Source organism: Lygodium microphyllum, chromosome 21 (genome assembly GCF_053477565.2).
Source record: "Lygodium microphyllum isolate KBCC chromosome 21, Lygodium_microphyllum_v1.1.10, whole genome shotgun sequence".
NCBI lineage: Eukaryota > Viridiplantae > Streptophyta > Polypodiopsida > Schizaeales > Lygodiaceae > Lygodium > Lygodium microphyllum.
The window spans coordinates 108335562-108407650 of record NC_141155.1 but is presented as its reverse complement, the minus strand read 5'-3'; the positions used below and the strand labels follow the sequence as shown (position 1 = coordinate 108407650).

General features: G+C 41.1%; 1 protein-coding gene across 5 annotated transcripts; it reads left to right on the top strand.

Moving 5' to 3' along the window:
* The first annotated feature begins 14515 nt into the window (after positions 1-14515).
* On the top strand, positions 14516-61728 carry LOC148018403 (glucosamine inositolphosphorylceramide transferase 1-like). Of its 5 annotated transcripts, none has more exons than XM_087661191.1 (7): positions 14516-14644; positions 14723-14907; positions 15055-15091; positions 15183-15605; positions 15727-15849; positions 16306-16473; positions 59412-61728. In XM_087661191.1, the coding sequence occupies exons 4-7, from the start codon at positions 15252-15254 to the stop codon at positions 61089-61091; spliced, it is 2325 nt and encodes a 774-aa protein (XP_087517317.1). In that variant the 5' UTR covers positions 14516-14644; positions 14723-14907; positions 15055-15091; positions 15183-15251; the 3' UTR covers positions 61092-61728. The 5 variants fall into 5 exon arrangements, with proteins under 5 accessions (XP_087517317.1, XP_087517315.1, XP_087517316.1 ...); XM_087661189.1 differs by having other exon boundaries at positions 15036-15091; XM_087661190.1 differs by lacking the exon at positions 15055-15091 and having other exon boundaries at positions 15247-15605.
* The last annotated feature ends 10361 nt before the right edge of the window (positions 61729-72089 follow it).

The following is a 72089-nucleotide window of genomic DNA, read 5'->3' as shown; positions in this document are numbered from 1 at the left end:
TATAATCTTTGAGATTAAGAAGAGAATACTACTTTGATTGTTTAGAAGGGGAGGTTTCCTCTAAACATACAAGAAGCTCTATTTATTCATCCACAACAAAGCAAAGGATTGCACTCGATTGCACCATGTCTACATCAAGGGCACTTTATTTGTTTTGTTACAAAATGTAAAGCTACAAACCTGGATTTATAAGTCTTACTTAAGAGTATGGCTAAGAATCAACTTGTACAATGAATAAATCATACACAAGTTTTCATAAGCATTTGTATGTTAGTATATGGAGCAATGTGTGTTTTTCTATGTGCTCACATGCTTGTGGGTAGGAGGCTCCATGTGATGTTCGTGTGCTTTAGATAACTAACAAGTTTAATAAACATGGTATTTACATGGATGAGCTATTACCTATCCAAGTTATCTAGCAAAGTAATTTTACTAAAGTGTTTTGACACACATAACCTCTTTTGCCACCATTGTTGAAAATAAGAGAGGAAGAGAGTGAGGTCGTGGTTGCTTGCCCAATCCTTAAATGAGTGGAAAAGAGAGAGAAATTAAAATTTATATTAACTTCACCACACCTCACAAAAAAGAGAAGGACAGGTGACAACTCCAAATGCAACTAAAGTACAACCCAATAAAATCATACTTGGAGTCTAGAAAGCTAAGAAAGGGCAACGAATGAGAATGTTTCCAAATAATGTGCTCAATCTTGACTTCAACAATGTTATTAGTATTACAACATAATCAACACCCCTCTAATAGAAATTTTAGTTTGCAAACCCCAAATAACATAATGTACATCTCATTCACACTCACTTTTGTATCTACCATCCAAATGCATGCTCATATGTATTCTTTAATTTAAAATTTTGACTCTTAAATTATATAAAAGGTGCATGTGTAATTTGCATGTTGCCACATTTATCAATATCTTTCTAAACGAATCTCCATCCCAATATCCAGATCATAAATAATATGTAAGAATGGGTTTTAGTGTTGTTCCAAAACATGCTCACCACCTATCAATCAAATATGAAGCTAGTGCTAACTTTTATTTTCTTGAACTCATTTGTTATCACATGTATAAGTCCTAACCACTAATGAAAATGAAAGAAAATCCTAAGCTTCAAACAGAAAAAATCTAATCAATTTGCTTCAACATACATGAGAGATAACTTTATCAAAAACTATTTATTTCCTAAATTCAAGTGATCTACACAACTTGTCAATCCTTCAAATAGAAAGAGTAATATGACCTATCAAGCTTTATGCTTTTTTAAATTGTTCTTACATCTTATGTTCAAAAAGTTCATTTTGGTATGTTCTTTTGTGTGTATGAGTTATACAGCCAACCAAATTTCTTGAATATTAAAGCCAAATCAAAGTGTTATGTACATTGGTAACTAATGTACAAAGAAAATGACTTGGTTAATGAGTTTGGAATGAGTCATCTAAATGAACTTTGAGAATGAAACCTTTGACAACTAGCAAGAATAGTCATTCTATCTTTGTCCTACATTCTGGGGAAGAGAACACAAGATTACCAAGACTACATACTAGAGTTGTACCCAAAGCCCTTTAAAAAATAAACAAGAAGACAAAGAGTTAAAGACATGTTGCACATGAAAAGGGAAAACACTACAATATAGAGTCTGTGGCTCATGTTTAGGTTGCAAATGTATAAACGGTTAATCATTCTAGGAAGCAAGCTCTACATGGATCCTCCAAGTGCTTGCACAAGGAAAATGTCATACTATCCATTGAGTCAATTTGCTCCAAATATTATGACTTTACAATGGTAGGGTGGTTTTTCTTCTTCATGGGAAGGGTCCAATCAATTATAAATTATTTTGTGGTTCCATAATACTTACCAAGCTTACTATTCTTTGTTTTATTTTGAGTTTATCAGTATAGGGGTTTTATCAAGTTCTTTTGGGTTCTTAGTAGAGAGATTAGGTGTTGTTTTGTTTGGTAAGTCGGGTATATTGCTTACCATACTTCATGGACCTTCTTCTCCAATGAAATGCTTCGTGAAAGTGCCCAATTTGTATCATCTTCCCAAACTTGAATGTAATTTCTTTGAGTTAGAAGTTACAAGCATCACCTCTGCATTGGGTAATGTGATCTATGTTTCTCCTCTCCCATTTAACCCTAGATGAGAGGAAAACTCCATTATACTTTAGAATTGTTTTGTGGAGCCTCTAAAGGCCTTAGAACAAACATTATAGTAAAAGAGTTTGAGATTGTATGTGAAGTTAAGTTTTCTTTATTTTCGGATGCATGCTCTTACTATCAGGGTCACTTCTAGAATTTTCAACTTGCATGTCTTACAAAGAGTTGTCATTAGCATTATTAGCTTCCCAAGGCCCTACTCACTCATTTGCCCCTACAATTCAATTAGTCTTTTTTCCTACTCATTCATTTTCCCCTACATTTCAATTAGTCTTTTTTGTTGCATGATCAAGTCTCAAGGTACATGCAACAATTGATTGCTTCATTTGGCAAATAGGTCTTATCTTGGGGTATGGAGGCATAGTTAGTTTTCTATAAAGATGCACATAGTTTGTCTCATGAATACGAGATTCAACATGCATGTGCCTTTAGAGCTAAATTACAATATTTGCAATCTTTTCTAGAGCATATCATTACCTTGCAATAGGTTATAGACACATTTGATGAATTGACCACTTAATTCAGAATGGCTAAAATGTAGATTCCAAGCTCTTCAAGATGAACAATATGCAAAATATAAATGGTTGGCTCGCTTGGATGCTTTACATGATCATAATTGACGATCTCTCTCTCTCTCTCTCTCTCTCTCTCTCTCTCTCTCTCTCTCTCTCTCTCTCTCTCTCTCTCTCTCTCTCCCCCCCTACAAATCCCTAATGGAATGCAAGACACAAATCTCCTACCCCCCCCCCTCTCTCTCTCTCTCTCTCTCTCTCTCTCTCTCTCTCTCTCTCTCTCTCTCTCTCTCTCTCTCTCTCTCTCTCTCTCTCTCTCTCTCTCTCTCTCTCTCTCTCTCTCTCTCTCTCTCTCTCCCCCACCCCCAACCCTATAAATCCCCAATGCAAGCACACAAATAGAGTGTTTATTTATCTCACATGAAACAAATCTAAGGTGTCTTATGCAAGAGAGAGAAGATTCCAAATATTCACAAGTAGGTTGCCATGCATGGCTAGAGAAGCCTCTTGACATATATGGTCAACATGTGACAATGTGCAAGCATGACAATGGACCGTGCTAATCTACGAGATGGACTACTAATCAACACTAAGATAAGTTGGTATGGGGCCAAATGTGCAATGATAAGACATTTGGACTATGATGCCATGCTAATGAGGAAAAATCTTGAGCATAGTGGGGGCATACAAGCTCTATGGCAACAACAAAAAGCCTTGAAATCACCAACTTGTAACACTATCTATATTGAACCTCTTTTCGTGGTGAAACAATGGAGTTTGCACATGCATGGCTACCCTTAAATATCCCACATGTTTGCACATACATATAGAAACCTATGATCAACTTATTTAAATTTTGGCTCTTGAGATTGTTTGGGGTTACAAATCATTATGTGTGGAGCATACCATTTCTTGCTTTTGAAAGTTGCATGAGAAGCATAGCACAACTACTTTGCTTTGCTCGTTGAAATCCAAAGTGAGCAAGTCATAGCCTCACAAGCTTTACAAAGCCCACAAACTATGTGATGCATGGTAGGCCATGTCAACTGGTATAGATGTAAGCACCTACAAGTTATGAACGACACCTAGATTGTCTTTCACTCTTGTGAACAACTATACTTAGAATGACAACCATCACACAATATTTTCATACATGTGAATCATGGCTGCATTTTCTAGAGCCTCTAAGATGGATTCAAGATGTGCTGAATGTGTTTGAGGTGCAAATTTTCCCCACCCCGAGCAAACTTATCCTGTTTAACATCAACTAGACCTCTCTCTCTATGCACTTTTCTCTACCTCCACTTTTATGCACCTATGTAGGCTCCCTCTTTACCATGTGCTTGGAGTTATAGAGCAATAGTTCTAGGCTAAGTGATGAATTTTAGATTTGCTTATCTCTTGTCCAGGGTTTCTCCCCCTAGAAGCAAGTATCAATCAAGGTTGACTCTACAATTTGAAAAAAATATAAATAAGTTTCCAAAATCTTGGTGAGTATATTGTAATGTTTTCTCCACAATCTTATTCATCCTATTTAATATGCATTTATCAAAAGAAAATGTACGACAGTATAAATTTTAGATGTGCAAACTAGCATAGATTATCTTGAAACTTTACATTGAGAGGTGGTAATGATCTAGCAGGATACATCCCTAGTATGCTTTTGTACAGGCTACAAATGCTAAGTGTTACAAGTCTCAAGAGAGTTAACATGGATGAGAGTGGAGAAGACTCACTAGAGGAGCCCTTGAAGCACTCATAGAGTAGCATACATATTTCTAATACCCCCTCTTGATACTCATAATACTGTGATATGAAGAAGTCAAACTATGATGCCCTAGTCTTGAGCGTAGATTGGATGTGCCTCTTAGATAGCACAAAGAAGACTCCTCAAGATGAATAAAAATCCACACAAGTAGTATCACCAATGTCCAAGATATCCCAAACAAGAGTTACTCAAAGATCCAATAAGACCATCCATAATCTTCAACCAAATGCGATGTCCAAAAGGCCACATGAAGAAGCAAAATAAAATCCCAAGCCACTGAAAATGGCAAGGAATCAACTTGTCACTTAACTCCCAAGTACCATGAGTAGATTCTTGCAAAGAAACAAAATGAAAAGTATACCCAAGAGGTGCCAATCATAGGCTAGGTGAGGATAGTAGGCCCCTCTCAAACACCACTTCCCATGCTTCCCTTTTGACTAATGGACTAAGAATTTACCACGATGATGCAAAGAGAAGTATGCTTGGGTGACACAAACCCCAATGCCTCTCATGTTGTAGAGGCTTCTCTTTTATGAGAAGTCCCTCTCTAAAGACATGCCCAAGATGGATCCAACCAAATGATCATAAGGCACATGTACTTCCACCATTCTCACACACTCATATCTTCCCTTCACAAGTCCTCAGGAAATGATGTTGCTGATACATAATCCTCCAAGAGAATTACACTTGAAATAACAAACATAAGATGATGAATACCTCATCCAAACATGAGAGATGTGCTAGAATACTCTTTATCATACCACAAAGAGCACATCATAAGAGAGGAGGCTCAACACCTCTTTGTGTACTATAGAAAGCACCTCATCAGAGAGACTCAACAATGATGTAGTTAAAGCCTCCAAGCAAGAGTGGTGCATATCCCTTCCCATAGTCATGTCATCCATACCTCACACATCTAGAGTTTTGTAGCTAAAGGAAAATTGATGAACTCTTTGTTCATCAAGATGAGATTCATGTAAAATGTAAATGGAGGAGGTGACCTCCAAGAAGTGGACCAAGAGGGATGAATATTATATGTGCCATATGAACCATTCAAATTGAAAGGTAATTTGTCACTTAAACTCAACAAATTCAACTCGGTTACACTAACCCTTTTAAAGGTATTTATGATTTGATGTACCCCTGGGGTTTATGTTTTAATCCAAAGGTTATGAAGAATAAACATGTGCATTGACCTTGCACAAGCTCCACACCAATAGGAGAAGAGTGCAATGCAAGTAGCATGGGTTGGCAACAATCTAATCTTGAAGTTGTGGATCAGTATTTGCAATATACAATTCACATGAAAGGACCATGGACAACAAGTTCTTGAAGTGTGGTTGCAATAAGTTAGCTTCAATCCACAAAACACACGCTCCTAGAAGTCAAAATTGCAAATGTTGGCAAGCAATATCGTGCACTACCGCCAAAAATAAAAACCCAAAAAAGAAAGCACATGAACTAATGAACATTTTGCTATTTGAACTCATGAATAGTGATGAAGCAAAACACACTTATCTTCCTATCTAGTGTCCCATGAGATTGGGTTGAGAACCTAGTGGTTTGATACCATGTTGGAAGTGTGGTGAGCTCAAGAGATATTAGGAGAGAAGAAAAGAACATGCATGGTTATATGATCACAAGATCATGTGCGCACTATTCTTACTACTATATTATTTTGGGTGTAGGTTCAAAAAGCCCCACACCTCTAGAGGGTTTCCCAAACCCTTCCCTTTTAAATTAAAACCCCACCTCTAACATTTAATCACACACACACACACACACACACACACACACACACTCTCTCTCTCTCTCTCTCTCTCTCTCTCTCTCTCTCTCTCTCTCTCTCTCCTCCTTTTTTAATTAAATTAAACTTTTCATAAACGTCTCTTTCTTCCCTTTTTAAATAAAAATATTCTCTCTCTCTCTCTCTCTCTCTCTCTCTCTCTCTCTCTCTCTCTCTCTCTCTCTCTCCTCCTTTTTTAATTAAATTAAACTTTTCATAAACGTCTCTTTCTTCCCTTTTTAAATAAAAGATTCTCTCTCTCTCTCTCTCTCTCTCTCTCTCTCTCTCTCTCTTTTAGTTAGATTAAACTTTTTAATTTAAACTTCCTTCTTTTTTTTATTTTTTCTCATTTTAATTAAATATATTTAAATCCTATTAAAATTTTACTTTCCCTTTTAAATAAACGTTTTTAAAAGTCATACTTTTAGAGAGAGGGGGAAAGGGAGAAAGAAAAGAAGAAAAGAGAGAGAGGGAATAGATAAAGAGAATTATAAAGAGAGAAAAGATAAATTTAGAGAGAGAGAGAGAGAGAATAATGAGAAAAGAGGGGAGAGAGAGAACGAAAATAGAGGAGGGGGACAAGGAGAGAGAGAGAGAGAGAGAGAGAGAGAGGAAAAGCAGGGAGAGAAGAAAAGGAGAAAGAGAGAATTATAGAGAGAGGAATTATAAAATTTAAAAGAGAAAATGAGAGAAAAGAAAACAATTTAAAGAGAGAAAGAAGAGAGAGAGAGAGAGAGAGAGAGAGAGAGAGAGAGAGAGAGAGAGAGAAAGAAACAAATAAGAGAGAGAGAGAGAGAGAGAGAGAGAGAGAGAGATGCCTCTTTCTCCCCCTTTTTAAATCAAAAGTCTCTCTCTCTCTCTCCTTCCCCTCTTTTAGTTAAATTAAACTTTTTAATTTAAACTTCCCTATGTTCTTTTATCTTCTTTCTCCTCTTCTAATTAAATATTTTAAATAGGCTTTTTAAAATTTTACTTCTCTTTTAATTACATATTTTTAAAAGCTTTTTTAATTTTATTTATTTATTGACAATTTTCACATACTTTGAGAGAGAGAGAGGGGGAGGGAAGAGAGAGAGAGAGAGAGAGAGAGAGAGAGAGAGAGAGAGAGAGAGAGAGAGGGAAGATGAACACACAAAGAGTGATAGAATTATAGAGATAGAGAAAATATAAAATTTAAAAAAGAGAGAAAATAAAAAGATTGAAAGAGAGAATGAAGAGAGAGAGAGAGAGAGAGAGAGAGAGAGAGAGAGAGAGAGAGAGAGAACAAGGAGATGAGAGAAAACAAACTAAAAGAAAAGGTATAGAGAGAGGGGGGAGGAAGGGAGGGAGAGAGATAAAAAATATAAAATTTAAAAGAGAGAGAGAATAAAAAAGGAAAGAGAGAGAGAGAGAGAGAGAGAGAGAGAGAAGGAAAAGATGGGAGAGAGGGGGAGAGAGAAGAAAAGTGGAGAGTGAAGAAGAGAGAAAGAGAGAGAGAGAGAGAGAGAGAGAGAGAAGAAGAAGAAGAAGAAAGGGAGAGTGAATATGAATATAGAGAGGGAGTATTATAGAGAGAGAGGAAAGATAAAATTTAAAAGAGAGAGAAAAGAAAGAAATTTAAAGAGAATAATTTTAAAAAAAGGAAAAAAGAGGAGAGGGAGAGAGAATGAAGAGAGGAAAGAGGGGAAAGAGAGAGAGAGAGAGAACAAGGAGATGAGAGAAAATAAACTAAAATAAAAGGCAGAGAGAGAAAGAGAGAGAGAGATTTAGACATAGGAAATTTGGGGGGGGGGGGAGAGAGAGAGAGAGAGAAGAATAAAAAAATTAAAAACTAAGGGGGGAAAGAGAAGAGAGAAAGAGGAGAAATGGATTGTTGAGCCAAGCTGCCTAGCGTTCCATGTGTGCAAATGAAGTGGGTGCGGAATGCTAGTAGTTATTACTAACAAGTCAATTTTAAGTATGCATAAGAGCAATGAGGAGAACCAAATGCAACTCACTAATAATGAATGTCACACAAGAACTGCCCCAAAGCAAGCCACTAAAATTACTCACAACAAAAGTGAAGCACCAACCAAGAGTGATAAATGAGCGTAATATCATATGTGATGGGTACCACATATAGTGGCTTTATATAGGCTACAAATGGTACAAGATGAGAGAGAATCAACATGGACAAGAGCTAAGAGTGCTTGTTAAGAGCATCTCTCAAAGGAACTCCAGAACCACTTTATAGAGTAGTGTACACATTTCTAGTAACTAGTAAGTACTTAGCACTTTGTAGTTTGCCACTTTTACACACTCACCTTTTGCCTTGTTAGGTATATTGGTACTAGAAGCTAAGATTGTGGGTCTTCAATTGCGAAGTATTGGTTGAGAAAGCAAATGGCACTTTTCATGTTTCTATGTATTAATGAGGATAGTGCGAGTAACTTCGTGGCCTTATGGAATGAGTTTGATTTGGCCTCTGGACTATAACTAATGTGAAAAAATTTGAGTTTTCTTTAGGCTCTAGACTATCTAGCATGTGTAAACCTTTATTGGTTGAATTAGTCCAATGATTTTGAAAAGAGGTATTGCTTAAAAATGGATATGCTACATTTTCTTTGTTTAATAATACCAATTTAAAGCTTATTTTGAATAACTTCATGATAATTGAAAGTCTTTACTTAAAGTTATCCATGTCAATATAATCAACATGCCTTCATTGTTCTTATTTTGTTGTCTAGGTAGAGAAAACTTTATAGGGAGTTTTGCAACCTATCTAGTTCATGTTGTGAAAAAAGAAGAGAACCAAGTGTGATACTACTCTTGAATAAATACTCCTAGCCAAATGAAGGGATAAGACATCTTGGATGTGTATTTGTAAACGTTTGCTTTATGATTATCCTTGTTTGTGAGCTACATGTGTCTAGGGGTTCTTAACAAGGATTTTGTTAAGAATGAGGCCATCAAACATGGTAATACCATTGCATGGGAACATGCTACTTATTAATGGTTCTTAAGGTGTCGACATTTATGCCTTGATATTATTTTTGTATTTGATTTGATCTTGAAAATAAGCATTGTCTTGTATAGATTGAAGGGCCATTCATGTGTGGAAAGTTTGAGGTATGGATAATTATTTCTAGGGCCTTGGTTAAGTTGGAAATTATAAACTATGTCCATATAACACGAAGGCTTCTTACAAGTTAAGGATGCTTGGTTGCCTTAATCAAACTAGATTGTTAAATGCCAATGAGCCTTGTCCATATTGAAATTATAAGACCTCAAGGTTCGATATTTTGAATGACATGATTGATATCATTTAATTGTTGAGGACAAGAGTTGGCAAGTGAAAAGGCCGATCTAGTATGGAAGAAGAAGAGGATATACAAAGTTCCTCTTAAAGGGACATTTGCATGTATTATGATGGGTGGTCTTTCGATTGGTGATGATCATCTAAGGAAGCGAAGGATAGCCTAAGATCTAGTAATTTTGTGTTTATAACTTAAGTACTTCATACATAATTGTATAGCGTATACTAATTTGCTTTACAAAAACTTGCATATGTGTGTTTCATTTGTTGTTGCTAGGCCTGGGATGAATCGTACTGAGTGTTTAATAATTACCCGAAAAAACAAGAAGACAATGTAAAACATGTTTCGAGATACAAAACACACGTGTGTGCATGCATGCACTCATGCATGATTACCAAAAAGAAGAAGAAGAAGAAGAGGACATTTGCACTAGTCACAATTGCTTCAACACATGCACAAGCTCAAGATATATTTCTAGAGACCCTTTAACGTCCTTCTCTAGTCACGAGAATGATGGCATAAGGATCTAGATGGCTTTCTATGCCCCATTTAAATAAACGTGTCAACATTAGACCTACTCAAACTTGTATGGATGATACTAGAACGATTGGATTTTGCTTGGGCAAGTAGAAAACTTTGTGCATAGGAATTAAATGTTAGTAGCATAAAAGAAATAAGGACATGCTACACTTGAATGTTGAATTGTGCATATTCTAATCATGACATGCAAGTGACGAAAAAGCCAAAAACAAAGTATCTCTCAAAGAATTCTTCCAAAGATGATGTTTATGATGACATCAATTATTTTGGTACAAATTTGAATATTTTAAGGCTTCAAAATAGGAAACAACATGTGTCTTTCATTGAGTTACCCATGAATGAGGCATCAAACATCTTTGTTGGCCAAGCTTTGTGAGAAAATGTGGAATGATCACAAAGGGGAGAATGGAACCCTCTTCACATCCATGCATAAAAGGTGTGCAAGCTTGAAACCTTGGATATTAATGTCCTTTATGACAAACTTTTTACGTACGTGACAACTTTGTGTATGATAAACAATGCACGTTCAAGGCAGGTTTTGAAGCTAATGCATGCTACTTATGTGTTTTCAAGTATTCTTTCCATAGAGTGTGAGCAAGGGAACACTAAATGTGGTGTCTTGTAGATCTACCATTACGTTAAACTTTTTATCCATAGAAGACACGAAACCTTTACATAAGCAATCTTGATATCTTCACAAAAAGTGGTGCAAATCCTTAGAGCTTCACTTCCAATGTTCGTTTGGAGTTAGTACATTCTCATGTCCCTGTAAGTCCTCTATTAAGAACACATCTAAGGTACATGTACAAGACATCAATGTAGAGATTTGGAAAAGGAGAAAACTTTGTTTACCATAGTTATATATTTGTAATGTACGATGATGAAAATTTTAGAAACAAAGTATGTCTGAAACAAATCTTCAAGAGATGATGTTTGTGATGATATCAATTTTTTGGTGCAAATTCAAATATTTTGATTTGATAATGTAGGAAACATTGAGTGTTTTTCATTGAATTACCCAAAATGAGGCAACAAACATCTTACTTCATTAGCTTAGTGAGCAAATTTGGAATGATCACAAAGAGGAGGATTGAACCCTCTTAACATCCATGCCTAAATGAGTTGGGAGCTTGAAAGGTTGGCAATTAATGTTTTTCATGATAAACATTTTTCCTATGTAACAACTTTCTGCATGATTTTAACACATGTTCAAGGGGAAACTAATGCATGCAAAGCACGGGTCCAAGGGGATACTAATGTGTTTTTGGGTATTCTTTCCAAATATTGTGAGTAAGGGAGCACTAAATGTGGTGTTTCGTGGATATGTCATTATGTTAATTGTGTTATTCACACAAAATGTCTAAGCCTTGACACAAGCATTCTTGATGCCTTTCCAAAAAAGTAGGGCAAATCCTTGGAGCTTGGATTCGAATGTTAGCTTGGAGTTAATCATCCTTATGCTCTTGTAGGTCCTCTATAAGCACACCGTTATGGTGTATGCACAAAATACTGACATAGAGTTATACTTACATCAATATTTGTACCACTTTACTTCTTTATTTGAAACACATTCGCCTTAGAAGAATTTGTCTCCATAATAAAGGAACTCTTAATACATTGAAGCCTCTTTACATGAGGGGTGTAAAACCATATAGTAAAATATCCTAGATGCTTGGAAGGTAGGAGGTTTTGTGCCTACTTCAAGATGAAATCTTAGACATGAGATTTTCAAGCCATGTGTGACTTAGGCTCTCCTTTAAAAAAGAAAATAAAAGAAATGCATTCTTTATATTGGAATGAATCTTGTTTACAATAGTATCACACCAAATCCTACAGGATACCAATAGAAACTATGCAAAAAAGTAAAACTACTACATCACTTGCCATACTCGAAAGAAGTAAGAAATCAAACAAACCCTCACTCTTCTCCAAGAATAACTAACTTGTTATTTGTTTCATTCATTTGAAACACAAAATCATTCATTTGAAACACAAAAGCAACAATAAAATAAAATTTTCTATATCTTACTACTATATTATTTCTATTTCCCCCTCCCTTTTTTCATTAAAGCTCTTTAACCCCTTCCCCCCCTCCTCCCTTTTAAAAAAAATTAAAACCCCCTCTCCTCTCTCTCTCTCTTATAATCTCTTTCTTTCTTTTCCCCCTCCCCTATTTAATTAAATTCCTCCTCCCTCCCCCCCTCTCTCTCTTAGATTAAACTTTTTAATTTAATTTTTATTATAAGTAAATAAATTTTAAGTTAAAGTTTTTTGAGCATAAAATTTCACACACTTTGAGAGAGAGATAGAAGAAGAGAGAGAGAAGAAGAAGAAGGATAAAAAAGAGAAGATGGAGAGAGGAGGAGGGGAAAGAGGAAAGAGAATAGTCTTTTTTTAATTAAACATTTTTCTTCTCCCCCCTTTCTCTCTCATTTGTAGGGCCTAGGTTTTTTTTTTCTCTCTCTCTCTCTCTCATTTAATTAAATAAAACTTATTTTTAAATCAAAAGTCTCTCTCTCTCTCTCTCTCCCAGATTAAACTTTTTAATTTAAAAATTTCTTTTAATTAAACTTTTTACTTTTTTAAATGTAAACTTTTTTAACCACAGTTTCTCACACACTTTGAGAGAGAGAGAGAGAGAGAGAGAGAGAGAGAGAGAGAGTGAGAGAGAGAGAGAAGAAGAAGAAGATGGAGAGAGAAGGGGGGAAAGAGGAAAGAGAATAGTCTTTTTTAAATTAAATATTTTTCCCCCCTCCCCCCTCTCTCTTATGTGTAGTGCCTAGGTTTTTTCTCTCTCTCTCTCTCTTATATTAAATTTTTAATTAAATATTTTTAAAATCTTTTTTAATTTAAAGTTTTTTTGACATAATTTTTCACGCACTATGAGAGGGAGATAGAAGAAGAAGAAGAAAGAGAAAAAGGCAAAGAGAGGGGGAATAGAGAGAAAGAGAATTATAGAGAGAGAAAATATAAAATTTAAGAGAGAGAGAGGAAAATAAAAGGGAAAATATAGGAGAGAGGGGGGAGAGACAGAGAGAGAAAAGAAGAAGAGAGAATTTGAACACAGGAGAGAGAGAGAGAGAGAGAGAGAGAGAGAGAGAGAGAGAGAGAGAGAGAGAGAGAATTAGACATAGGAATTTTGGGGGGGGGGGGAGGAGAGAGACAGAGAGTAAATCAACAATTAGAAATAGAGAGGGAAAAGAAGGAGAGAGAAAGATGAGAAATAGATTGTTGACCGAAGTTGCCGTGCAATAGCATGGCAACTTTGCTTGTCACTTCGAGACAGCGAAGCTATTGCGAAGCGGCCTAGCGTTTTGTGCGTGAAAGTACTTGTGATAAAGGGATCTCTTTCAAGAAGCCCATTGTTGAATTGCACCATTGGCTTTGGGTTAAGGAATAAGCACTATTGAAATAGTGCCAATTATAACGGAAGTGATTTAGGAAAGATCAATGCCCTCCACATAGTTGTCTTGATGCCTTTGTAGGAAGTGCAAATGAACAAATACAAAAGTATATTGCATAGTTGAATATAGGCATTAGGCTTAGCAAAGGCAAAAAGTTTATCTTTAGGTTGAAATGTTTGGTTTAGGAAGACTAAGGAATGGGTACACTTTGTAGGATCGAATGCCACTATCAAGCTTAAGATAGGATTAGGGGGGGATAGGGGAAAGCTTGATGAGGAGTCTTTGAAACAATTAGAGCAATTGTAATCATAGCCATGTGGCATAATAGAAATAGAGTGGATGTAGATAAGGGCTCTAGGCTCAAAATTGATATCCTCTTTGCAAGTATTGTAAGTGATGTCCTTGGTGATTTGAGGAAGCTTAGGAAGAAGGAGTAGTGTATTCAAGGCACCTTACAAGCCGAAAATTAGGGTGTAAAGGTTTTGGGCAACAAACCCTTTATCGGTTTGCCTGTGGCATCTTGACCAATGCATTGTAAATACTTTGATAGTAATATCAAATATACTTTCACATTAAAAGAAAGTTCTAGGGTCAAGTGAGGTATATATTTTCAACCTTTCCAAGAAGCACTAGAAGCTTAAACTTTAAAATACATTGCTTTTCCTTTCTAGTTTGCATCTCCCTCAAAAGAGATGGTATTGCTCCCCTTTCCTCTCCAACCTCCTCATGATCTCTATTTTTAAAAATCCCATAATATTAGTTGGAAGTTGCCATAGGTTGTACTCGCATTATTGTAGGGGTAATAAAGTGTCAATCTATTTTCTACAAATTTATTTACAACTTCACCACAGGTTATTAGCACATCTGAAATGAGTTGCTTGTTGCCAAAGATTCTAGGCCACATAATTGCACGGGTTATAAATTGTTGACTCCTTTTTTGAAAATTTTGTTTGCTTGTCAGTACACTCTTTACTTGGTTAGGCTAGCATCATTTTCACATGCATCAACTTGACAATGCTTGATTTGGAACCATTGCTGGTTGAGTCAATGTTTGTGAGGCTGCATTGGCATTGCACGCTTGGTGGGGAAGAGGCTCTTGGGAAGATTTCAACTTTGAAAAGTCTATGGCAAGAAATCTTGGATGCACATCTGAAATGTTCAGCGAAAAGGTCAACGATGTCACTCACCAGGTAGATACTACTAACTAGAGCTATAAAATAGCTTACCGATACAATTGCCTTTAATTCTGTGTTCTTTGCTTTTGTCAGATCATGAGATGGGTTTTTCTACTGCCCACTTGACCACAGGCCTTTCCTCCCTCTGATCTACCTCCCGCGCGCCCCCCCGCCCCCTCTCTCCCCCCCTCTCTCTCTCTCTTTGTGCTCGAGTGACTATGGCGATCTTTGCTCACGTCTCTTCTAACACTCACTATGGAAGTCCTTCTTAATTTTCTGTGAGTTTCTGTAATTGCCACACTTTTTCAGTTCCTACAGGCATTTTCTTGCATTTCTGGCTTCTCTGTTTTGTTGCGTTGTTGAGTCCTGTCGGTACAGATCTTCGTCATCACTTCAATTCTCGTAGAAATTGGCATTTTATACAGGTGCTCAGATGAAATTTGATGCGATTCATCTCTAAAGGTTTAATTCGGTTCAAGAGTCGGATTGGCTTCAGATGCTATGCAGCAGTGCTTAAACCCTAATTGAAGAAATTCTCGGCTGTGGCTCACAGGTCTCTATCCAAGAAAGTGGCTAAGTCAAGTTACTCTGTTCTTTTGCTTTTCCTGCTGTTTCAGAGACTATGGGGGAAAAGGGATTCAGAAGCAACAGCTCTGGAGCCTTTTCCATTGGTTGTTGTGATATGAGTGTCAAGTGCCGTTGCCGGTGGCGATGGGATCCTGCAGGCCTCTGCTCGTACTGCCGCGAACAGTTACACAACCCTTCATGCCTCCTCTCGTCCACTCTCGTGTTCTTTCTCAGCTCCTTTATACTTTTTGGAGCTCTGGGGATGGTCTTTGCATGGCTCACATTCTCCCCGTTCAGGCAGCCTCCGCTTGATTCTGTTGAACTAGGATGTCAGCATGACAATGAAGGATCTTGGTCCATCGGTATGTACTTTGGGAAGAGCCCATTGTCATTGCGATCCATAGAAATGGTAAGCCCATCTGATCATGTTCTATACTTATGTGTCGATGATTCCTGGTGGGTGGATAATCATCACGGATCTACCTTTCAAAACAGTATTATTAATACAACTCTGCTGACTCCACCTGCAGGAGAATATTAGGAATGACAAGGGTTCGGCCTGGCCTGTTGCAAACCCGGTTCTGACATGTGCATCAGTTGTTGATGCAAGCCATCCAAGTACTTTTGTTGCTGATCCATTTCTATACATTCAGGTATTCAATCAAGCATTCTTGCATATTCAATGCCGCTGTATTGGGTATGAATTTGAGGGATGTTTGAGTGTCAACTGCTATGCTGATTACTAATTGCATATGAATCATGAGTTTGCATCTGTGAGAAAATTAATATCCTTTTGGACACTCATAATACATGTTAATGGTTACTTCTCTTCTTAACTCAGGGAGGAATCATGTAATTTAAAGTAATAAACAAATGAACCCATTGAATTAAATCTTTAACATGAATATAATCCACTGATCATCCCTGGCTGAACCAGTCAGTTTTAGTATTTCCTTGTCACATGATTGACTCTAGGAGCTCAAACAAAATGCACGAGGAGAGTTCTCAAGCATGAATTCATGGGGGATCTTTGCATCCCATGTTGTTTTGAAGACTTTAGTTTGAGTCATTCTGCTCTTTTTCACCACAATACTGTTCTTGGTTTTCAGGGTTCTAAGTGGTACATCTTTTTTGAGACAAAAAATGCATTTACAAAACAAGGTGACATTGGGGTCGCAGAAAGTTCTGATGAAGGTGCATCTTGGAAATATCTTGGTATTGCATTAGATGAGGAATGGCATCTATCGTTCCCTTTTGTGTTCAACTACAATGGACAGGTTAGCAGCACGCACTTGCACATTTTGTTGCAAGTTATATGCTGTTTTGCAAAAAAAGCAAAATTTCTCAGTAAAGTATATGTTGTGTTTCCTGTTTTTATTGGGCATAAGGCCTTACGTTCATTGCTCTGTGGAGAGATTCAATTCTATTTGATTGTGTTAACATAATTAATGGGAGTCCATTACATCTTAGTTAAGTTTTGTGTCCATGGAAAATTGCATCAGACAACCTAGTCAGTGACAAAAATATCTTCCGAATTCTTTTAGAACAATGCCAGACTTTCTGGTCTGCTGGCTTCAGTCTGCCTTCCTATGACTTAAACCAGTTCCAGTTTACTCCAATGGAGCCAGAACTGGGATCATCAGAGGCAGTGCTTGATGAGCTGGTACCATGATGGGAGTAGCAGAAATGATGAACATGAGTGCAACACATTGTACTGCCAAAGCATGCTGTCTGGCAGGTTAGGAGTCGGACAAGCTTTGTGGTTGTCCCTTAGTTGAGTGTTTTACTGACATCTTAATCCCTTGGGGTTATGATAAATCTGGGAATCTTTGTGGATCAGGATCAACAAAGGATCTTTGTTACAGGATAAACTATAGGATCTTTGTCAGTGGAGTGATAGCCCCAAGAAATAACATTATAATGTACACAAGATTTCTGGCATTTCATTTTTGAGACATGGATTCATACACCCATGGGTACTTTTGTCAAGTTCACCATTTGACTAGTCTGCTTGTCAAGGTGTTGACAGGCCATCACTTGATCCCTGAGCATTGCTTGTCTAGGGATCCTAACGGGCAACAAAATCTTCTGTAGTATTGTATTATGTTTTAAAGCAGCTAACCCCATATTTTGGTGCCCAAGGAATTTTTGCTCATAGTGTGACATAATCTAGTTAGATATGGTATAACTCAAAGTGAGTGTTTGACTCTTTAGACAATTTAAGAGTGCAATCATAGTAGCCATGTATAGCCTCATGACACATTTTTTGTGAGTGTGCAATGGAGGAGGAAACACAAACATGGAGAGAGAAGGGAAGAGGAAGATTGCAATGAAAGAAGAGAACAGAAGAAGAAAATCTGCATTGAACTCCAAAAGAATCCTGAATTCAAAGAGGACTGATCAAAGAGAGATGAGATATATGGTGACATGAGAAATAGTCTATAGAATGCTCAATAAGAATGAATGGATATGAATATGTATCATATGATGTGGGACCTCAAACTTTTGCCTCAAGGACTAGGGATGAGGGGAGCTGAGAGTGGTGTTGAAGATGCTGTGAACAGCTCTAAAGGCGTGTTGTACTTGTGATGGACCTTGAAACATAGCAGCAGCAGTCCACCAGCAATGATGATGTAGGGGGTGTCAAAAAATAACTAATAGAAGAGGCTTGATACCATGTTAAAAAATGACTAAGAGACCAGAGAGACAATAGGGTTTGTGGGGAGAAACATAGTGTGTATAACAAACATTGAGAGAGAAGAGAAACTCAGAAACACAAGAACACGATGATGATGCACTGAATCATGCTATGAGAGGAAAAGCTGATATAGTGGAGTTGAAGCTTAGAAGATGACTCCACTATCCTATCTGAATTAGGTAGCAGCATATGTGGGAAATTTGCACGTCAAAAGATGACGTACCAGCGAGGCAGTAGGGTTCGCGGGGAGGAACATGGAGTGAACTCGGCAAACATGGAGAAGAGAAGAGAGAAGAAACTCTGATGAATGGAATGATGAAGTTCTGAATCATGGAGTGAATGTGATACAAGGGAATAAGGGAGCCGTAGCACAAGGAAGATGATGAAGACAATCACAAACCATGAACCAGAACCGCAATGTCCTCTTGAAGGGTTGTGAGGGTAGTGGAGAGGCTGGAGAGAAGAGGTGATGGACCAAATGAATCAGCTGTGAGGAATGAATGAGAGAGTGGCCCATAAATAGGCATAGTCAGTCTAGGATGGCACCCCTTTTTGGGGCTGCAAACCCTAAATGCAAAACGCAAAAACGCAAACTGCGGGTGAAGGGTTTCTCAACACCCCCTCTTAGGCCCAAAAAGAGGAACAAGAGAAGAGAGAGATGGAGATGCAATGCTACATGCTGAAGAATGCTTGTGCAGCAGGTGTTACTTGGACAGTGTCTCTCGTGGGGAAATTGTTCACTTGCCCAAGTACCCTAGTACAAAGATGATGAAAACATGCAATGCATAGGAGGAATGTCGGACTTTGTGTGGTGCCGAGAACCATAAGGATATGCCCGTACTCGATCTCGGGAGGTGGCTCCATGCTAACCAAGTGACCAAGGCAAGAAGAGAAGAGGAGGAAGAAGATGTAGAGGATCCCTAAGATCCAAGATTTCCATCGAAAAGGAAACTTGTAGTAAAGAACAGTAGACATAGTGAATTGGAGATCCTGTAACTCAACCTCGGGAGAGAAGCTACTAGCTCCGTGCATCCATGCTGGAAGGAATACGAAGGCCTCGTCACCAAGTCGCGGCTGAACCTCTGAGGTCCCGATCTAGGTGGTACTTGAAGATCCTAGGTATCAGTAGAAGAGATGACTAGTTGAAGACAGCCACCCCAAGAAAGTAGAGGATGGGTGAAGAATGTCATGTGGAGTAGGTTCCCCCTCTGAGGTGGGAGGTGGAGGGGCTCCCATTGAAGTCGAATAAGTAGATGCCCCCTTTGAGGGCAAAGAAATAACATCCCCCTCTGAATCCCCCTGTGAAGTAGATAGGGAATCCAAAAATTCATGGATCACGGACTCTGAAATGTCTGATGACGAAGGAAGTGCCGTCCATCAGGCCGAAGAAGGTATTTGGGGTGCCGAAGAGCTCCCAGAGGTGGAGCAGACTGGGTAGTCGAAAAAGAGGAAGGAGTCGAGCAGCCACTGTCTCTTGAAGGAGTAGACTGACGAGGAGATGGTTTCAAACAATCACTGTCTCTCGATGGAGCGGATTGCAGAGCCGTAGGTCGTGGAAGAAGCCATTGTACATGAAAATAAGTGGGAGAAGATTGCGGCTGGCATTGCGACGATCTCCAGGAGGTTGTAGCGTCAATCAATCCTCCATGTGCTTGAAAGGACTTAGTGCGCATCGGACGTGTCTTATTGCCTTGAGCATAGTACTTTGATAGCCGATGCAGAACAATCTCTGTGGCCCAGAAAGGAGAGGGGGCACAAGGAGTGCCTGGTGGAAGATGCATGTACTTTGAAGGGGTGGGGAGCAAAGATCGAAGTCGGCAAGCATTGGTGGTGCATCCGGTGATGCCACAATAGGAGCACCTAATAGTCAGGTCATCTGTTGGTAAAGAAGCCATGGATACTAGTGTGCCTTGCTGAAGAAGGAAGAGGCCAGCCACCATGAACCACGAACCGCAATGTCCGCCTCAAGAGGTTTGAGGGCAGTGTGAAGCATGAACCGCAATGTTCGCCTCAAGGGGTGGAAGGGTAGTGAAAGGGGTGGAAGTGAGCTGAAATCTGAAAAAACGAGATTGTGTTCTGAATGGAGAGTGATCAACAACAGTCGTTCTGCTGTAAACAGCTTCAAACTGCGGGTGGAAGGTTGGAAACATATGCCTGACTGTAGATAACAGCAAGGGACAACTGAGATTGTGATGTCCTCCACGAAAGGGGTGTGGATAGCAAGCTGGTAACACTTGAAACCTGCAAAAACGAGATTCTGATGTAGCGGAAGAAGAAGAGAAGTGGATGCTGAACCCGCCACCGGTCTTTGCCTTCATTGGAGTGGAGGATCTTTGCCGTTGTTTGAGCAAATCTAGCTTTGATACCATGTCAAAAGATGACGTACTAGCGAGACAGTAGGGTTGGTGGGGAGGAATATGGAGTGAACTCGGCAAACATGGAGAAGAGAAGAGAAGAGAGAAGAAACTCTGATGAATGGAATGATGAAGTTCTGAATCATGGAGTGAATGTGATACAAGGGAATAAGGGTGTTGTAGCACAAGGAAGATGATGAAGACAGCCACGAACCACGAACCGTAATGTCCTCCTGAAGGGGTGTGAGGGTAGTGGAGAGGCTGGAGAGAAGAGGTGACGGACTGAATGACTTAGCCGTTAGGAATGAATGAGAGAGTGGCCTATAAATAGGTATAGTCAGTCTAGGATGGTGCCCCTTTTTGGGGCTGCAAACCCTAAATGCAAAATGCAGAAATGCAAAGATGCAAACTGCGGGTGAAGGGTTTCTCAACAGAAGGGATGGAAACATAATCCTCCAGGCAGTGGACTATCGAAGTAATCACTAAAAGGCGAAGGATAACTGTTGAAGCAGCGAACTATAGTCCTCAGATGTTGTCGGAGATGAAGAAGATGATCACGAGCTGTTTAGGGAGTGAATTGCAATCCTCAAATGTTGGGAAGATGGTCTAGTTGCAAGACAGAAATGCGAGTGTGCTAGAGCTGTCAAATGCGGGGAGAGCAGCCCAGACGCTGATGCCAGATGTGTGGATCTTGGCACCAAATGAAAGAAGTGATGGCAGGCTGCAAACGCAAATACAAGTAGTTTGTGTGATGACACTAGTGGTTGGAGAATCCCCAGAGTTGCCAAACGCAACAGCCAAGATGATGCCGGGAGTGAGAGGTGTGGCGCTTGATGTTGGAGATCTTCCAGGAGTACAAATGCAAGCATGCAGCTTGATGCCAGGGTGTGGATGCTGGTGCCAGGTAGAGGAGTGAAGTCGCCACCAGCGGTCTGATGATGATGCCAGTAGGGTGGAGCCTCCAAATGCAAGACCTGATGATGGATACATGGTGCTTGAAGGAGAAGAGGAAGGGTGACCATGAACTGCAATGTACTTGAGCAAGGGTACGGGCAACAATGGAGTGGAGAGGGAAGAGTGTCAGAGTGATGAAGGAAGAGGGGTGAAGAATGAATGAGGTGACGGTGTGTTTATAGGTATAAGCTATCTAGGGTGGTGCCCCACTAAGTGGATGCCCACTAAAAAAGTGATAAAAAATGAGGACACCAGCCCTTTTTGGGGTTGTCAGTGTGAAACCCTAAATGAAGTGTACAAATTGAAGAAGTGGTTTCGCAACACCCCCTCTCAAGCCCTAAAAGGGATAAGAAAGAGGAGCGAAGAGAGATTCCAAAGATTCAAGATTTCTACCTGAAAGGAAACCTATAATAAGGAATAGTAGATGGGATGAATTGTAGAACTTGACTCCACCTTGGGAGAGTAGCCACTAGCTTGGTAACTCCATGCTGGAAGGAATTAGAAGGCCTTGTCACCAAGTCATGGGGCTCAACCTCCAAGGCCCCCATGCAAGTGGTCTCTAAAGATCTTGGGTATCAATAAGAGAAATGATTGCTCGAAGAGAGCTATCCCTAAAGAGTATATGATGGGGAAGAACTTCATAATGAGTACGTGGCCCCTCTTAATACCATGTCAAAAAATAACTAATAGAAGAAGGCTCTGATACCATGTCAAAAAATGACTAAAGAGACTAGAGAGATAGTAGGGTTTGCAGGGAGAAACACAATGTGTGCGGCAAACACTAAGAGAGAAGAGAAACTTAGAAACAAAAGAACACGGTGATGATGCATTGAATCATGCTGTGAGAAGAAAAGTCGATATAGCGGAGCCGAAGCTAAAAAGATGTTTGCACTGTCCTGTTTGAATTAGGCGGCAACACTTGTGGGAATATGCACAACAAAGGAAGCGAAATGTAGTCATTTGAGGCGGGCCATCGAAGTATTCACTAGAAGGTCAAGGACAATTGTCGAGGGAGTGAATTGCAGTCCTCAAATGCGGGGAACATGACCTGATTGCAAAATGCAAATGCTAGAGTCTGTGGGAGCTATCATGTAGGGAGAGCAATCCAAATGCTGATGCTAGGTGTGTGGATGCTAAGGCTAGATGAAAGGTGAAACCAGTCTTCCTTCCGTGGATGGGTGGTAAATCCGTGATTACAACTTAATTACAGCAGCAAACAAGTAATGCAAATCTGAAAATACAAATTCAACTACTGATCTTGGACAATGCACACCCGATTGGCCCCAAAATTGGCACCCCTTTTAGTATTTCTTTAGCTTTATTGAAGAAGAAGTTGATTTACAATGGGATTCTCCCAATCCCCTTTGCAATATAAACTCCCCTTGCTGTCCAAAGTGACTAGCAAGTCTTCAATCTATTTTGCCCCTTGATTCGGGCACTTAATTGGCCTTCACCCACTTCATGTACGATAGAAATGCCCCAAATTGAATGGTTGGCTAGTCCTCCACCTGAATTTAGCTGAAATTCACTGAAAAATCCAAGACTTGGAGCTTCCAATTTTTGGCACAACAAGTTTTCAATCTATTTTGCCCCTTGATTTAGGCACTTAATTGGCCTTCACCCACTTCATGGACGATGGAAATGCCCCAAATTGAATGGTTGCCTAGTCCTCCACTTGAATTTAGCTGAAATTCACTAAAAAATCCAAGTCTTGGAGCTTTAAATTATTAATGATCATATGTTGAAAACCAACATTCGATAATCAGCCCTTGAGGATCATTAACTAATGCTACACCAAGCATAACCAATGCCATACCAAGCATAACTGATTATACACCGAGCATAATGGATGCAATTGTACAGTTTGAAAATCATACCAATCTGCATACCAAACATAGTGACTAGTACACTGAATAGTGATCCCTTGGCAAACATACTGTTCAACTACAGTACTGTGAATGTATGCTGAATACATTTGAGATCCACTACTTCTAGAGTTGTCCATTACTGAGGAGCGGAGGTGCTAGCCCCCTCACAAGCATTAGGTAATACGCTGGATCTCTGCTCTGCTGAACTTGATGGAGCCTGACGGCTCTAATTGGAAAGCATCAAGGTAAAGTTGCAACAATTGAGGGTCCACTTGAGTTTAGCTGAAATTCACCTTCAACCCTAAAAAATCCAAGTCTTGGAGCTTCCAATTTCTGGCACGCTTCCCAAGGCTGCTGTTAAACCCTAATTTCTACTGTAAATTAGGGTTTACAGGAGAGAAATTTGCAATTTCTCAGCCTCCAAGGGTCCAAATACTAAGATCTTCGAAGCAAGGATATGAAATGGTTGGGAAATGAGAGAGAAATCTATAGAGAGAGAAAATTCAGAGTTTTGTTGCGAAGAATGACTGAAAATTAGTCAAATGTAGCTGCTGCCTTGCCACAACAGCATTAAATGTTGTCACCTATAGCTGAGACATTCAAATCAGCTGTCAGCTTGTACTTGGATGCAATCGCCCAGCTGTGGAGGGTCCGAATCTGCAATCACCTTCTCAAAACTCACTCGTGGCTGGTTGCAATGGCTGAAAATAGGCTGGCCATGGCTGCTCATAGCTCTCCACATTTGCTACATCAAGAATAATCTCGTTTTTCCTCTTTTTCAGCTTTTACCAGCCTGTATGGGTAAGTTTGCCAAGTGGCAGCCTTCCCAAATGGTTTTTCCAACATTATCCATCATTAAATATTATTTTTCAGCCTTCAATTACTGAAAATTAATCTAATAATTCTTTCAGTGCCTAGAAAAATAATATGAATGGCCAATAATTAAATTGACAAGGCATCTTCCACTCTTGAGTCTCTCTGAAACCAGCCTTCCTTCTTGGAATGGGTGGTGATTTAAGAGTTAATTACAACAATAAATAAATGCACATAAAATGAAATACACACTTTACCATAACATTCTTTAATCAGTAGACACCATGTTGGCCCCAAAATTGGCGCCCCTTGCGGTATTTCTTTAGCTTTCATTCAATTGGAAGGAGTACAACTTGAGATTCTTCAATCTCCTCCTGCTAACCAATTGCTCTTGCTGTCATAAATGACCAGCAAGCCTTTTGGGTCATTTGCCCCTTGATTCACCTAGTACTTCTTCTCCAATTTGACCCTTGGCTAGCCAAATGCTGCCCCAAATCAATTCGGGATGGGCTGGTTCCTGAAATCCCTTGATAATCTTCAATTATCAGCTGCTGATTTCAGTCCCTTGAGCCTTCAATCTTATAGATCCCAAGGTGGCTGCTAAACCCTAATTTTTGCTGTAAATTAGGGTTTACTGCAAAAATTACAGATCAACCCACCAAAAAAGGCAGAAATCTCCTCCCAAATGGCTAAGAATTGTTGAGAATGGTTGAGCATAGGTTGAAGGAGATGAGAGAGTGCTGTGGAGAGAAAATTTTGAGATTTGTCGCGAAGAACTGATCAAAATCAGCTGTTGCCCTGCTGTACCAGCGCCAAATGGATGCGCCAACAACAATAGGAGCATCAGAGACTGTGATCTTCAGGAGAAAGTGCATCAGCAGCAATTGCCAGTTTCTCAAGGTCAAGAATATGCAATCTCCATCACCAAAATGGTCTCCAATGATTGGGAAATGGCCCCAGAAGCTGGCAGTAACAGTCCAACACCTCTTTCCAACAGCTCCAAAATGAAAAAACGAGATTTCCCTCTCCCTTCAGCCCTATTTAGCTTGTTCCCCACTTGCATGGGAAAGTTTTGCCAAGTGGCAGCTTTCTTAATCAATTTTCAGCAATTTTCAGTCATTTAATTAATTTTCAAAATTAATTAATTCTAAAAATTAACTCAGCCCTTAATCCATGCCAAAAAAATTGACCTTGCCCATCCAAAAATTAATTGGCTAGGCCATTTGCAACCCAAAGTGTTCCCATGCATTAATTGACCCTTCGACAAGCATTAATCCATTAATTAATTCCTAGTCCTTATGTCACCACTGACACTTAATGGCTAACTGACACCAAAATTCACCTAGAATCTAACAAGTGTAACTTGTTACAACTTTTGCCTTTGACACCCATCTTTTTCACAGGGTCCTTCGGCCTTCAACTGTGAAAAAGTAGCTTGCACCTCACATATACAACACATGTGCATATTTTAATTGCACATTTGTCAATTAAACATAAGCAAAGCATCAAATTTTCATGTCCTCGTGACACTCTGTGCCATATTTGACCATTAGATCAGCATTAGGTACCATTAAACGCCACATCTCTAGTGTCACCAACTGATACTTATGGCCAAATGAATAATCTAGGCGAATAATTGACACTAGATACCATCAAATACTTGTGCAAGATAACTTATAGCAACTTTTGCCTTTGACACTAGATACCACCAAATACTTGTGCAAGATAACTTATAGCAACTTTTGCCTTTGACATTCCGTGAATTTTTGGGGTTGCGGGCTTGTAAATTTACTCTAACTCTAGTTGCACCTCACATGTGCAACATTTACTTAATCATGCGATTAAAAATTAATCCACATGTTAAGTGAGGTTTCAAAAATACATGTCCTCATGACAGCACCATAGTGTCAACCTATAAAAGGGAGGGAGGGAGGGAGAGGAAGAGAACGATATCTTTGTCTCCCAGTGATGTAGTGGAAATGAAGGGTAAATTAGTAGATGATGTCGAATCCGCAACATGTCTTTGCCTTCTTTGAAGTAGAGGATCTTCGTGGCTCATTGAGCACCTTGGGTTCTGATACTATGTCCAAAAATGACTAATAGAAGAAGGCTTTGATACCATGTCAACAAATGACTATAGAGACTAGAGAGACAATAGGGTTTGTGGGGAGTAACACAGTGTATGGTAAACACTGAGAGAGAAGAGAAACTTAGAAACACAAGAAGAACATAGTGATGATGTAATGAATCATGTTATGAGAAGAAAAGCTGATACAACAAAGTCGAAGCTCAGAAGATGATTGCAGTGTCTTGTTTGAATTAGGTGGTAGCACTTGTGGGAATTTGCACAATGACAGGAGCAAAATGGAGTTTGCAGTGGGCTATCGAAGCAATCACTAGAAGGTGAAGGATAATTGTTGAGGGAGGGAACCACAATCCTCAGATGCTAGGAAGTTGGATTGGTTGCAAAATGTAAATGCTAGAGTGTGTCGGAGTTGTCAAATGTAGGGAGAGTAGCCCAGATTCTGATGCTAGACGTGTGGATTCTAACACCAGAAGAAAGGAATGATGGCAGGCTGCAAACACAAACACTTGTAGTCTGTGTGATGACACCAATGGTCGGAGGATCCTCGGAGCTGCCGAATGCAATAGCCAAGATGATGCCTGGAGTGAGAGGGGTGACGTGTGATGGTGGAGATCTTCTAGGAGTACAAATGCAAGTATGCAACCTCCGATGCCAGGGTGTGGATATTGTCACCAAGTCACCAATGGTCTGATGATGATGCTAGCAAGATGGAGTCTGTAAATGCAATACTTGATGATGGATACAAGGCCCTTAAAGGAGAATTGAAAGGGTGACCATGAACTGCGATGTCCTCGAGTAGGGGTATATGGGTAGCAGTGGAGCGGAGAGGGAAGAGTGTGAGAGTGATGAAGTAAGAGAGGTGAAGAATGATTGAAGTGGGTTGGTGGTGAAGAAGGAATGAAGTCATAGCCTACTTATAGGCATAAGCTTTCTAGGGTGGCGCACCACTGAGTGGGCGGCCATTGAAAAAGTAACAAAAAATGAGGACACAAGCTCTTTTTGGGGTCGTTAGTGTGAAATCCTAAATGAAGTGTGTAAATTGAAGAAGTGGTTTTTCAACACCCCATCTCAGGCCCAAAAAGGGATGAAGAAAGAGACGCAAAGAGAGATATGAAGAAGATTTAGAGGATTTCTAAGATCCTGTTAGGAATCATGTTTGTCATGCCTTGCCATCTCTTGCTTGTGGGCCTTAGTTTGAGTTAGACGAGGACTTTTGGAGCTCTGATAGGTCTGTCATGTGTTTTGATGGAGGAGGCTACTTATTCTAGAGTGGTTATCTGTGTGCATTTCTTTGCATTTCCTCTGGTTGTCGGGTTCTAGTGTTTCCTAGGCTATCCACATCTGTTGGACATTGTCCTTGCTAGTCGGATTTTTTGGTGGCCATCTGGTATTTTCTAGGCATTTATTATGCCACAACTAGCATTAAATGCTGGTCGCCCAACATTTATGGCATTTTCAGATTTCAGTAGGCAAGTTTAGGGGTTTTGTGGCTATGTATAGCCATTGTTCACTTGGCAGTCATTCACATTATCATTGTCCTTCTTCTGTGGTAGGTGCACACTCTGACTCTGTCATCGTTCTTCGTCTTTGGTGTTGCCCTCATCATCAGTTTGATTTGGTGTCCTCACAGACGCTTTGGGCTGCGTGCAGGGATTGATTAGTTCATTATCATTGTATTAGCATTTCTCTTCAGCTAGTGCAGTGCTCTTTTCTCATCTTTTGCTTCATCTCTCTTTCTCTCTCTCTCTCTCTCTACTTGTCTCTATGTTCGTGTCTCTTCTGTTGTGCATTCTCACATGGTATCATCACCTAAGTGAGGACACAATTTGGGGATTTCTTGTAGAAGAGCAGTTTTTATCGTGGAGGAGCAGCCCAAATTTTCAAAATGCAGATTTTTAGTATGTGTTTATTGCGTTTATAGCTCGAATAGGTGTTCTGTTAACCGTCAGACAAACAAGGTGGAAAATTTGGAAAAGCTAAAGCAGAAGACAAAGGCCAAGGCAAAGTGAAGACAAAAGCAGAAGACAAAAGCGCAAGTCAATACTTTTGTAAAAGAGCGTAAGCGCATCATGATTTAATTTAAGAAGCGCCGGGCTCTCACCTGTGCAATTTGTAAATGTAGACGGATGGTGGAAAGGAGGCTATGAAGATAGGACAATGGGAAAAAGAGCCTAGGTCACGGCCGGCCATGTAAAAAAGGGGATAAGGGGATGACTGTCCAAAAGGGATTTAGGGTTTTGTATATAAAGTTGAAAAGTAAATGAGAAGCTCATTCTTGTGTGTGGCCAAAAGTGGCTCTCTTCTTCTTCTTCTTCTTGCTTGCTTGAGCTTGTGCTTGAGAGAGGAAGTGTGAGAGTGTGAGGGAGTGAGTATGTGAGGGTGAGGGACCGGGGAGGAGAAGCTCTCCATCTTCTCCTCTCTTCTCTTGTCTTGCTCATGGCAATGGAGCTTGGAGCATGGAGCTTACTTGAAGCTAGTACTTGGATTGTGAAGCTACCGGGGTGCACGGAAGATGAGGTAACTAGATCGGCATGGAGGTAAGCTTAGTACACCCGTAGATATGAATGGGGCGTCCGCTATGTGAGAGGTAGCCATTAGTGCTCGGCTTGGAATGCTTGAAATAATAAGCGGTCCGTGGGTCTTGGTGGTTGAGCGAAATCTCTCACATCTTGGTTTCGTTGTCGGGACCAACAGATTTAAGCCTTGAGCTCTTGCGCGCTTTGAATCGAGCATCGAAGTAAGGGTTTTCTTGAACTGACGCTTGAGGTAGATAGGTAGGAAGCGAGGGAGTTTGAAGAGGTATTCGATCTCCTTAGTAAGTAGGTTTTTGGTTTTTTGGATTTGGAAAAGCTTGTTTGAGTAGTGTAGTTATTTGCTTTGTGATTTGGGTGCATTAGGGTAGGAAAAAACAAAGAAAAAGAAGAAAAACAAGCATTAGGGTTTTTGCTGTCATAACAGGGCATGAGGGCTTGATTCGGTTGTCAATTTGCATTTTGGAGTTTATTGGCTATTCCAGGTATATACAACTCTTCCTCTCCATCCATAGCTTTGATCTGGAGATGTGTATGATAGGCCGTGACCTGAATCGTATGATTCGAGCGATTTATCATTGCGTCGGCAAAAATCGCGTCGCGCTCGGCCCGTCCGAGTGACGACGATTCTGGGCCGAGTCCCAGAATCGGCCCTCGGTCCACTACTGCTCGAACCATCTAACTCGGACTACTCGACTTGGACGCGTCGAAATTCGGCCCTCGGCCCACTACCGCTCGAACCACCTGACTCGGACCATTCGGCCATTCGGCCCACTACACTCGGACGCCTTTCACTCGTCGTCTGAGTGAAGCATTCGGACCAACTTTTAAATTGGGCCCTCGGCTCAATCCCATTCGAACAATTTAACATTCGGCCCAGCCAAATTCACCACTCGGTCCTCGGTTCACTTGACTCGGTCCACCTGACTCGGCCCTCGGTCCACTCGGCCACTCCGCCCTCGGACAACCACACTTGGACTGGCCGAATTGGATATTCGGACCAGCTACATTCAGCCCTTTCTCATTTGGCCCTCGGACTGGCCAACTTGGACATTCGGTCCCTACAATTCGGACCTGTTGGGCCGAATTTGGATTTTTCTAAATTTTAATTTGTAGAGCCTGAAACTGATCGAGAGACCATATAGAGCCGAAACCATATCATAGATCTATCACTGGGCTGAAATCTAGAGCAAGTAGTTGAAAACTTGGCTATAAGCGGTCTTTCAAATTGCGCATGGCATTTACCGTAACGGCCCTGCGGGGGGGGGGGGGGGGGGACTATCCCCGCCAGACACCCGCAGAGAGGGCTTTGTCCCCTCCGCATCTCCCCCAAGTAGGTTGGAGAGAAAATGCGCGCCGTGGCAGGTCCTCCAACTTGGACCCTAGTGTAGTAATGGCTCTACACAAGCATGAATTCTCACTTGCAAAAGAGCAACCAAAAGCCCATATCCGAACAAAGACAAACAAAGACCCTAGAACCTCAATGGGCCAATCTAGCCAACAAGGGCAAAAATGCCACACTGCGAAAACACGTACGTGTTGCATTCGGACTGCATCTAGTCAAAGCGGAAAGCGCTAACATCAAGCTACAACTGTGAGGATGACTAGATATGATGGTCCTGACGATAGATGCTTCTTGAATAGCACTGCACAGACGATCCAAGACATCAGTGGAGAATCCACATCTGGTCGTGCAGTTGGGGACTCAAGGGCATTTGTCAGAAGGCTTAAATTTACAAGCCAAGACCCGGAAGACGAAGACATAGTATCACCTGCTTATCTTAGGGTCAAACTCACTGCGAAAAGAGTACACTATCGATGCTTTGATTGATGAAGGAGCAGATTTTAATATCTTGATCTATGAAGCACGGACCCTACTAAGCCATCCAGAGCTTACACCGACTAATGTAACTCTTAGCCCTTTCGGGGGACACCCACAAGCACTCATAGGGAAGTGCAAAATCCTTGTGACAATTGAAACCGAGAGCTTGCCTATCCTATTTCATGTTCCTCCAAATAATGCTAATTGTGGAAAGGAAACCCTCCTAGGAAGACCCTTCAAAAGAGCGACCAAGTGTGAGGCCGATTATGTAGCACAAAGGATACACTTGACACTACTAGGTGTGAGGATTGTCACAACCTTCAGCAAGGGTGACCTCATCGAATCTCGAGGGAAAGGCAAGGAAGGTGCTGATATAAGAGTCAAGCCTGCTAACGAGGGCAAGGACTTGTTGGAAGAGTTGATACAAGCACAAGGCGAACAACGAGAACCAGTGAGTGAGGCCATGCTTGAAACAAGAAGGTCAGGAGACAATGCCAAGGACGGGCTTTGGACTTACAAATATCGTAGAAGACCCCAAAAGAAGCCCAAGCCTTATAGACGAAGGCATCAATGGAGGGTCAGCACAATGCCACGATGGATATCCAAGGCTTTGCTACGTGCTCAAGGGTATTACGCAGGTAACCAATGGATTTGGGTGCCAAAACCCCCTGCCAAGCCTCCTCTGTCGACTGAAGGCCAAATCGTATCAAGAGCAAAGAAGTGTAGGAGGAGATCTAAACAAAAAACCAAGTCTCGAGTCAAAAATAGTGGAGTGATCAAGCCCCCCACGATCAAAATCAAGAAACCAAACGGGACTAATCGGAGGGTGGATGCTCAGCCTAGCGTGCTTGATAAGCAGATATCAGATGTAATCGTTGAGGATATGCAGAAGCCACTAGTGCCCAAGGAGCCTTTGATTCCCCAAGAGGATAGCAAGCATCATAGGCACAACATTGCTCATGGCAAGGTTAAATGCTCAACAAAGCAAATGGTAAAATCATCTGACAGCCACGAGCAAATCTTCCAGCTGGTGTCGGAGCCACTTAAGAGTCCAAGTCTCCTACACCCTCTTTCCCTAAACAGACACATGAAGCGTAATAGCAGTCATCAAGTGCAGTTGCTCAGTCTCAATCTCTATCTCTATCTCCACCTAAGCTTCCAAATGTCCAAGAGGTGGGACATGACACCATCCGTAGCTCTCGACCCAAGGATATGCCTGTGCAACCTAATGTGACTAGATCAACTCATGCTCGATCTACACAGGTGAATGCTCAAAGGGCAACAAAAGACACGACCACTTCCGATCGCCCTAAGGATTTGACACAGCAATCCACCAAGAGTAGCTAGCCCATTGGACTAGCCGCTACTACTTCCAATCAGGGATCACAGCAGTCATGGCCCTTGGCCGTGACAACGACCCTTGCGGAACGTATCCTTAGTAGTTCACCTATGGAGGAGGTGCCGCAACCAACATCCTTGACAACTCCATAATTTCCAAAGCACCTAAAGCCTAGGCTTGAGAAGAAACCTCTCAAAGATGTGGCCAAGGAGATTGCGCATTTGACCAATCAACCTAGCAAGGTTGTCCAGCAGGTTGCAATTACGTCCCATGAGGACACACCAGAGAAGGGGAAAGCTGAGGCCCAACCAGGCACATCAACGGTTGACCTAGTCCAGGGTCTTGAGTCATTGAGAGATGCATCTTCACTGACCAAGAAAAAGAGGAGGAAACAGCAAAAACAACAACAGTTATAAGTGGTTATGGACCCCACGAACATTGAGACCAAGAGCGTTGGAGAGTTGAGGAATAAAGCATCGAGTCCATCCACCAATGAACCCATTGATGTCTCTCCTAATAGCGGTGAAACCTCAGACACATCCGTGTGTTATGAAAAATAAAAGTAGCCGTTACCATCAACGGTTGCTTGCAACACTCAATCCACCGACAATAGAACTCACATTGACCAATCAAGAGTGGATACAACAATGTCACAACAGGGTGACAAATCTATACTGGTCACATCCGAGGAGAACCATGACAAAATAGCAACAAAACCTCAAGAAAAATGCACAAACCCCGAGAGCATAAGTAATCCCAGCGTTGACTAATCTTGCTCATCTAGGTCTGAACCTCTAGCTATGCTAAGGCCTAGGAAAACTCCTAGAATCTTGCATGAGATAGCAACCGAGCAAGCCCTTGTTGAATATAGAAGTGTCACAGAATGCTTAACCGAGTTGGATGCTAAACTCAAGGTATTTGCACGTGTCTACGTCCTGGCAGACATGGGTGCATTCCCTGAGGAGCAGCTTGAAGAATACTTGCTATTTCCCCTATCCTGGGAAGAGCAAGAATATCTTGACGAGCACTATGATAGGCTCTTGTATGAACTAATGCGAGTCACCTCTGACGAGGAAGCCGACGAACTACGCTTAACTATAATATTCAATGATGTGCTCTACCAACCAAATCTCTTAGAGATAGAGAAACTAAAGTGACAATCAGAGAGTCGGAGTCAATTTGAAAAACGTTGGTTTGAAAACTGTGTTGCAATGGCCGAACTAGGAGCCCAAATTATGATAGTCTTAGAGGAGTGATTGGCCAAATGGCGGTCTCAAAGAGACCCAACCTATGTGGCACCAACTTCCTTTCGAGTGCTGATTGCCATTCGAGCTATGGACTTAGTTGGAATTAGCCAAGACAACTCTTTGGCTGATAAAGTTCTCACCGAGGAAGAGCTATAAGTTGCCAGTAGACTCGGACAAGGTACCATGCTACTTGATGTTGCAAAATATCTATCGCTATTGAGTAAGCTGCCACGAGTACTGGATGCGTGTGCCACACTCCAGTACAATCCGGAGTTCTACAATTGGTTTTTATCCTCGTGAAGTGATATGGATTCGTAAACATGTACACAAATACACAAGGAATTTTGTGACCCTGTATAGATAATATCAACACACACAAGCAATGATAGTCAAGCGCAGGGAGAAGAGTGGGGTTTGACAGGCTGAGCTCCTCAGGTTCTCCTCTCACTACACATTTAGAAGTCGTGTGACCATTCCCGCCTCCAAGAGGAGGGCATGCAACCCTCATTACGGCCATACGAAGCTCTGACCAACATCTTTGATGGTGTAGATGGGGCATTGTCCCTTTCTATACACCTTTCCCCTTTTTCGGTCTATCCTTTTGAGGATGAGCCTTGCCTCACTCCGCGACAACCAGTCCACGTAACTTAGTATAAGCCAAGGTCTGCTAATGGATGGAGGTAAAATGAACATCATCACGGGGGCCGTCCCTTTACAACAAACACTGCATGCCTCACCCACTGTATAATCCCTTTCATGCGAATGGTTTTATCTTGCCTCAAAGCCTAATCCTTGGTTCGCATTTTGCAGGTCTCCCTACGGTAGTAGGCATGGACCACATAGTGCAACTGGCATGCAAGGAAGCTATCTGCCGTCGGAGGGAGCATGCAACACAAGCTCCTCTGTCGGAATGCTATGTACCTACCCTTAAAAGGTATGCAAAGAAACGAGGCCCCAAGCGAACACCGCCCCGGATGTAGGCCAAAAAATCCTCGGGCTAGGGGAATAGAAGCTCAACGGAGCACACGGGACATGGCAACACCAGTCATGTGGGCCCCCACCAAACGCTCGGGTACTAGATGCTCGAAAGAGGAGAGGGTAGCTCGAGACAAGCAGGAATTTGATGCTTTGTTCAAAAGCATTGTGGAAACAGTTGCAGCCAGGGACTACACCATTCAGGTCCCGGCCGACATTTTCTCCGCCCAGCCTCACAAGAGCCTCTCACCAGCACAGCCTCGCCCCGCCTCGTACAAATAGAGTAGCCTCATGTTGTATAAAAGGCTTATCAAATGCTACCTGGCCATGACTTTTTGTCTTTCAATGGTTAAGTGCTGACATGTTTCCCAATTGTACAAACTTTTCATATCTGCGTTTAATATATTTCATGTTTTTAGCAAAAGAAAAAGATAATCAAGTGTAGGTGATAAGTATCTAAGTCAACACCGACACCATGGAATTCAGATAAGTGATGTCTCCTTGCGTTGCACTAGTTTATTATAGTTGCGGCATGTGCTGCGCATGTACTCTCATGAAGTGACAAGTGGATGCAGGATGACGCATGTCTTTGTGCGAAAGTGTTCAATATCCAAGACACCGCAAGACTACCAACCCCACGAAGAGCCGCGACATAGCCACTTTGCCGAAAGCGAAAATCACCCTTGTCGATCACCCACATCGTATGGCCCAAAGCATGATCATAACCACTCTCTCTTTTTGGGTTACACTCTACACCGGGCACTCACGGTAGCCCTTACCTTAATTGTATCAACATCGCACGTTCCAAAGAAGATTGCAAAATCTCAACTGTATCTCCCCATCTCAAACAACTGCTTCTTTAACAACAAGGCTAGGGCACAATCATCAGTGTAATATCCATTTCTTGAGCCTTCGAAGCTCGACATCTCCCAATCCATTGAAAGGCTGATAGCCTCAACATATTGCAATGGTTGTACTCAGGCTCGTTCAAAAAAAAAAAAAGGGAGAGAAAAGACGAGAAAAAAAAAAGAAAAGAAAATAAAAGAAAATAACGAAAATATAAGAAGCACCCACGATCACAGCACAGCACCTAGGGGTTCTTAAATTAGGTACGTCCAATGACCTTGATCGGCTGGCTCCGTCCCTAGTTCCCTAGTTCTTTTGCATCACCCACAATTGTTCAGGGCACATCAAGGGCAGGACATACCCTGGGAGCTTGTCTCTCCTATGGTTAGACCCGTTACCCTGGCCTATTTGCACGATTCCCTCTTGCACTGTGCCTTAATACCATTGCAATCAGTCGTGGTAAGCACCGCACGAACGGCCATGAAAAGTGCACCGTCCTCATTAAGCAAGCCCAATAGCTCCCAACTACCGAAAGTGCGGTGTCTTTGTGTTCAATTATGCTACTTCGTGCAATCACAACGCAAAGGATGTCTCATACACCTTCATGTGTACTTCTCAATATGGACAACTTTGCTTCATCCACACATTGTTACGAGAAACCAGCCCGCGGTCTTCTAACTACGTAATATCTAAGTATGCACGAGCACTCATATAATATCTGCACCGAAATATATACACAGTTTGGGTTCTCAAGTGTAGGACAATACTCTCAGCTTACTTAGAGTTCTACCTGTCTCCCAAACTAATTGAACTACGTCTTGTGCACGATAAAGAAGACTAGCACTATCCCTAGGGAGAGACCACCTATGAGAGGTTTTCAATTGTAGGTATTGAAGACTCAAACGAAAGTGTCGTTCGCTCTTCATCGATACTCAACTTTAAATTTTTATCCTTTATCATCCTGCAAGTCTGCCAAGAATCGTCATGTGCAGAATCCCCAACAAACCAACACTTGTGTTGGCCATCAGTGCAATCCCCAACAAAGAATAGCCCTACCACCAACTCCAACAACCCTACCACCAGCCACCTAGGCCACCAACGTGCCCCCAACGACCTTCCTCCACGACAACCATAGATGTACCTTCCACCCACGTCTTCAGTGCATGCAAAGGCTTGCTACCTACGACGGTGAGTGCCATGGGACTGGCACTCATCTACGAGGGGGGTAATGTTAACCGTCAGACGAACAAGGTGGAAAATCTGGAAAAGCTAAAGCAGAAGACAAATGCCAAGGCAAAGTGAAACGGAAGACGAAGGCGCGCCAAGAAAAATCTAGAAACACAAGAAGCGCAGAAAAGTCTTAAATAAGGGAAAAAGACGCACAAGGAAAAGCGCAAGTCAATACTTTTGTAAAAGAGCGCAAACGCATCATGATTTAATTTAAGGAGCGCTGAGCTCTCACCCATGCAATTTGTAAATGTAGATGTGCGGTGAAAAGAAGGCTAGGAAGATAGAAGGACAATGGGAAAAAGAGCCCGCCGGCCATGTAAAAAAGGGGAATAAGGGGATGACCGTCCAAAAGGGATTTAGGGTGTTGTATATATAGTTGAAAAGAGAATGAGAAGCTCATTCTTGTGTGTGGCCAAAAGTGGCTCTCCTCTTTTTCTTTTTCTTCTTGTTCTTGCTTGCTTGAGCTTGTGCTTGAGAGAGGGAGTGTGAGAGTGTGAGGGAGTGAGAGAGTGTGAGGGAGTGAGTGTGTGAGGGTGAGGGACCGGGGAGGAGAAGCTCTCCATCTTCTCCTCTCTTCTTCTCTTCTCTTCTCTTCTCTTGTCTTGCTCGCCGCAATGGAGCTTGGAGCGTGGAGGTTGCTTGAAGCTTGCACTTAGATCGTGGAGCTACCGGAGTGTGTGGAAGAGGAGGTAACTCGATCGGCATGGAGGTAAGCTCATTACACTCATAGATATGAATGGCGCGTCGGCTATGTGAGAGGTAGCCATTAGTACTCGGCTTGGAACGCTTGAAACAATAAGCGGTCCGTGGGTCTTGGCGGTTGAGCGATTGCAGGTACTGGTGTCTTGGTGTAGGCGTCGGTATATTTCTGCAGGCGACAACTTTCTCAGTCTTGGCGATTGTTTTCTGCTGTGGGTGAATGTTTTTTGTACAGTTGATAGCCTCTTGGTGGTAGGCGGCAATTGTTTCTTTGTCCACACGTAGCTTTTTGGGAGATTGCAGGTTCGAAGAGATCTTATCACTAGTTCTTTGCTGACTCAGAGGATGAGGTCTTTGTCCCTTCCTTGGAGAGACACAGAGATTTTCATACTAGTTCACACGACGAATAGAGGCCACCTAGCCTATTTGTTTGGGAACCCTCTCCTCCCCATTGTCTCCATGTTTCACATAAGGCCTGTTCTGTTGGCCTTCATATGCCTTCTATGGCATCCTCTATACAGGTGCATGTACTCCCTTCTTTGCCCAAAGAAGACTGGCTTGATGGTTTCAACTGCTCGCTTTGGTGTTGTAAAGTGGAGTGTATTCTTGATACCTTCGATCCTTGGGAGTTTGTTATCCACTCGATCCTGTGTCTCGTGGAGGATTCCACCATTGGATTATCCATGGATTGTGCAGTCGTATGGGATCGGCTCAATTCTAGAGCTCGATCTTTCCTCTTTATGAGCTTACAAGATTCTATCCTAGTGTATGTGTGTAGGTTGCGGAAAGCAATGGAAGTGTGGACAAAGCTTGCTTCTTTGTACCATCAAAAGACATTTGCCCACCGGATTACTCTTGAGAAGAAATTGCGAATGCTCATTGTTGATGATTCTCCTTCCATGAAGGATCATATCAATAGGTTGGAGGACATGAGGATGAGCTTGTGTCCCTTGGCAAGATGATCTCTTCAGAGGATATGGCTATGATTAGCTGCCATCGCCTGGATTTGACGTCTTCTACACTAGCCTTCTTATATTGAGGACTTGTGAGAAGCTTCTATGGGAGTAGCTTGCCCCGCTTGTTTGGGAGCATGACGAGCGTGCCAAAGGGGTAGCTAGTGGATTCACCTCCACCCAAGCTTTGTTGCAGGTTTGGGAGAGGGGAAGAAGAAGAAATGGAAGTCAAATGCTAAATGACAGGAGAGTTCTTCAGGCTTTGACTCCGACTTAAAGAAGCCTAAATGCCTATATTGTGGGAAGGGGACATATCTAGAGAAGAAATGTTGGAAGAGGTATCCTCATCTTTGTTCGAGAGCGAAGGATGGAGCTAAAATATTCGGACCTTCTATCTCTATTTCAACGGCTACCTATGAGTCGGTGTTCCTTCATATTGTTGACTTGGAGGAGCCTTCTTCAGTGGTTGCCTCATCTTTTGAGAGGCCTTGGCTGGTTGATAGTGGAGTTTCTAATCATATGACTCCATGAGGTGACTTGTTGCAGGATCTATGCCCTTCTGAGGGATCAATCACTGTTGGGGACATTGTATCGGTTCCTATTAGTGGTGTTGGTACTTTGCGCTTGTTTCTCAACCGTGCGTCGAGCTTCCTTTCATTGGCCCTTTATGTTCCGGACCCCGGCTTTCCACTCCTCTTTGTTTATGGCCTTACTAGGCATGGTACGCGAGTTGTCTTCACTAAGCAAGCCGTTTGTATTGAGGATTCTTCCATAGGGGCTGCTATCGTGACATGTTGACAGGAGAGCGGGCTTCACAGACTCCATTCTCTTCTCTTATGCAAGGTCCTCCGAGGTAGTTGCCTATTGCCACATCTGTTTCCGCTTGTGCACCATCTTTTCCGCAGGTTTCTTCCCATCCCCCACCCTCTCCTCCGATTGTTTCCTCATATCCCCCATCCCTTTTAGAGGGGGATGATCTCGATAATGTGACTGTGGATTTCTTGGTCCCTAGTGTTTCAGAGGGGGTTTCCCAAGATCGTGAGAAACTTCTTCATCGCCAGTCTTCATTGACAGACTTCATTGACATTGGCATTCCTCTTGCCACCCTAAGATCCGTTTTTTCCTTGGCTTTTTGCCACATCCAGGATTTGAGAGGGGGTGTTAGTAGTCATGTCTGTCATGCCTTATCTACTCCTGCTTGTGAACCTTAGTCTGAGTCCGACGAGGACTTTTGAAGCTCTGATAGGTCTGTCATGTGTTTTGATGGGGGAGGCTACTCATTCTAGAGTGGCTATTTGTGTGCATTTCTATGCATTTCCTTTGGTTGTCGGATTTGAGTGTGCTTTTCTTGTGTATTTTCTACATTTCCCAGCTTGTCCACATTTGTTGGACATTGTCCTTGTCAATCCAATTTTTGGTGGCCATCTAGCATTTTTTGGACATTTTTTGTGCCACGATCAGCATTAAATGCTGGTCGGCCAGCATTTATGGCATTTCCAGATTTCAATAGGCTAGCTTAGGAGTTTTGTGGCTATTTATAGCCATTCTCCACTTGGCAGTCATTCATATCATCATCTTCCTTCTTCCTTGGTAGGTGTATACTTTGACTCCGTCATCTTTCTCCGTCTCTGGTGTTGCCGTCATCATCAGCCTGATCAAGTGCCCTCATTGATGCTTTGGGGTGTGTGCAAGGATTGATCAGTCCATCATCACTGTATCACCATTCCTCTTCAGTCAGCGCAGTATTTTTCCCTCATCCTTTGCTTCTTGTCTCTCTCTCTCTCTCTCTCTCTCTCGCTTTCTGCTTCTCTGTGTGTTCGTGTTTCTCTTCCGTTGTGCACTCTCACAGATCCAAGATTTTCACTTGAAGGGAAACCTATAGTAAGGACTAGCAGATAGGATGAACTATAGAACTTGACTTCACCTCAAGAGAGAAGCCACTAGCTGCGTAACTTCATGTTGGAAGGAATTTGAAGGCCTTGTCACCAAGTCACGGGTGAATCTCCAAGGCCTTGATCTAGGCGGTCTCTGAAGATCTTGGGTATCAATAAGAGAAATGACTGCTTGAGGAGAGCCATCCCCAAAGAGTAAATGATGGGGAAAAACTTCATGATGAGTAAGCACCCCCCTTGAGGGTGGAGAATCGAGATGTAGGGTTCCCATCTGAAGCGGAAGATGCAGCCCCCTCTGAGAGTGAAGAGAGTATATGTCATGAGGATATATATTCTTGAAACCTCACTTAACATGCGGATCAATTTTTAATCACATGATTAAGTAAATGTTGCACATGTGAGGTGCAATTGGGGTTAAAGTAAATTTACGAGCCTGGGATCCGAAGAAATCACGGGATGTCAAAGGCAAAAGTTGCTATAAGTTATGCCACATAGGTACTTGGTGGTATCTAGTACCAGTTGTTGGCCTAGGTCATCCATTTGGCCATAAGTGTCAGTTAGTGACACTAGAGAAGTGGTATTTAATGGTACCTAATGCCAATATGATGGTCAAAGATGGATGCAGAGACACTGGGGAATGGAAGTTGCCTAGCCAATTTAATTATTGGTCAGTCAAATCATTTTTCAAAGCATCGAAATAATTATTAGATTAATTATCAGTATTTAAAAATTGAAAATTAATATTTAATTATGGAAAATGTTGAAAAAACCATTTGGAAAGGCTGCCACTTGTAAAAAATGCCCATGCAAGACTGAAAAACGTCTTTAGAGAATGGAAAGAGGCATTTTTAGTGTATTCAGCCTGCAAGAGAAAGAGAGGGGAGGCTGTTGGTGTGATTTGCAGCCATTGGAGGACCTTTTGAGGCTCTTAAGGGTGGGAGAAGACCAATCAACAGCAATAGATAGCATTTACAGATTGTTGAGACAGGGCAGTAGCAGTAAATGACTAATTTTCTTTAGTTCTTTGCATCTACAAGCTGTTGTGGTAGGGCATTAATTGCATTTGACTGATTTTCAGTCATTCTTCACGACAAAACTCATGAATTTTCTCTCTCTACAGCTTTCCCTCTCATCTTCCAGCCATTTCATAGCCTTACTCCGAAGATCTTAGCATTTGGACCCTTGGAGGTTGAGAAATTTCAGATTTCTCTGTTGTAAACCCTAATCTGCAGCAGAAATTATGGTTTAGCAGCAGCCTCGAGAAGCGTGCCAAAAATTGGAAGCTCCAAGACTTGGATTCAACAGGACCGAAGCTGTTTTTAGCCTATTCAAGTGGAGGGACGAGCAAATGATTGAATTTGGGGCATTTTCCATCTTCATCAAAGCGGGTGAAGGCCAATTGATTGCCCGAATCAAGGGGTAAATCAGATTAAAGTCTTGTTGGTGATTTTGAACAGCAAGGGGAGTTAGAATACCGAAAGGGATTGGGAGAATCCCATTGTAAATCAACTTCTTTTTTAATGAAGCCAAAGAAATACCAAAAGGGGTGCCAATTTTGGGGCCAACCGGGTGTGCATTGTCCAAGATCAGTAGGTAAATTTGTATTTTCAGATTTGCATTAACTGTTCGTTGCTGGAATTAAGTTGTAATGAGGGATTTACCACCCATCCACGGAAGGAAGGTTTGTTTCAGTACACTCCTTTCGGAATCCCCTTTTGCGAGAGAGAGGGGATCCCAAAACTCATGGATCACGGACTTCGAATCATCAGGTGACGAAGGAAGTGCGGCTGAGTCAAAAATGAATGCATTCTGGATGAGCAAGTTGTGCCAACAACCCCAAAATTTGAGTAAGCGGAATAATATGTCCATATCTTTCAAAGGACCTAATCTTGTACTACAAATTTTTTTATTTTTTAATTTTAATTTTATTTTATTTTGCATTACTAGTATGGAATCCTCTCCCTAGAAAATTTTGGATCCCTTTGTTTGATATTTAGAGAGTTGTGGTTGGTGGACCATTGCTGTGATCCTTTGATTGGGTCTTTGCGCGCGCGCGCGCACACGCGCACACACACACACACACACACACACATTCTCTCTACCGCCATCCTTCCAAACACACATAAATAACCCTCTACATTTACGGCAAATCTCTCTCTCTCTCTCTCTCTCTCTCAAATAGCACTTAGCCTATCTTTTTTTATTGTTCACAATGCACACATACACAAACTCACACACCCCATAAACGATTTTTCGTAATGAGTAGTTACACCATATCAAATCACATGAGCAATATAAAAGTTATGGCAAAGAAATAGAAGTAGCTGCCATATGTCAAGGAACCAAGTCCTCCCTAGGAAGAAGGCTAGCATGTTGAATGAGATCTAATTGCCAATGTAGAAGATCCTTGAGCCTAGCAATATGTCCTTGGAAAGTAGAGACCAAGTAAAAAATGAATGCATGCCAGGTGACCAAGTTGTGCCAATAGCCCCAAAATTTGAGTAAGTGAAACAATATTTCCATATCTTCCAAAGCTCCTAATCTTCAACAACAATTGTTTATTTTTGCATTAATAGTATGGAATCCTCTCGCTAGAAAAATTCGGACCCCCTTGTCTAATATTTGGAGAGTTGTGGTTGGGTCCTCGTTGTGACCCTTTGATTGGGTCTTTGCTAACACACACGTGCACACTCTGTCTCTCTTTTCCGGCCTCCCCAAACACACACAAACAACCCTTTACACTCACGGCAAATCTCTCTGCTTCTCTTTCCACCCCCCCCCCCCCCCCCCCCCCCCCCCCAATTGCATTCAAATATGTATACAACAATCATCTCTCTCTCTCTCTCTCACTCAAATAGCACTTTGCCTATCGCTTTTTATTGTTCACAATGCACACATACACAAACTCACACACCCGACACTTTTTTTCGTAATGAGTACTTATACTATATCAAATCACATGAGCAATACAAAAGCCATGGCAAAGAAATAGATGAAATTATTGTATGCCAAGGAACCAAGTTCTCCCTCGGAAGAAGGCTAGCATGCTGAATGAGATCTAACTGCCAATGTAGAAGACACATGAGCCTAGCAAGATGTCCTTGGAAATGAGGCTAAGTAAAAAATGAATGCATTTTGAGTGAGCGAGTTGTGCTAACGGGCCCAAAATTTAAGTGGAACAATATCTCCATATCTTCAAAGTGCCTAAACAACAATTGTTTTTTTTTTTTGTGCATTACTAGTATGGAATCCTCTCACTAGAAATATTTGGACCCCTCTATTTGATATTTGGAGAGTTGTGGTTGGGCTGTCGTTGTGGCCCTTTGACAGGGTCATAGAAACATACCCTTTGACAGGGTCATAGAAACATGAAATGGGGAATAGGAATGGGAAACGTGGACGGGGACGCCAAACTTAGGGAACGGGGACGTGGGAACGGGAATGACATTTAAAAAATTAAAATTCATAAAATAAAATTTAATATTTCACTCATAATCCATGTGGACTTTGGAGTGTCCAAACCAAGGTATATAATCCACAAGGACAAATCATTTTAAGTTTTAACTTTAAGATATTACGCATAATTCTAAAACTACTCATTAGAAATTGAATGGCAACTTACAAGGCTCAAGAGGTAAGCTATTTAATTATAAAATGCATAATACATATGCCATAAATGATAAAACAATGAACAATGAACTAAACTTTAAAGTCTAAGCTGAAAGAACATGCCCATGGTCCCATTGCCAAAAACCTTAAAAGATTACAAATATGAAGTCTAATCTTTGAAAGAACATGCTCATTGCCCCAAAAAAGACTATAAATAAATGTAAAGTCTAATCTCTAGATTGAAGCAAAATGTGGCATGCTAAAATAGCCCAAAGGACAACTGCAAGACTGCAAGTACAAATATAATATCGGCATGGTAGAACAACCCAAGTGTCACACTGTCATCAATGATCATAATATCATATACAATGTACATGTGTCATGTATCATGAGACTCATGATAAGTAAACTAAATCAAAGATCATCATCATGATCTGATGTTGCTCTAGCTACTCCTGAAGTGCCAGCCTCATCATCATGTATACCATGAATTGTTGCATCTTCCTCAACATCAGCATGTGTCTCCTCTTCTTGCTGCATCTCCCACTCTGTGAATGGATTAGGCTTTGTTGTCATACTGTTATATAACATCCTCAAATTAGCACTAACGAATACAAGATCGTTTGCCCTCTCCAGACCAAGACGGTTCCTCTTTTTTGAAGCAATGTGAGTGTATGTACTCCACAATTGCTCCAAACAAGAGGAGCTAACTAACTCACTCAAAATACGGATGACTAGTTGTTGCAACTCAGGACCATTCAAACCATAGTCCTCCCACCATAAAACTGCCCCAATCTTACAGCAATCCTTCTGTGCATCCCCACAACCAAAAGAACCCCGAAAGGTCCTATAACATGAAAGCTAATCTCTGATCTTTCGTCTAGTGCTATGATCAGGCACTAGATGAGACAATATAAGTCTCCATGTATCCATAACCTCAGTGCCATTCTCTTGACCCTTGCTCTGGAACTCAGGATCCACAACAAATGCAACTGCATACATGGGTGAGCTATAGGAGTTCCACCTCGTCACAACTAAATGGCGTATCTCCTCATATGGCTCATCATTTGGTGCCAACTCCTGCAGCTTTTCATTTAGCTTATCCATAGCCTCATATACCTTGTCAATGCAAGGTTGCATAGCATCCATAACTTAGTACCCCGAAACGGTGTTTTGGGGCTGCCGAAACAAACCGGCCGTTTTGGACTGAAACGGAAACGGTAGACCGGCGTTTCGGCATCTTGTGGTCTGTTTCAGGGCACTCCAGCTCCAGCTGCTGCCACTGCCACTGCCACCGCCGCCTCCTCCTCCTCCTCTTCCTCTTTCTCTTCCTCTTTCTCTTCTTCGTCTTTCTTATTCTTCTTCTCCTCCTCTTCTTCTTCTTCCTCATCCTCCTCCTCCTCCTCCTCCTCCCATTAGCCTTTACTTCTTCCTCTTCCTTCTCTTCTTCATCTTCCTCTTCCTCTTTTTCTTCTTCCTCTTTCTCTTCCTCCTCCTCCTCTTCTTCTTCTTCCTTTTCTTCCTCTTTCTCTTCCTCTTCTTCTTCTTCTTTTTCTTCCCCCCTCCCATTATCTAAAGACTAATCATGGCATTGGATCCATATTGGAGACACGTCACTCCAATCAAGGGATACGAGGGCTACGGTGGATTAAAAAAGTGGTGGTGCAACTATTGTGGATTGGAGAATTCAGGGGGCGTAACACGCGTGAAAGACCACTTGGCATGTGTTTCCAACAAAGACATCGGGCCTTGTTGTCCAGACTACAGTTGCCAGTCATTCATTGATATTGATACTTATTACTCAGTAGTTACTAGAGTCTAGAGACTAGTACACAGTGCTCACTGGACTTTGGAGTTTTAACTGATTATTCACATGACATAGTTACATGTATCATTGTATCTTGATTTCACTTATTATGCATCTTGATTCTTGTTCCATTGTTCTTGATATCAGTCTCCATTGTTCTTGATGTTAGTCTTCACTACTCTTTAGATCATAGATGATTTAGAAGTCATAAATTATAATTCATTTGTTGCCTTCAGTTTTGAAAATTGAGTCTAAATTGTGTTAAGTTATCTTAAGTTTCAACTATTGAGTCTTAACTCTTCAATCTTCACTCGTAAGTGGTGATATGTGTAATGAATCATGATTTCAATCATATAACATGGACTCAAAAGTTTTGTATGAAATTTGGGTATATATTATTGTAGGCATTGATCTATTTACATAGCCACATAATACAATATTTATTTTAGTGTACAATCCAAAACGCCATTTCTCCCTTTTCAAAATTTGGCCGAAACTCCGAAACTCCAGTTTTTTTCGTTTCCGTTTTTCCCCTTTCTGAAACTCCCTCGTACTATGATCCATAACCCTCAATAAATGCACAATAGGTGATACCATAGCATCTATTCGCTTTACATCATCCCAAAAAATGGAGTTATTTGCTTTCTCCAAGCATAAGATACTTGTAGGAGTATCTGCCAATGTTGATGAGGCGAACTCATCACTAATAAATAACTGCTTCAAGGCACCACTGCATTCTCTTAATCTGCCTAGCATCAAGAAGTTAAAGGCAAATCTGGTATTAGAGTATTTTAAAAGTGTATTCTTCGACCACAAAGAGAAGCGATGGCGAAGAAACTGGTGATTCAAAACAAAGCTAACCATTTGAGCTCCTTGTCCTATGACAGGTGCAATCCATGATAGGTTACTAATATCCTTTAGTAGGTTGTTTAAGCAATGAGCCATACAATATGAAATTATGATATGCGGATAATATCCTTGGATAATAGCACATGCTGCTCTATTTGTGGGCTCTCCATCTGTAACAAATCCCGCAACATGCTTTGGGCCAATAAGCTCAATACCTGTAAGCCACTTTGTTGCAAGTACATCCCTGATGCATCATGTGAAGATATGCAATACATTTCCCTACGAGAATAAGCAACCATACCATGAATGGATCGCTTGCGTGTATCACTCCAACCATCAACAATCAAGGAAACTCCAATTTTAGCCCACAGGCTCTTTCTAGTCACTGCTGCTTGCTCAACAAGGCACTTTTCCTTGTCGAGAAAAGTGGTGCATAAGGTCTCTGATGATGGAGATACATATGAAGGGCCATACTCACCAATCTTCTTGCACATCAATTTAAAATACTCTGACTTGGTTGCATGAAATCGAATGTGGTTATGATAAAAAAAACGTGTCACTGATGCATCCACCTCTTCCTTTTTCTTGGGATCCCAACTAGCATCAAGTGTGCTCTGTCTACGTGCAACATGTGGCGTTGTTGATGCCATGGCCGATGCAATGCTTGTAGTAGGTGTGGTGGTAGCACTTCTTGATGCTGACCCTGCTCTAGACACATTTGATGGGGATGGTGTCATAAAAGTTGTAGGGTTAATTGCAACACGTCGTGGTCTAAATGTAAGATAAGCTTGTTGACCTGCTACACGGTCAGGAAGCTCCCTTTGCTTCTCCAATGTCACATTCGGACAAAACTGTACCTTTGAATTTGACTCATGTAGAAGATGATCTCGGACCTGATTATGCATAAAATGGAACAAGTGGCAATTGGTATTCCATATTCTAATATTTAAGTAACTTTGAAAAATTAAAATCAATAAAAATTCGAAATACAAATGCTCGGCTCAATGGATTACCTTGTTTGCTCCACTAGTTCGCTTATATGGGCAAAGCTTGCAAGCCCATGGTCGGGATCCTCCACTACTCAATGGGTGGTCAACATTTACTTCTTCCCACCATGACCAATCATCGAACCTTCTTCCTCAACCACTGGCCCAATGAGCGGGGCAGGAAGACAAAGCCATTTTGGGCTGAAAATTGAAATAAAAATGGCTCGAGAGAAATGAGAATTCGAGTCTTGAGAGAAGGAAGAAGGCTCAAGAGTCAAGAGTCAAGAGAGAAGGAAAAAGGAGAAAAGGGAGAAGGAACAAGAGAAGAGGAGAAGAATGGAGAAATTGGAACTTGAAGAAGAAGGAAGACTCAAGAGAAGAGAAGAAGAAGGAAGAGAAGAGAGAAGGTCCAAGGAAGAAGGAAAAAGAGGTTAGAGGCGGGAGGAGACGGGGGGACTGACGGCTGGCCATTGATGGGGGGATCGGTCATTGGGGGCCGTTGCAAGGAAGTGGGACAAGAGGCGGGCGGGATGTGCGTTGAGCAGACAGGAGAGAGGTGGATGGGAACGCGCAAATGATCGAGCGGGAGGAGCAGGCGGCGGGCCGAAGGTAAGTGGGTACCACGTGGCGTTCTGTGTCCCGTTTTAGATAGGGAATGTTCCACAGATTTGCAATGCGTTTCATGACAGCTTTGTTGCAACAACCAACACCCCCCCCCCTCCCCTCCTAAAAAAAAGAAATAATCAAAAAATTTTAATCTCCTCTCCCTGTCGTTGTTGACAGGTGGTGGGGGGGGGGAGGGGGGGGGAGGGAGAAGACAAAGAGGATGATGGTGATGAGTACGAGGAGAGAGGCGGCGATGACGTGGTGAAAGAAGAGGAAGTGAAGAGTAGTCTGAGTGGATGAAGAGAAAGATGACGACGCTGTCGAGGGAGAAGAAGAAGGGCCGATGATGAAGATCGTGATGATGATAAAGGAGAGAACAAGAATGAGGCTACGGGCCTACAAAACTCCCCGTTGCCATGCAAAGTAGGTGGTGGTCACCGCCACTGCCACCACCACTCCACCTTTCTCCCTATGTTCCCTCCCCCCCCCCCCCCCCCCGCCCCCCCCAAAGGAAAATAACACGTTAAATTTTTTTTTCCTCTCCTTGCTACCGGCTTGTATGAGAGAGAGAGAGAGAGAGAGAGAGAGAGAGAGAGAGAGAGAGAATAAATAATCCAAGCGGTCTCCTTCCTTTCCCCTCCTTAGAGGGTGATCACACGCGTTGCTCTTCTTTTCTTTTCTTCGCGAGTTTAATCCCCATCACAATCGAGAAAAGTCACCTCGGCACACTCCCTTTGACAAGAGAGAGAGAGAGAGAGAGAGAGAGAGAGAGAGAGAGAGAGAGAGAGAGAGATTCATAAGCTGGAAGTATGGCCTCCAAATGGAGAGAGACGCACCAACGGTAATCCCACATCCAACAATGGAGCCGCCGACCAAGGTGTTGTTGCTAATTCATATATGAATATCAATGTACTAATTGCCTATTCGTGAGTCATAGGCTATATCGCTTTGGTATGTGCTTGAATTCATGTAAAGGAGTAGCTTGAATTTATTCCTATTGTTATGATATGGCATTTTGATTGTTGCTTTTAACCCAACTTAGTTGCATACGGCTTATTTGTTGATAGAGCAACTACAAGGAAGAATTAGTCAAGGCTTATGAATGGTATAGTCGTTAAAAGAACGACATTAAAAGATTGTGCATACAAGTGCTAGATTAAAGCATAGTCAAGGGTTACAAATAGCATAATTGCTAAAAGAATATAACATTAAGAATTGTGAATAGAAAGTTCTAATTTAAAGTTTGGATACTTCAAAAGTACTTAGCCCAAGAGCCTAAATATTAAGAAAACCTAGATTCTAGCTCAATGCAAGGCCTGTTGGAGTCTAGTTGCTTGAGACCATCTAACACTTATATTATCAAGTGTTTTACACGTTATGCCTATAACATGCTTGATATATGGAAATAATTTCTTGTTTGCTTCATGGCTTGACTAAGAGCTAGTACAAGAAATTAATCATAAAGATTAAAACTAAGATGTCTTGAGATCCGTTTGATAACTACTACTTTCATCAAGCCAATTCGGGGTTAGAGCAGACACGAACAACTCCAGGTCTCAGTGGCAAGTGGAGAGCTCAAGGATTAGGAAACCCCGAGACAAAGTAAAGACTGATACTTTTGTACGTGTTGGAAAGAAGGTTGAGTTATCAACCAATGTAAGTGACCTATGGAACCTACGTCGTGCACAATTTTTGAATCCTTAATATATACCTTAGTCGAAGGAAGGGAGTGCTAAGTAAAATTTTGCATAGTGTCGCTCTTGACCCCAAGGGGAAGAGCGGATATGCGATAGAAATGTTATTGTGACTTGTTTGGAAGAGATACAATTGGTTGTTGGTTGATCAAACAACACCCTAAATGCTTTTACATTCAACTAATTGTTGGATTGTGGCTTGGATGATTATTCCAAGTACTTGTGATTGATGGTAAATGCATGGCAGAGGTCTGTGATGATAAGTCGCCATGGGGATAAAAGAATGTTTTCTAAAAGATGATATTAGGGCTGACTGCCTTGTTTGTGCTTGATTCCTAAATGAATTAATTAAGGAAAGGATATTTTGCATGGGTGGACCATCTCCAAGATCGCACCGCGGACTAACTCGAGAAGGACACTGCTCGATTCACGGGCCAAAGGTTGGGTGGTGAAAAGGCCAACCACAGAAATTGTGTTTCACTCCTAGGCCACTTGGAGTCAGGTGGAGCTCTGGACACCCCTTGCCAGCCCGGAACAGAGTTGAAGGCTGCCGTGAGCCCGACGTCTGTGGCATTGGAAGATTCTATTCTAGATAAAGGATGGAAATTATGGTGTCATGTGATTTGGACCGGGTACTTTTGCTGGGCAGAAGGGATATATAACTTTTCATGTATGGGCTGGAGACAAAGATTAACTCGAAGATCAGTTAAGAAACTTGTTTGACAAAAGGGCTGCCAGCTCTATTTCATGGTAGTATTGTAAATTAGGCGAACGAACCCCTTTCCCTAAAAGGCCTAATTAAGGAAGCTGATTTTAAATGTCACACATAAATGTTATAAGACCTAACTGGAATAATAAAACTACCAAGGGAAGTGGGTGGGCAGAATCCATGACAGGTTTGTCCTATGGTACGGTGGTCCCAGAGAACTGGGAGGCTTTCCACAAGGTTTTACTGTCGTCGACCCTTAGGTATGGTTAAGTTTGAACTCCATTCATACCGTTTTAGGGTACCGGAATGGGACTATGCTCTAGGGGCAGAGAGGTTGAGTGGCGCATTCCCCCTCGTTTCCCATTCTCTTTGAACCAAGTGCGGCATGGATTTGGTTTAGCTTGGGTATCTTTGCATAAAGTAGGATGTCTAGGATCCAACACTAGAATGCTGTTAGGAGACCTTAACCACTAGAAACACAGATTTCAGGTCGATCCTAGTGGGTTCGGCCATGAATGTTCCGTTGCGAGGCGGATTGGAGAAACCCTAGGCGACAAACCTGTGACATTCCATGGGAGTGATGGGTGGCGTCGCTTAGACTTGTCTCTCGATGGACCGCTAAAAACGTGCTTGGGTGGATAGCTGACAGGCGGGCACGTTACATTTGTGCTGGGGACAGTGATTCCGTGTGTCGAGGGCCATTCGAGCCGTTTCCTGTTTCTATGGGTAGGGTCTTTGCTCACTTACACACATTGTCTCTCTCTCCCGCCTAAAAGAAAAAAGCACTCAAATAAGTATACAACAATTTCTCTCTCTCTCTCTCTCTCTCTCTCTCTCTCTCTCTCAAATAGCACTTAGCCTATCTTTTTTTATTGTTCACAATGCACACATACACAAACTCACACACCCGGCAAACTTTTTTTCGTAATGAGTACTTACACTATGAAATCACATGAGCAATACAAAAGTCATGCCAAAGAAATAGAAGAAATTGTCATATACCAGGGAATCAAGTCCTCCCTAGGAAGAAGGCTAGCATGCTGAATGAGATCTAACTGCCAATGTAGAAGACCCTTGAGCCTAGCAATATATCCTTGGAAGCTAGAGGCCGAGTCATAAATGAATACATGCCGGGTGGTCGAGTTGTGCCAATAGCTCCAAAATTTTAGTAAGTGGAACAATATCTCCATATCTTTCAAAGCTCCTAATCTCGAATAGCAATTGTTTTTTTTTTTGCATTACTAGTATGGAATCCTCTTGCTAGAAAAATTTGGATCCCTCTATTTGATACTCCGAGAGTTGTGGTTGGGTTATCGCTATGACCCATAGATTGGGTCTTTGCTAACACACACACACACACAAACAAACAACCCTCTACATAGATTGGGTCTTTGCTAACACACACACACACACACACACACACACACACACAAACAAACAACCCTCTACATAGATTGGGTCTTTGCTAACACACACACACACATACACACACAAACAAACAACCCTCTACATAGATTGGGTCTTTGCTAACACACACACACACACTCACACACACACAACCCTCTACATTTATATCAAACCTCTCTCTCTCTCCCCCTTGGACCCCACACTCAAATAAGTATACGATAATTCTCTCTCTCTCTTTTAAATAGCACTTAGCCCATCTTTTTTTACTATTCATAGTGTACACATACACACTCACACACCCCACAAACTTTTTTTTCGTAATGAGTAGTTATACTACATCAAATCAAATGAGTGATACAAAATTGATGGCAAAGAAATAGAAGAAATTTCCGTATGCCAAGGAACCAAGTCCTCCTTAGGAAGAAGGCTAGCATGCTGAATGAGATCTAATTGCCAATGTAGAAGACCCTTGAGCCTAGCAATATGTCCATGGAAACTAGAGACTGAGTAAAAAATGAATGCATTTTGGGTGAGCGAGTTGTGCCAAGAGCCCTAAAATTTGAGTAAGTGGAACAATCTCTCTATATCTTTCAAAGCGCCTAATCTCGAACAATAATTGTTTTTTTTGTGTTACTAGTATGGAATCCTCTCGCTAGAAAAATTTGGATCCCTTTGTATGATATTCGGAGAGTTGTGGTTGGGCTGTCGTTGTGACCCTTTGACTAGGTCTTTGCTAACACACACGTGCACACTTTGTTCCCCCCCCGATTGCTCTCAAATAAATATACAACCATCCTCTCTCTCTCTCTCTCTCTCTCCCTCTATCTTTCAAATAGCATTTAGTCTATCTTTTTTCACTATTCACAATGCACACATACATAAACTCACACACCTCACAAGCTTTTTTTTGTAATGAGTAGTTATACTATATCAAATCGTGTGAGCAATCCAAAAGTCATGGCAAAGAAATAGAAGAAATTGGCATTTGCCAAGAAACCAAGTTTTCCCTAGAAAGAAGGCTAGCATGTGGAATGAGATATAAGTGCCGATGTAGAAGACCCTTGAGCCTAGCAATATGTCCTTGGAAACTAGAGACTGAGTGCATTCCGGGTGATTGACTTGTGTCCACAGCCCCAAAATTTGAGTAAGTGGAACAATATCTCCTTATCTTTTAAAGTGCCTAATCTCGAATAGCAATTGTTCTTTTTTTTTTTTTTTTTGCATTATTACTATGGAATCCTCTCGCTACAAAAATTTGGACCTCTCTATTTGATATTTGGAGAGTTGTGGTTGGGCCGTCACTGTGATCCTTTGACTGGGTCTTTGCTAACACCTATTCTCTTTCCCCCCCCCCCCCCCCCCCCCCCCCCCCCCCCCCGAAAAAAAAAACAACTTTTACATTTGCAACATCTCTCTCTCTCTCACGTGTAGCTTGTGTCACATGCGAGAGTTTTGTTTTGAGTTTCTATCCATAATGATTGCATATATTGATGGCTCCTTGTACAACTAAAGTTGATGTTGGGTATGGATAGTGGACCATGATGCATGCAAATATTGATGCTATGTTGAATGTTCATTTGCATCGTATAGAATAATGAATAATGTCAATTTGTGTTTTCTATATTATACGAGTCGTACGAAACCTATAAAACCCGTTTCATGCCTCTTGTTTCAGAAACCCTTGGCAACTATGGCCTTCAAAGGGTGTGGGCAATTGGTTGAAGAGGAGTAGAGAGAGAGAACACTTAGGGAGGAGAAGTGATAGAGTGAGGATGACAAAGTGAAAAGAGAGATGGATGGATATCCAAAACATACCCTTTTATAGGGATTTTTGGAAGCCGATTGTTGTCTCCATGTTGATAAGAATAAGAAGGTGGGCCTAATCTTGGACATTGAGAGAGGACACGATCCTCGGTTCCATGCTGGGACCATATGCAAAGGTGCAACCATCAATACATGTTTGAAAATCCATGGCTCTATCCTAGACTGATGAACCTAAAGATATTGGGTGGTATGTTGAAAAAGGACAATGAAGGCCACCACGACATAGTAGCCTTTAGCTTGGGTACATTTACATCCAAGGTAAACACTCTTCCATATGCACAATATGCCCATCCTTTGGAAGAAGTCAACAATACATCCAATGTTTCTAATGATTATGAGCAATTATCAAGTGAAATTAAGACGATGAATGAGGGGATTAACAAGTTGGTAGTTGCATTTACCATGTTCATTGAAAAATTTTACCCTTCTAACAACCTCTATCATCTTGAATGCAATACCAATTGAACCTACCTTGCTCAATCTTCCAAATCAGCATCAAGGACCTCACTTTGTTTTGATTTGTTGTATAGCAAAGTTAGCATATCCCAAGAGAGAAAGAAGAAGATAGAGATTTGTTCCCTCTTGTTTAGCGGGTCTACCTTGGCTATGGAACTTGGAGATAGAATTTACAGCCCTTCGATGGTTGTTCTAGCGTGTGACCTTTGATATGCACATGGGCTAGTTAATTATTTCACAGTGTGGGATCGAAGACCTCGAAATATCAGTTGGTGCCAATGGCAAAAGTTGTAATAAGTTATGTTTGATAGATACTAGGTAACACCCGATGTTATATTTTGGCCTAGATCAATTTTTTGGCCAGTGGTGACATTAGAGACTAGGCATTAATTAATTAATTAATGTAGGTCTAAGGATTGATAACTACTGAGGGATACTCGGAAGACAAATTGGCTTATCCAATTTAATTATTGGTTGGTGGAATTATTTTTATGGACACTAGAATAATTATCAAATTAATTTTGAAAATTAATATTTTGAAACTACTTTAATAAGTTGCATGATGTTGAAAAATGGGACTAAAAGGCTGCCACTTAGTAAAACTTGCCTATGTAAGTGGAAATAACGTTTTTGGGACTGGTGGAAGTTTATTCCAGCCATTGTGAGAGTGAAAGAGGTTGTTAGAGAGCAAGGAGATGTTGTTGGTCCACCATGGACCAGTTCTATAGTAGGTGACAACAGTTGGGAGTCCTCCAGATGTAGGTGACAATAGCCTAAGGTCCTTCTGGTTCAGGTGATAGCATATAGGAGGGGGCTATAACCTTTTGGTGGTTCTAAGTTTTAGATGACAGTTTTCGTGGCTATTGAGCAGGGCAGCAACAAATTTTTAGCCTTTCTTGCGATGAAACTCTTAAATTTCTCTCTCTACATTACTCTCCTAGTGATGGACAACTTGGTTATGTAGTGGATCTTAGATGTACTTGGTTTGCATCTAGGGTATTATATGTTAACAATATTTTTGCCGTTGGGATCACTATTCAATGTGCTAGTCACTGTGAGTTGGTATTCATATGGTGTGGTTTGCACCTAGGCTCTAAAACTATACATTTGCAAGGTCATTGACATGCATGGAATACATGGAATGTACATTTTGTTATGATGTGCATTTACAAGGCATGTATGGGATACATGGATAGTGTGTAGTATAGATTTGCAAGTGATGCAAGAGAAGCACAATTGCATAAGTTATATGTGGTTTGCAGCTAATGTATACTTTATATGGCTATCACATGGTACATTATTGCTATGAGCATTGATTATGCTTAGTTTATGCATTACTTTGCCTTGGTGGTCGGAATATTGGTGGGTTTGGTAATGTGGATACATCCCTTATGGTTTTGACAGTGGTTATGATTCATGTGTGTGGATTGTAACTGTTTAAGTGATTGGAATTTCACATGCATAAGGCATGAACATAATTAAGCCATAGATGCACATGTTGTTTGGCTACGATGCTTGTATGTATCTCCAAATAGTAGCAACGGATGCTTTGGTACGTTGTAGTGCAATTGAGGGTAATTGCAAGTATTTCAAGGTGGTGCTTTGTTACAAGGGTGTCAAATTTTATTGCTTTGCTTAACATTTGATTGAAGTTAGTTAAATGTGCTAATGTGATATGCACATGTGAGGTGCAAGTTAATTATTTCATAGTATGGGGCCCAAGACTCCGAAATATCAATTGGTGCCAAAGAAAAAAGTTGTAATAAGTTATGTCTGACAGGTATTAGGTGGTACCTAGTGTCAGATTTTGGCCTAGACTAATTTATTGACCATTAATGTTAGTGGTGACATTAGAGACTAGGCATTAGGTAATTAATTGATGTTGGTTTAAAGATACTTGGAACACAAATTGGTTGGTGGAATTATTTTTTTGGGCACTAGAATAATGATCAAATTAATGTTTAAAATTAATTTATTTTAAAAATTAATTTAATAAGTTGAATAATGCTTAAAAATGGGATCACATTTTGTTTCTTAGTAAAACTTGTCCACACAAGTGGAAAAACGTTTTTGGGGACTAGTGGAAGTCTATTCCAGCCATTGAGAGAGAAGGCGGCTATCAGAGAGCAAGGAGATGTTGCTTATGTGATTTGTTGCCACCACAGACCGGTCCTATAGCAAGTGATAGCAATTGGGAGCTTTCTAGATCTAGGTGTCAGTAGCCCAAGGTCCTTTTGGTCTAGGTGATAGCATATAGGAGGGGTCAATAGCCTTTGTGGTTGTCTTAAGTTGTAGATGGCAGCTTCCATGGTTGTTCGAGCAAGACAACATAAAATTTTTAGCCTTCCTCTTGATGAAACTTTGAAATTTCTCTCTCTACGGCATTCTCTCTTAACCTATCAAGTTATCTCAGTAAAACCTAGCCATTTGAGTCGTCAAAGATGGAGATATTGGAAAATCTATGTTGTGAGCCCTTATTTATAGCAAAAATTGGAGTTTGAGTCACCTTGGGCTGCGCGCTCAAAATTGAGGGCCTAGGATTTGAATTCTGACTCAGCAGCTCCACGATCAGCAAATAAGGAAGAAAATGATGTGGGTTGATAGTCCATTGCAGCAACAAAATGCAGCCCGCCAAGTGGAAAACACAGGCAGCAAGAGTTTGGAAGGTGATGAGATTGGATGGCAATAGGAATGGGTTGGCGATGGCTCCTCTAGTGTCTAGGGCAAGGAGGCTGGATAGTAGGGCACCACCTTTGGACAGTTAGGCGGCATCTCCTTTGGTTGGGCAGTAGCTGCTCCAAGGGGTATGGGCAGCTAGGTGAAAAGGGGAAGGGTGAGTGAATACATGGATGCCCACAAAATGCCCTTTTATAGGAATTTTTGGTCATTTTTCCTACCAAATAAAGATAATACTTTTTTCACAAATAATTTATTTGGGGGTTGTTCTAATGGAGTAAAATTGGGCATGTATGCCTGCCCCCTTGGCCAACAACAAAACAAAATCCACCCCAACCCCCCACCTGTGCCAATTGTAGTCATCATAAAACTTGACAAAGCACATGCATCATAAGTGGAGTGTCCATTGTGCATAGGGCAGCATGCATTGTAAGGAAATGCTAGGCCAAAGAAAAAGAAACTCATGACTGCATACATTGTAAAGAAATGCTTGTGCAAACAAAGTGAAACACAAAAATCTATGACAACATGAGGATTCCAGCTTGTAGAATGCACACTGAAAATGATACAAGTGGGGCCTCAAACCCCTAGTGTCTCAATGATCGGGGAAGGGGTGAACTGAGAATGACATCAGAAACATTGAGAACAACTCTATATGTGTGTCATACTTGTTTCGGGTTCGACTTGTGGCGGATTCCGAAACATAGCCATAACATTCCATCCGTGATATTGATGTTGATAGAAGCAATGGAGGGAGCGAAATGCAATTCTTTGGGAAGTAGGATGTTTGAGGTGACTCTGGGCAGCAAAAACACATATATGGTGGCTGAGATGGAGTTAAATGAGTAGTAGCAATAGGAAGAATGTGTGAGACTCTGCAATAGAAGCAAATCAATACAAAATGCAGAGAAAGGAAGATGAAGCACAGATGGAACAGAAGGAAAACACTCTAATTTGATTGCAATAAAAGGCTAGTTAGTCGTTGGCATGTTGCACATGTGAGTGCCTCATTAGTGATGGTGCTAAGATGGCCAATGTCATGAGGTTGGGGTTTTATCCCTCAAACAAGGTTGCACTTTGTGTCCAAAAAATGCTGTAGAAGATTTGAGCAAGTGGTGAAATTTGACCCATTGAAGTGAGTCTTGTCGTCACTAAATGCATTCTTAGTTGTTGTGGAAGAATGAAAGAATGAGTGAGGTGTTGAATGTGTGGGTTGTGTTGGGTAGTAGACAGATGTTTGGCTTGGCACTACTATGTGTGGCACCAAGGTGCTTGCCATGGTGACTCGGGGTGGTTGACCTATGGACAGTTGTAAGAGTTGATAGAAGGTGGATGACCCACTAGGCATAGACAACTGGGAAAACCATGTGGCCATTTGAGTGATGTTTGATTTGACTAGATACAAGTTGCAAAGTTGGTAATGAAACAAATTTTATCATTTGGAATTAAGGACTAATGAAAAAAGCAACAAAAGGTGTCATCTTGTCAAATTCAAGTTGGGGCAAAGCATAGTAACCAAAAATTGCATTTTGCCTTGGCAAAATAGAAAACCTCGAAACACAAAATGTTTTTTTTCGTGTACTGAAAGGGGATCATGAAGCAAAATCTTTTTAAAATGGTTTCTTTGAAAAAAAAATATGCAGGGTGTTTTCCTTTTACAGACCAGTGTTTTTCCACTCATGCATGCCATCACCTCCTCCCTCTTCCTCCTCGACATCCATGTCCGCCTCATCTCTTCTTCCTCCTCCTCCTCCACCTCTTCCACACACTCCACCTCCTCCTCTTGCCTTGGGCCTCCACCTCCTCAAGCAACATATGCCTCCCCACAAAGATTGCACACATGAACACAAGTTTTCACTTTTACCTTGCATTGTGTATTATGCATATGTTATAGCATGTATGTTGTGATTTTTGAATTGTGAATGCTAATTTCTAAACGAGTAGGTGAAATGGATTTTTTGATAGGTTTTTGACTTTTGACTCCATGATCAAGGTGGAACGACCATTTTCATTTTGTGGATCCAGTGTCTTTCTCTAATATTACCAGTATATACTATATAGTAACTCCAAATATCATTATAAATATTTTTCCAAACCTCAAAACCTTGAAACCTCGAAGTAGCCAATTAAACAAAAGGCAAAATGAAACCTCAAAACATGAAACTGGATGAATGATGAGCTGTTTCTGGTGACTATGGGGCAAAATCTGATTGGGAGCTGAGTATTTTACACGATTTTTACCCACATGTACTTTATTTGTGTTTCTACATGAGTATCTTCCAAGTCGTGGATAGAATTTAGCTATAGAATTTGTATGCCATGTATTGGATTTTCCTTCTTTATTTGACAAGTTTAAGGTTGGACCTTCTCAAAGTGCAAGATTGACTGGGATCAAAGGCTAAAGATATCAGTGGGCTTGTTGTCTAATGTTAGAAAAACTTTGTCAAATACAAAGGTATCATAATGTAGTGTACCTGTATCATGTACTTCTACATGTTCAAAGAGGGACATGGAAATTAATGAGGCGGTGTTTTGCCTTACTGGATCTGGACAAGGATTCCACTGGCCAATTCAGCAGACGTATTATTATGCAATGTCGCATGAAATCTTGGAGCTGGAATGGCCTGTCTGATTTGGCTTCCCTAGTATGCAGCTATGACAGGGTGTTAAATTTTGGGAATCTGATATGTATCCACGCGTAAGTCTTGCTTTAAACTATGAGTTTTGAATTATGGATGCATGATCATCTCAATGTGTGTATCTTGCTTTAATCTATGAGTTTTGAATTACGGATGCATTGAGTCTCTCTCCGTTGTCCAATGAAGTTGCAAGTTGTTTTCTGTTTTTTTGCCAAAGCGATCTGTGTTAGCGAGTCTACAAGCTAATTATTGTTGAGACATTTAGAATTTTGTAATAAGTGCATACACACCAGGTGACAACTGAGGGCCATCCAGATGGGGGAACGCTGTTCCTGTAACAAAATGTGATGGGGATTGCTGTTCAAAATATGATGGGTCTATATCTCAAAAGTAACAGCAGCACATTGTACATATCACATTTGCACCATGTGAGGTTTGCGCACACACATAAACGGCAAATATAAAAGTGTGTATGCCATCCCACAACTCTGTCCTGTTCCTTGCTTTTTGCCATCCTTTGTCACATCTCTGTCCCCATTCCCCTGTCCCATGTGATTACGGTGAAGTTATGTGTAAAATATTGCTAATGTTAGTTGTTCATGCATTTGGGTGCCAGCATAAAGAGATGGCTGTTTACTTTTCCCAGGTCTATATGATGCCAGAAGGAAATGAGAAGGGTGACCTTCGTCTTTATAGGGCGCTGAATTTCCCACTTGAATGGACTTTAGACAGAGTTCTTATAAAGAGGCCTCTTGTGGATGCAACAATGATTGAATATAATGGGAACTTCTGGATATTTGGTTCAGACTTTCACAGATTTGGTTCAAAAAAGAATGGAGAGCTTGAGATATGGTATGCAAGCACTCCATTTGGACCTTGGAAACAACATAAAGGTAACCCGGTACACAATGAGGGTTCAAGTTCTGGGGCCCGCAATGGTGGCAGACCATTTGTACATGAAGGGCTTCTTTACCGGGTTGGACAAGATTGTGGTGAAACTTATGGCCATAGGCTGCGCTTGTTTCGAGTGGAGACACTGTCCAGAGACCACTTTCAAGAGATAGAGGTTCCTTTGGGTGTGGAATTGTCAAAAAAGGGTCGTAATGCTTGGAATGGTGTACGTCATCACCACATGGATGCCCAAAAACTACCTTCAGGGCAGTGGATTGCAGTAATGGATGGAGATAGGGTTCCATCTGGTGACCTTAATGCTAGATATCTATTAGGTGCTCTTTCTTTCCTGGTGCTTATTTCTCTTGTTCTCCTATTTGGCATCATTTTTGGTGTTGTGCGATGTGTCTTCCCCTTGAGCAAGTGCCTCAGTGCCGGAAAGAGGAGTGATGTGTCTTCTGTATGGGTACGGCCTCAAGTCACATCAAAATTACATCGGGCTTTGTCTCGCTTGAACAGGAGTACCTCTGCTATAAGAGGCCGTGTTAGATTTAGCAGTTGTGCAGGTGCATCACTTATGCTTATGTGCTTCTTTCTTAGTGTTGTATCGGTCTGCATTGGGGTCAGGTCCTTTTTTGGTGGGAATGGGGCTGAGGAACCATACCCAGTAGATGGCCAATATTCACAATTCACAATGATAACGATGACATATGAGGCACGCATCTGGAATCTGAAAATGTATATCAAACACTACTCTCGCTGTGCATCAGTTCGTGAGATAGTGGTGGTCTGGAACAAGGGGCAGCCTCCAAATCCTGAAACTGATTTTGATTCTGCAGTGCCTGTTCGGATTCGAGTGGAGGATAAAAACTCCTTAAACAATCGTTTTGAACCTGATCCTGAGATAAAGACTCGTGCTGTTTTTGAGCTTGATGATGACATCATGATGACATGTGATGACCTTGAGAGGGCCTTCAAAGCCTGGCGACATCATCCAGAAAGGATTGTTGGCTTCTATCCTCGTCTCATTGATGGGAGCCCTCTCAAATATAGGAATGAGAGGTATGCACGGAACAAAAATGGGTATAACATGATCCTGACTGGTGCTGCTTTTCTGGACAGTGAGATTGCATTTTCCAAGTACTGGAGTAAAGATGCAGAAAAAGGGAGAGCTCTTGTGGATGAGCTTTTTAATTGTGAAGACATCCTTCTGAACTTTATTCTTGCAAACAGTACAGGTTTGCGTATTGTCGAATACATCCATCCTGCTTGGGCTGTTGATACTTCAAAGCTTTCCAGTTCGGCTATTAGCAGAGACACCAAAGTTCATTATATGAAACGAACTAATTGCCTTCTGAAGTTTTCTGAGCTCTATGGTGGCCTTCCTTTGAGAAAATGGGAGTTTGGTAGTCGTGGTGATGGTTGGGATTACTAAGGGGCTGGCAGTCAGTTGCAAGCAGCGCAAGCTGTGCATTGTATACATAACAATGAGGCTTGGCCATTACCACTAGCTTGATTTGTTATTACTGTTGATGGTTCATTTCACATTGCCCCCTGTATACACCTGGTCTCCTAAGGCGACTTAGACTGCTGCTTGGAGTTTTGTCTTTTGTGCCATTTTTTGCTACCTAAAACTCTTTTACTTGTTTTGTTCATGTGCATTGGCTAAGCAATTGTTGGGACATTTTGACCGGTGCCCAACCAAGTAAACAGAAGCTGAAGCAGCAGCTCCATGTTATGACTTGAAAGTTTGATTTCTTATCATGGATGTCCTAAGAAACTCATTGTGGACAGAAAGGCAGGGGCAGAAACATATTGACTGCTCGATGCTATTTCCACTTCAATTGGAGGGGTATTTTTGATGTCAATGATTACAAGCAAGACTTGACAAAGCTTTGAATGTGGAGGAGTCATCATATAGTCCCTAGTGATGTGGTTTTCTGCATCTACTTGCAGCCTCCATTTAAAACCCTCCTCCAAAGGGAAGAGGTGGCTGTACTGTTTTTTTCAGTGAAATTTGTGCATACACATCAAGGATGGAAATGATTTATTGGATCTTGTCAGTATAAACTCATTTGTGCTATTTAGTTTCAAAGTTGAAGCTTGCTCACTGCAGTTGGTGAGTTTAGGGCCTCGTAGCACTTTGTTTATTGCTTGAAGGATGTTGGTATCTCTAGATGACATAGTAGCAGGTCAATCAAACCATCCTTCAATGAGATTTACATGTAGGAACTTGAGAGGTGGATTCAAGTTTTGTACATTTGGCCTAGAGCAAGAAGTGTGGTGTCCATGCGTGTGATTTATCCGTGTACTACTTTAAGGTCCACCAAGGAAACCAGAGGGGGGTGGTGTTTCAACTTGATTAATTTTGATGTAATCAGCGATGTGATTAGGATTGCCAATTCTTGTTTTCGTGACCACACTTTCCAATGCAGCATTCTTGGCCTCCCACTTAACTGAGTGAATGCTGATTTCTTCTCTGGTGCAAAACATGCTATGGTAGCAAATGGTGGCTCAATGATTGTCTAAGTTCAAGTGTTGGATGGCTGAGATTTCATTTCAGGTGTACTCATTATTGATGGAAGTCATACAACTAGTTCTTAGCATCACTAGACTGAAACATCCAACTTTCCATCTCACATTTGGATACCCCCTTCAACATTTATGGTGCAGTCATGTGAGAACTCTTAAACCATATAGTCACCAAAGTGAAATTTATGTTGCATGTTACAAGCTAATGTTTCACAAAAAATAGATTCAATAGGTAGTACCTCAACATCTATGGTGCAGACACGTGGGGACTTTTCGACTATAAGAGTCACCAAAGTGAAATTGACATCGCATATTTGAAACATATGCTTTGAGGAGCCTTAATTCTTGGCTCTCTTTGATCTTTATTTGCGAATCTAATTTAACAACTAAGTAGATTCAACATGTAGTAAGCCATGAAGTTGTTGACAATTATATTCACAATTGTGGAAGTATTCTTGTATTAATGGAGAGACATTGAGGGTGTGTAACTTGATGTTGGCAAAAGCCTTATGAAAATTGTATCTTTCAAGCTAGTCTAAAGCTCCTTTACATTGTGGTAATAACTCAATGCATGTGACTAAATACAAGGCTTTCACTTCTTGAGGTTTATTTTTAGTAGAACTTGGTTGGATATCAATAATTAGGTAAGTAGCTCAATAAGGGAAGTATACAACACAATACCAAACTTGGAACCTTTGAGTGATTTAAGATTTGATGGAGGTGGCATGATAATGGTGGCTATAAAGGAAGATAAGATATGGTAGCTATAGTCTAGAAATATATACTTTGGTTAGGGTTTTGTTGAGTCTAGAGTCTGAGATTTGGTGGAGAGATTTATAGGAGTTTCAGAGTACAAGCTATTCTTTGAAGAAGGCAATAAAACATTATCTTAAAACTTGTTTGTTTGTTTGTTTTTTTTTTCTTGGGCTAGGGAGATGGGGAGGTGTAATGCACTTGTACTCAATCACTCACTTGACACGGCATAAAAAGGTAACACAATATGTAAGAGTAAGGTATACTCTTGTATTATTCAATGAAAGAAACGATACAACATAGGAACATCCGAAGACTACACCCTCATGACGTTGCATATATAAGGGTTCACCATTGGCTATAGGGAATCACACATAGTGGAAACCAAGTAAGGGTTATAGTCATTACTACTTTCTATGTAGGTATTTTTGGCAGCAACACCATGATATAGCTACAAAGCCTATACACTCACCCCACACAATGAATTGATGTCTTTAGCAATCTAAGGGTAGCACTTACTGACTCATTCTAGGGTCTTAATATAGCTCCTAACAAGCTAGTTGGTCTAGGACTTTGATGCATTAATAGGTCTTAATGCAACCTTTTCTATTAAGCTGGTCAGTGTTTGCCTCATTATGACTTGGGGGTCTTAACACAACTTTCTTATCAAGTCGATCAGTGTTTGCCTCATTAGGACATGCATAAAGAAGTGGTAGGCTACCTCCTTGGCATTCAATGGTGGCTTGGTAGGTATAAAGTGGGCTTTTTTGGGAAAATAGTCCACCACTATAAAGATGATGGTATAGCCATGGGATTCGGGGAGTTCCACAATAAAATCCATGCTAATGATGTCCCATGGCCAGTAAGGTGCTGGCATTTGTTGAAGTAAACCTATTGGCTTGGAACATGGCGCTTTCACCAGTTGGCAAGTGGTACAAATCTTGACATAGTCTATGACTTCCTCCTTTATGTTTGGCTAAAAGAATTGTTTCTAAAGGGCCTCAAGTGTCTTGCTTTGATCCTTATGTCCCCCTAACTTTCCATCATGCACTTCATGTAGTATGAGTTTCTTCAACTCTACACTATTGGGAATGTACAATCTCTTGCCTACAAACAAAATTCCCTTCTCTAGGATATACATGCCATGAGGAGTCCTTTCAGCTCTCACTTTTTCTATGATATTGTGCATTTCTTGGTCATGGTCTAAAGCCTCTTTCACTAACTCAACGAAGCTGCTTTTGGCCACACTCATTGCCTTCAAATCGGCCTGGCAACTTAGTACATCTACTATTTCTTTTGTGGACCCCAGCTTGTGTTTGATCTCCAAGTCAGCCAAGAACTCGAGCCATTTGGCTTGTCTAGTGGACAACTTGGGTTGGTGGGATTAGAAATATTTGAGTGATATATTGTCTGTGAACACGTGTGTGTTTGTCTTGTACATAGTGCTTCCATTTTCCATTTAGTTTCTCTATCTGCGAATTTCTTGGATTCATAAGCTACGGGATGCCCATCTTGCATCAAAACTCCCCCAATGCCATAACCCAATGCATCAGTGGAGATTTCGAAGGGTTTGGTTAAAGTTTGGCACTTTGAGTATGGGGATCTAACTCATACATTCTTTCACCAACTCAAAATTGGCTTGTTGCTCACTCCACCATGTGAAATTTCCATTTCCTTTAGTAAGGTGGGAGAGTGGGGCAGCTACCATGCTGTAATCCTTCACGAATCTTCTACAAAACATCACGAACCTTAGGAATTCTGAAACTTCTCTAACGGTCTTTAGCACTGGTCACTTCTTCACTACAACTACTTTCTTGTTACTTTGATGCCTTCCTCATCTATGATGAACCCTAGGAATTCTAACTCCTTCACTGCAAACTCACATTTTTCGGGTTTGGCATATAGTTTGTGTTGTCGCAACTTCTCAAAGACTAATCTTAGGTGTTTCTTGTGTTTCTCTAAGGTTTTGCTATACAATAGGAGATTATCTATGTAGATAATGATAAATACATATATCTCTGGTCGGAATACTCCATCCATTAAGCCACAAAAGATACCGGGCCCATTGCTCAATCCAAATCCTAGGAGATGAGGCACTCAAAGCTTCCATATCGGGTACAAAAAGCTATTTTGGGAATATCTTCTTCAACTATACAACTTTGGTGGTACCCTGACCTAAGATTTATGCGGTCAAAACATTTGGTGCCATGGAGTCTATTTAAGAGGTCTTCAACTAAGGGCATGGGATACTTGTTCTTGACGGTGATCTTATTAAGAGCCCTATAGTCTACACATAATCAGAGCCCCCCATCCTTCTTCTTGACAAACAACATTGGGGCACCTAAGGGGGACTTGTTGGGTCGGATAAATCCTTGCTTTTCCAATTCATGTAATTTTTTCTTCAATTCCATGAGTTCGGTGTGATTCATGTGGTATGGGGCTCGAGTTGTGGGATTGCCCTTGGGATTAGCTCGATCTTGTGGTCTACCTCTCTTTTGGGGGGTAGGCCTTTGGGTAGTTCTACTAGCGTCACATCTGCATATTTCTCAAGGATTACTTCCACTTCTTTGTTGCTAACTTGGGGTTTGGGATTCTTGGTGACCTCCTACTCTATTGGTCAGATCATGCATAAATAAACCATGTCTCTATGCTTCATCGATTTCTCCACTTGTTTGGCATTGTAGGTTATGATGTGCAACCAAATATTTGTAACTTGTTGAGGTGTTACTTGGATTGGAGTTCCTGGTTTGCTAGGTGCTGACTTTGTAGTTTGACACAAGACTTTAGGCTTGCTCTCCTTCATTGGCACTTTGATTGATGTCCTACCTAGGAGTTGTAACCTTTCACATGGTACTCTTATGCCCTCTCCTTGTATATCCAGTAGCATTCCATTAATTCATTTTCCAAACATTGCAATGACATATTTGTCATAGAATTGTCGGCCCAATATGACTTCAAAGTCATCCATGGGAATTATTAGAAAGTTGAGCCTGGCCTTTTTTTTAACCTGCTTCCACTTGTATTGCAAAGACTTGCTTGACTTCCTTTGCACAAAGGTCACTATTAATCCTTCTGGGGCCTTAGACAGTTTGAGTTTTGCTGCACAATCTGGTGTGATAAAATTGTGAGTGGCTCCTGTATCTATCATGATTGCTTGATCCCCTTCACTCACTCTTCCCTTGAGATATAAGTGCTGTACTGTTGCTACTTGAGCTGCCATGCATTGGGGACGAGCACCAATTATCCTCACTCTTGGGTGGCCTAGACTCTCTTTACTTCTAGTGGGCTTTTTTGGATGTGTGGGGGTTGTGGCTTCTCTCCTCCATAAGCACTTGTGATTGTTACTTGGACCCACTTGTTGAGGCTATGTCTTTCATGGGGCATTTGTTTTGATAGTGGGGTCCCCCGCACTTGAAACATCTAACCCCTATGGTTGAGGCTTGGGGTCTCCACCATAATGTACTTGATCTTGTAGACCCATAAGATGCACTAGGGGTTAGTCTTTAGTAGTGGTTGTTTCCCCACCATCCAATTGCTTCTCTTGGTACCAAGGTTGATTGTGATGTGGCTGGGGTTATTCTCGAGATTTGACCCTGAATCTTTGAGATGGCACCTCTTAGGGGATTGGGTCTCAAGGCCTAAGAGTTGATGGTAAGGTTGGTGTTGAATCTAGCTTGACTCCCTTGGGCTTTCCTCCCCCTTCTAAGTTGACTAATCTTTCTGCCATCCTCATGGCCTTTGCCAAACTAGTTGGTCCTTGTCTTTCAATGTCTCTCCTAGCCCAATGTTGCATGCCGAATAGAAATCCATGTAACTTTGTGTCTATGTCCATGTTGGGTAGTTGTAGCATCAACTGTTTATACTTGCTAACATACTCCATCTTTCCTTGTGTTTGCTTGAGATTTCCCCACTCATTTTTAACTTTGAATTTTCTCATTTTTGAGATGAAGTCTTTGAGTTCCTCTTGAAGTTCTTCCCATGAAAAGACAATGCATCCTTGCTCTTGTTCTAGTAGGTACCAGCTAGCAGCGTCTTGCTCTAGATAGATGGCTGCCACTTCTCCCTTCTTCCTGTCCTTAGTGATTCTAGGATACTTCAAGTATTTATGTACCTCAGTAATCCATTTCTTCAAAATCAAACTGTCTCTCTCTCCTTTATACTTAGTGGGTTGGGACATCTTGAACTTGCCATAGTTGTCTTCTAAATTCTCACTCTCTTTTTCATTATTTTGCCTCGTCTTTCTTCTGTCCTTCTTCTTGCTTCCTACTTTAGCTTCCTTCTCCTTGTCTTTCTTTGTATCATGAGCTCTCCTAGATGTTTCCTCACTCGCTAACCTATATGCCAATCTATCCACCTCTTCTTGTAGTTTGTGTCTCTTCTCTTCCTCTTATTGTTGTATCAGCTACTCCCTGTAACCTTGCTCCACTTCAAACTTTCTTCTCTTTTCCTCTTCTTCCTTCATTTGCACATTCCTTCAAATTGAGTCTAACAAACCTGACATGTCCTCCAACTACCTCTCTAGTCTAGCTACTTTTTCTTCTTGAGCTCCTATCCATTTTTGGCCTTAGCTATTCTTTCTCTCTTCAACCACTGGGATTGGTGCATTCTCTCTGTTGTTCTCCATATTGTTGTGGGGAGCCACACCTTGGCCTTGGTGTTGTTGACGTGAGGTTGCATTTCACCTCCTCCGAATGGTGGTTGTGCTGCAGGGAAGTTGCATCATGTCTTCAGATGGTGACTCGTGTTGAGGTTGTCATGCCGGGGACATCATGATGGGGGTTGACATCCCACGGTTTGGGGCACTGGATCTTCTCTCTTGCTTTCATGAGCACTCCTTCACTATGAGTAAGATTTGCTTTGATACCAAGTGTAACGCACTTGGACTCAATCACACACTCGACAAAGCATAGAAAGGTAACATGATACATGAGAGCAAGGTCTACTCTTGTATTTTTCAATGAAAGAAATGGTACAATATAGTCACATCCCAGGATGACACCCTTGTGGACGAAGCACATGTGAGGGTTCACCATTGGGTATAGAGAGTCACACATAGAGTGAAAGCCAAGCAGGGCCCAGAGTCACTACTCCCTATATAGGTGTTTCTGGAAACAACACCATGGCAAGCTACAAAGCCCTTACATGTGGGGGGGGGGGGGGGGGTGGGTGGGTGGTGGGAGGGGACGACAGAGGTGGTGTGGGTTTTATGAGTGTCAAGGTTGGGGATAAGCCAGATGAGTGGTAGGCCAAACAAGGTTATAATGCACAAATTTTCCCATTGGTTAACCTCGAATATTATTTGATTATAGAAGGAATCAACACAACATAAAGGGAGTTTTTGGAGTCCACAATCATATTTGGTGTCCAAATTCATTATTCCAAAAAAAATAATATTCATATATGAGGAATGAGGTTATTTCCATTGAGGGGATCTTACACATTAAAAAAAATATGGTACGTATCATGTATTACTAAAATGTGATTCTCACTTTATTTTATCTCATGTATTCATTGCCAACTTAGAAGAAACTAGCATGCCCAAATTAGAACCATTCTTAAGAGCATCAATACAAATCAACCATCAAGTTGCATCAACTTAAAATAGCTAGAAAAAAGTCTTCCCTTTTCTTTAGTTAGTGTCTTTAGTTAGCCATGATTTTTTGATCTTGTGCCCTTAAGTTGATGACTCTCTTTTTTTGGCCCACCCAAAAACTAGGCTATTGTATTCACTTATGGTTTTTCCAAATTTCCTTAAATACATGTATTTTTGGGCATTTGTGATTGATTTGTGAATTTTAGAAGTTTATTGGTTGAATATTTAAAGAATTTGATGTAAAGCAATGATGATATGTTGCTTCAAGATTTTCTTCACACACACACACACACACACACACACACACACACACACACACACACACACACACACACACACACACACACACACACACACACACACACACACACACACACACACACACACACACACACACACACACACACACACACACACACACACACACACACACACACACACACACACACACACACACACACACACACACACACACACACACACAAAACTCTCTGTCACTTAGAGCCTTGTTTTCCTAGTGGTTCTTTTCATATATTATCCCAAATTGGGTCCCTTCAAAATCTCTTGATAGAATTCATATTTTATGTCTATTGACATTAATAAGCATTTAACTAGGCAAACCTTCGTAACTTATTAACCTTTTAGGAACACATACACGTACATATACACACTCATGTTTACACATAATTGTTATTTACATGCACACATGGTTAAATATGCCTATACACATAAATGTTCCCACTTGTAGGTTTATATGTGTGCATGAACCCACATGCAATGGATGTGTGCCACACATGCATGCATGCAAAGTGTGTGCGTGCACGTGCGCGCATGTGCACGCGTGCACACACACACACACACACACACACACACATGCACATGCACACACAATACATAGCTTGCTACCCATCTTGACAAGAAAATTTGCTCACTATCAAACTTGAATCGATAACTCATAATGGAACAAATTTCGAGTCTATCGTGTCTACCATTTTCACCAAGTGAGCAAACAAAGCTCTCATCAATGGAAATGTACAATAGGAATTTTCCTTACCTGGCATGCTTAATCCAATTCTTTTTTGAAACCACCCATTTGTGCTTTATTTATGAATTTAATTCAATCAAGCCCTAAATATCTTATCAAAAGATACAATTTTGTCGCATTTTGTTCCTTGTTGTCCAACCTTTTCACTCTTTCATTAGTTCATATCTGTCTATTACTGTCTATTAAGGAACTAAGTAACCAAATATGCTTAGCATATACGAAGCCAACATACATAAAAGAAAAAGATTTGAATCTTTATTAGCTCATTATTACTATTATTCCCAATGGATGTAATTGTTATTATTTATTTTAGTTTAATTTAGTAGCGAATTGTTTTGGACGAAGGCTTGTTTTCTTCTATAACATGAATTTTTTTTCCAAAATCTTAATCAATATCCGTGAACGTATGAATGCAAATCTTCATATGCACAAATATATAGTTCTAATTATCTATATATAAACCTATACATAAGCATTAAAATTCTTTAATGATTTTTCTATTACTTAGACTTGTGTACAAATAGACACATCTAAGCTTTGATTGGATAGTAACAATATAACCTAGTGAGCAAAATTCAAAGAGCCTTGGTATAACTTTTATTTGACTACTATAATAAAAACACCCTATTGATGATGATCATCCTAATCATGAATTTAGTAGCACCATCTATCTTTTCAGCTTCTTGAAATGGGATGCATTCTTTAAAGTAGATTTGCTTGCTTTGTACATGCTCCATTGGTTGTGCTGCTTAATTATGTTATCCCCATCCATTCTAACCTCAAACAAAATATCAATTTTAAAATCAATGAAAGTATCAACAATTTCACTATTGAATTAAATCTTTTTTAAAAATTCGTCCAAATATATAGTTACTTCTTAAACAATTCTAGGCAATGAAACTCTTTTTATTTCTATTGGTCCAAATGTATCAAAGACACTAGTTTCTTATCTAATTCCAGATAGCAAGGGGCAGATCGTAAATGGCCCCAAGCAATATTTCCCTCCAATCAAAGAAAACAGATGGTAGTGCAATTAACACATGCATTATAAGGAAATGGAAGCATAGTGAAAGCTATTTCCAATATGATTAGGTGGTGTCACTAAAAGAGTATCTATTAGCGTCTCTATTTGGGTCACTATGTGCACCATGACACTAATAGTGATGGTGCACTAAGAAAAAAAACACCAAAACCTGACTGTGGTATTTTATAGGGTTGTAACGAGCAAGAGCAAGAGAGAAAAAGAGAGAGGAGAGAGCTCAAAGTAAGGGAGGTTGAGAGAGAGAGAGAGAGAGAGAGAGAGAGAGAGAGAGAGAGAGAGAGAGAGAGAGAGAGAGAGAGAGAGAGAGAGAGAGAGAGAGAGAGAGAGAGAGAGAGAGAGAGAGAGAGAGAGAGAGAGAGAGAGAGAGAGAGAGAGAGAGAGCACAAAGAAGGAGGAGGTGAGTACAGAGGAGAAGGAGGGAAGCAGCAAAGGAGAAGAAGAAGAAGGAGAGAAGTGCCAAGGGATTCTTTTTTGAGCTTTGAGGTGAGTGCATTGTCTGTTCTCTCTTGGTTTTTCTCTTTCCTTCGCTTCTCTCTTTCTTTTTGTTTATGGAGAGATGCATAGAGAGAGCAGGGAGAGGGAGGGAGGGAGGGAGGGAGAGATAGAAATAGAAAGAGAGAGGGAAAGAAAGACAAAGGGAAGGAGAGAAACAGAGAGAGAGAGAGAGAGAGAGAGAGAGAGAGAGAGAGAGAGAGAGAGAGAGAGAGAGAGAGAGAGAGAGAGAGAGAGAGAGAGAGAGAGAGAGAGAGAGAGAGAGAGAGAGAGAGAGAGAGAGAGAGAGAGAGAGAGAGAGAGAGAGAGAGAGAGAGAGAGAGAGAGAGAGAGAGAAATGAAGAGGGGTGGAGAGAGAAATAAAGAGAGAGAGGGAGAGAAAAATGGAGAGAGGAATAGAAAGAGCTATTTAGATGACAAGCTCAGCATGTGTGAACATTGATGATGGACTGCCTAGTTAGATGGGTTTGCATGTCTACACTTAGCACGTCAATGGTCATTATAATCCTCACATAGCCAATGACTTATCACCTATTATATTTGGTTTGTTTCACCTACCTACAACTCGCATAGTTATAGCACAATTGATTATTATAGTCAGTTATGCATTGTTTGACTTAGTAAGTTACTTTTCTTTATATTGTATCTTATCTATACTTTGTATATATATATATTTATTATATGTAAAAGAAAAAAAAATCAATAAGAAAATTTTTTGGCATCCATCTCTCTTCTCGTGCTCTTGATTGAGCTTCCTCTTATGTGTATGATATGTTTCGATGTAGTAAGCAAATCTCCCCACCACACAATTCCTGAAATGGTATCAAAGCAGTGCCATTAAGAGAAGCTGGTTTTGAAAGCTAAAGTGAAGGAGAAGAAGCAAGGATTTGAGTAAGCAAGCAACAGGTAAAAAGCTTTCCCATTCTTCCACTCTTTCCCTTGGATGGTGTCTTCCATCTATGGTTGAAATGATTTC

Coding starts and splice junctions, on each gene's coding strand:
- LOC148018403 (XM_087661190.1), top strand. CDS start 15,252: ATGGGGGAAAAGGGATTCAGAAGCAACAGCTCTGGAGCCTTTTCCATT. Junction 15,606..15,726: donor CATTGCGATCCATAGAAATG/GTAAGCCCATCT, acceptor CTCCACCTGCAG/GAGAATATTAGGAATGACAA. Junction 16,474..59,411: donor TGTTCAACTACAATGGACAG/GTTAGCAGCACG, acceptor TACTTTTCCCAG/GTCTATATGATGCCAGAAGG.